Below are 72,089 nucleotides of genomic sequence, written 5' to 3' on the forward strand. Positions count from 1 at the left end.
TCTGTGGACAGTTTAGTGAAAGCCCACAGTTTCTCTGAGATTCGACAAGACACAGGTCGAACACTTTTTTGGCAATTACTTAATAGACACTCAGCAAACATATGCTAAATGTGGTGTGTCTGCCGAGTAAAGGCCTGAGTGTTAGGAGAGCACAGAAGAGAGTCACCTGCCCCAGCCTGTGGCAAGTCTGGAAGGCCTCTGGGAGGAGGGATGCCTGAGCAGATACAGCGCACATCCGGTATATGATATAGAACAGAAGCAGGTAGTACATCATGGTGTGAACTCTGGAGCCAGACTGCCTAGGGTCAAAGTGGGCCCTGCCAATTACCAGTTATGTGACCCTGGGCAAGTTCCCCTAACCTTGCTGTGCCTTAGTTCCCTCACCCATAAAATAAGAATAATGGTACTTCACTCACAAGCCTGATGTGAGAATTTTCATGAAGAGTTAACATATGCAAAGTGCACAGAACAGATCCTAGTATGTGGTAAGTGCTACATAAATGTTAGCTATGATTAAGGAGATGCGTGATTAATTTTTTTTAAATTTATAGACTTTTCTAAGCAGTTTTAGGTTTATAGAAAAAATTGAGCAGAAAATACAGAGTTCACACATAGGCGTCCCCTCCACACACAATTTCCCCTACTATTAGCATCTTGCATTAGTGTGGTACATCTGGTACAATATTGGCATATTATTAACTGAAGTCCACAGTTTACACTAGAGTTCACACTCTGTGTTGTACATTCTATAGGTTTTGATAAATGCACCTCCTGTACCATACAGAATAGTTTCACTGCCTAAAAATCTTCTGTGCGTCTATTTGTTCCTTCCTCCCCTGATTTCCTATCCTCTGGCAACCACTGATCTTTTTACTATCTCCACAATTTTACCCTTTCCAGAATGTCATATAGTTGTCATATGGCCTGTAGCCTTTCAGACTGGCTTCTTTCACTTAGCAATATACATTTAAGTTCCCTCCATATCTTTTCCTTGGCTGTGTTTTAATAAAGGGTAGGTATATTCACACCAAATTAAATGGCAATACTCAAAGGAAGCTGAATAAAGGGTCTTTACCTCATCACTCCATAGAAAGTTCGGCAAATCTTTGCCTTCGGAACTCTGCTATTTCTAATCCTCCAGTGAAGGCCTTCCCACCACTAAAGCTTCTTGCCTCTAGTGAAGTGACCCCTTTAAAATACAAATGTTTCTAGAAGTCACATTTTAAATATGACCTAGACCCATAACATTTTTCAGGCCTAGACCACAGCATTTTTCAGCAAGAAGGAGCCTGAGCACCAGCAGTTACCAAACCCTTATTTTAGGGGAGACTCAGAAGGACAGAAGCCTTGCTGAAGAGTACACAATCAAAACCAAGTGACATGTCACTCACAGCTTGTTACTTGTCACCTGAAAGCAGGTTTGGATAGGCAGTAACCACACACCCTGACCAAAAACCTAAAACACAGAGTTCGACAAAAGATCTTTTGAACTTCATCCATGAACATATACATCATTTAATTATTTAATGTATAACCCTTTTCAATAATAACACATTTAAGTAAATTGGGACTATTCCTTTACAAATATATGTAAGACAATTTGTCAGGTGTGCAGATATGCAGGTGAAAATAATGCAAGCTTGCAGAAGATAGGCATAAGTCACTGCCTGCGGCAATCTAGGAAGACTTCCCAAAAGAGGTGACATTCGATCAGGCCCTGAAGGACAAGCCACATGTAGGTGGGAAAGGACTACAGACAACCAGGTGAACCTGGGATTTGGAAAGTGTGTGATGTTTATCCAGGAAGAGTGAGCAGTCCCACCCGGCTGAGGAGAGGGCACACCGGGGAATAGTATCAGGGTGACTGCAGGCTACGGAGAGCTTGGGCTGGGAAGCGTCATCTCAAGGCTGACCCTCCACCTCACCACTGTTCCCAGGGCCTGGGCCGCTCCACTAGGTTAAGTGTTGAGCACCACTCCCTGAACACTTGCCAGCAGGTTCTAGAAAATTCAAGGACTCCTTGCTTCCTCCCTGTGTCCTTGGCTGCTAGGTGTCCTCATTGTGCCCCGTAAGGAACAAGTTTCCTTGTTCCTAAAGGGCAGACAATAGAATTCTTCAGAGACTTCTCAGGAATGAGACTTCCTGGGGCAGCCTTAATTCAGCCTGGGGGTAGAGGGTGGGCTTTCCTTCCAGGAAATCCAGCTTGCTAACAAATTGCCTCCCCACCCTTCTTCTACCCCTGCCCTGCTCTTCCAGCTCCCGCTTCCTCTATAATACAGCAAGCTCCCCGCCAAGCCTTCACAGTAGAGAAGGGCCTGAAGCGACTTCACATATTCAATTCCAGACTCCTGGGTGAGGCAGCCCTCTTTCAACCAGCCTCCCCAAGCCTGTCAGAGCAAGGAAGGCTCAGGGTCTGCAGAATCCCATTCAAATAGACACCAAGTCACCAAGCAAACAGGCTTGCCAAAGAGGGGTCAGGAGTACAGTTAACCAGGTGAGGCTCTTGGGGAAGGGAGGGCTGTTGGGGCTGATTTCCCAGCAGTCTTTCCAGGACCTGTCTCCCTCCTGACCACCTCCCCATCTCTGTGAGTGAGCAAGCCAGTGGGCACACACACAACACACACATCACACACACAACACACACATCACACACAACATGCACATACATATACCACACAACACAAAAACACACACAACACACACCATACACACAACACACACCATACACACAACACGCACACAACACACACACAACACACACCATACACACACACACACACAACACACACACAACACACACCATACACACAACACACACATCACACACAACACGCACACACATATACCACACAACACACACACACACACACACACACACACACACACACACACACACACACCCCACAGGCAGCCTTCTTGTTCCCTGCCCTCACACCTAATACCCCTCCCCCTGCCATCGTCCCTGACCCCCCACGGCTTCATTAATTCTTATACCCTCAAGTACCTCAACACCACAGCATCACCCCAGGCATGGAGTGTAGAGAAGGGCTCTCCAAGCAAATGGACTGGGGTTGGATGGCAGCCTTATCCCATATCTATGTACTCTCCTGTAAACCTCTCTCAACCCCACCTCCTCACCCATGACCTGGAGAGAACGAAAAGAAAGGAGTCAAGGATATAAGATACATAAATAACAAAGAACAGTAGCTAGTACTAGTCTAGTCCCAGGTTATTTCCCTCCTGCTGCCTCCCTTAAGAAATTAAATTCAATGCCTTCAAATAAGCACAGCATTGGAATGCTCCTTAAAAGGCCAAAAAGAGGCAGTAGTATGGGAAGAGCAAAGGCTCAGAGGCAAATCCTGTCTCATTTAGGCAAATTTTTATTGCAGAGAATGGAAACCCCACTACAGTCGCCTTGAGAGGGAAAAAAAATGTATTGCTTTGGCAAACCTGATCAATACTCCCAATATCTCTCCTCCCATTCTTCCCTTTTGTCATAGAGCTCCTGTCTCTTCGTGACTCACCGGCAGCGGCTATCTCTTCCACACACCCTCCAGAGACCACATTTCCTAGCCTGGCTTGCGGCTGTGAGCAAGCAGTGAAATGGAAATGAAGGAGATGAGTACCATTCTCAGGTCACTTGTGGGAGAAACTAAGTGCTCTCTGCATCTTCTGTTGCTCTTCCCCCTTGGCTGAGGAATGGGTCATGTGGAGCAGTCCCTCTAGACCTAGAGACGGAAGGCACATGCTGAGAATGACAGAGCTAGCTACTCTGGCAACCCTGGACCTCTTACCTCCCGACTGTGAGATGAGACAGAAACAAACTGCTATCTTATCTAAGTCCTTGTGCTGAAGAGTCTTTGTTGTAGCAGTCCATAGACCCTCTCACTTACTAACACAATTCATTTCAGGTGAGGCTTGATCCAGCAGTTTGCAACCATGTTGCCAAGGAACTGGTTCCTTTCATGGTCTCTGAGCTGCTTCCAATGGGGTCTGTCTTAGACTCCACATGTCCCCTCCCATAACTGGTCCCTATGCCCTCACTTCACCCTAACCCCAGCCCTAAAACAGCTTCAGGGGCTCCCCTGATGCTAACATAAATTGCTTCAACAAATACAGACTTCAAATTCTCACACAACAAACTCTAGAGAACAGTGATATTTTCTTCTATTAGCACTGCAAAGGGCAAGAGTGGACACCAAAGACAGAAAGAGAAGCTAGCAAACTTCTATGAGCTGGGTCACTCAGTTTTTTTCTTTGAACATCTTGCTTCACAGTTTATCTAGAGCCATTAGATCAGGATTTACGCAGAGTACAATGGCCTCTAAAGTTCACAGGGTGTGATTCCAGGGCCCTCTCAGGTTTCTGTTGTGGGAGGCAAGCACCTATTTCCCACAGTATCCAATCAAGACACATAATGGAGGAAACAAATACCCCCAAATGAAATTAAGTGCAGTTAGGAAGTAGAAATCAATACTGGAAAGCTAAACAATGGTAAATGTCCACTCCATCACCTGTATGCTGATATTATCCAAACTTGTAACTCTAGCCTGAACCCTCTCCTGTGGCTCAGTAAGGGCCAGCGCTAGAGTGAGGCAGGCAAGGAGCCGAGGGTGTAAAATTAAGGACACACTCATTCCCAAGTGTTGACCCTGCATTTGCAGGGCCTTAAGAGTGAGTGCCTCCTTAAATTTTGCTCGCTATGGGCCACCTTTGCCTTACTTTAAATCTTGACCCTTGACTCGCAGGCCTGTGTGCTTGTCATCAGCTCACCAAAGTATTCCATAGGCTTCTCAAGTTCAGCATGATTAAGATAGATCCCAGCACCTTCCATTCTCCAACCTTGCCCTCCTGTGCTTCCTATCTCAAGGAATAACACTACCACCTACCACTGGCTGGCTGCTTAATCCAGAATCCCGGAACTCATCTTTTAGGTCACCCTCTCTTCACTTCTCTCCAGTCAATCAACACGTCCTAACCACTCAACTTCAGGCATGTCTCCAGAATCCATCCACTTTTCAATCCCACTACCTTATAATACTAAGCTATGCTACCATCATGTTCCCACTGGACATCACCCAACAGCCCCTACCTGGGCCTTCCCATTTCCATCTTGTTTTCCTCTAATCCCTTTTGTTTTGTTTTGTTTTTTGTTTTTACCATAATCAGAATGGCCTTTCCTAACTTGGCTTACAACACGGTCCTCCATAATCTGGCCCCACCAACTTCTCCAGCCTTAGTTATTACAACCAGCCATCCCTGCACTCCTTTCACCTGAGAGCTATATTGTCTGCTCTTAGTTCCTCAACCACTCAGTGCTTCCAGCCCTTCTTAACATGCCTGCCCTCCACCCACTCACCTCCCCCATAACTTACTTATTCTTTGAGTACTAGGGTAAACTTCATTTCCTCCCAAAGGCCTTCCTGATCAATAAGCTAGGTAAGCCTCCTTCTCTGTTTCCATAACATAGAGTTCTACTTTTGAAACACTCATCAGATCTTTTTTTAATACTTGTTTACTGGCTGCCTTCCCTTCTTGGCTATAAGCTCCCTGAGTTGCCTATCATAAGTTGGATGAATGTTTGAAGTAAGAATCAACCCTGCAAATCCCCAAATTACCACTCTGCCAATGCCTCTGCTTATTTGGGTATCACCTTCTAAGGCCCCATAAGGTGCCAAGTCTTTGCTCGGCCGTGAAGCTGCAGAGACCTTCAGGGCACTCAGAGTCTAGCATGCTAGTAGAGAGCTTTAAAGGCAGAGGTCTCAGTTCCCTCACCCATAAAATGGGGCTATCTGCTAAAGCAGATGTCTCTGGGACCTTCATCATACCCTATTGACCCAGCCCTAATCTTGGCTGCAACTGTGATGAGTATTTCCATGCAAGCTCAGAGTCATCTTGTGCAGCCAGATTTCTACCTCAAGCAAGCATCTCCCATCATTCAGCATTCTGCCCTAGGGCTTCCTCCAATATGCCATCATCTACATAGCCTACCTGTGTAGGTAAGTTCAGCTTGGAAATACGGGAGCATCAGTGACCCCGATATCCCAGGACAGCACCTAATCAACATGGCATGGTAACTGGCAAATTCTCTAGCTGCTCACTTTTCTAGGAGACAGAACTGAACTCCCCCTCACCTAACACAGTGACCTCAAAAACACAAACTTATTTTGCCTTTTTCTCTTTCCCTGTCTCCCTCACTCTGTTCCCTCACTCCTCCTTCTTGGGAACCCCTGTACTGGTACCCAAGTCCTCGTATCAGGCTTTGCTTTGAGTGAAACCTAAGTTAGGGCACCATATTCACAAGGTTATTCCAAAGATTAACTACAGCAACATGAGTAAAATTCTAAACACATTTCCTAGCACGCTGTCCATGCTTAATAAATTGTAGGTATTAATGTGAGCTATTATATTCCTGGTGGGGGAGATGGACAAGTGTAATCTGGTAAGATGAACAGTATAATGGAAGCATGAAGTGGTTGAAAGTGCAGAATGCGAACAGGTGAAGCAGCCCTTAACTTTGAAGGAATCAGGGATGCTTCACAGAAGAAGTTTCTCTTAAACTGAGCTTTCCTAAAGGCCCACACATCGGGAGGGAGAATTCCCGACAAGGGACATAGAAAGAATGAAAAAGCGGCATATGAAAGGACACGGCACGCTGGGGAAAGTATACGCATTTCCGTATCACAGGAAATGGTTTTCAGGGGTAGAAATGGAGGGCACGGAGAGTGGCCAGGTCCCAAGGAGCCCCCACCAAGAGGAGAGGTAAAGCCTGAGACACACCCCCGAGTTGAGCCGCCAGGGCTTTCCCACAGATAGCCGCACGGAGAGGGATACATAACGCTCACTATCCATCTACACACATGCTTTCCATGCTTCTGTTTATTTACACTCTGCTTGGCTGGATGGAATCAAGGCATAATTCATGACCCACCCCTTCAGCACCCTGCAGAGAGGGGGAAGCAGAGAACATCCCTGTCAAGTGCCAGATGTTTGGCAGGGGCTTAAGGGCTGCTGATGGCTTTGGAGGTAAAACAGGAAACTCTTCTGGGGCAGGAAGCTTGGAAGTGCAGAAGTTTGCTGAATGAAAGACAAGTGGCTTCAGAAAAGTAGAGGATGACGAGATGGAGCACAGTCACACGCATCTGGGCTCCAGCCCCAGCTTTGCTCGCTGCCTGGCTGTGTGGTCCCCGGCAAGTCACTTCCTCGACCTGAGCCTCAATTTCTCCAACCGATGTCCCTTCCAGCCCTGACATTCCAGGATTCCATGTGGCAGGACATCGAACTTTACCCTGGAGCTTGGAAAGGATTGTGTGATCCCAAAGCTCCTCTTGGCTCTGAATGAGTAGACAGAATGAGGGGCCTTTGAACCAAAGAAGTTTAAAAAAAAAAAACAAAAAGCTCTGAGGCCTAACCACCTGACCTTGGGGTAAACAATGACTTTTAACCGCTGGGACACATGAAATGATGGATCAGTTGGGTGTGGGGGTGTGCGGGGAAAGAGTCAAACCAGCTATTCAGAAATGCTGGTTGGCTAACTCAATTGCATCTGGTTATGCTAGTTCGAAATTGGTAGCTAAGAGCTAATAAATTTTTGCTCAAGATTTTTCCAGTCTCATGTCCCTCTCTGCAGCCTCCTCTAGCCATGTTGGATGAACTACTCTGCATTCCCCTAAAATGCCCTTATCTCCTGCTTCTTTGTATTTGTTCATGTTGTTCATTCATCCAACCAGAAAAGAAAGATGGTCCCTGCTCTCACAGACATGTAATCTAACAGGAACTAGATTAACTAGACAAACTTGAACACACAAATGGCACAAAGAAATGGAAACATCAGCAGTTGTACAAGTGACACCGTGTTAGAATACTGTTTATGAGAGTAACAGTAGAAGAAATTGATTCGTTTATGGAAGTCAGGAAGGCTTCTTGGAGTAGTATTGCCTTTATGTCCTTCCTTTTAAGGACAAAATCCTATTCAGCTATATGAGGCGGCTCAAATACCATGTCTGTGAAGCTATCTGCATCTTCGCAAGCAAGATCATCATTCTTCCCTCCCCACAAACTGAGCTCCTTGATAGCGATTCTCCTTTCTGCAGCTCCAAAGACAGGAAACCGCAGTGAATTGAAATGCTAATCAGCGGCAAATCTGAGATTTGTTTTTGAGTGAGTAACTTATTTCACAATTAGCAATCCAAACCGGGCTCTGGTTTCCTAATAAAACAAATACTTTTCTAAAACGTGTGCATAGATGTTGTATATAATTAGTAAAAATAAGCCATGTATGAAAGTTCTAGACCTGCCATTCAAGTAACGGATCATAAAAGTCCTTCACTGGATTTAAAGACATTCATCTGTAATTTCTCCATAGGCCCGAAGTCTGGTTGTCAAAGTGACGGAAGTCGGGAGGTTTCTTATTTCAAATATGAATTTTTTATGATGTGGTCTACCTATGTGGGCAGGAACACTTAGGATAAAGCAGGTGGGTTTCTTGGCATTGAAACAGAAATGAAAAGAACTTGGTGACAATCCATCTCAGAGGTAAACACACTGGTTGACTTTTCTACTCACAGGGTAGAGTTGTTACAAAACAGGGGCGGAGTTACCTGGTTTCCTATCACTCTGGGTAGGAAGGTGCCTTGTACTGTGCCTACTGAATTGTCTCCACCTGGAATGTCTCTGCTCCTCCTTATGCATCCTTCAAACCCCACCTCAAACATATCCTTGTTTATTTTACCAACGGTTGGATGGCTGGAACAGGCCCACAGTCATAAAGCACATCAGAGACAAACTAAGACAAGAAGAGGCTTCTAGCTACCCTGTATTCTTCCCTCCACACCAGGGTTGCCCAAAGGGCACAGGGTCCTGAGTGTTTAGTTGTTATATGTTTTCCGTCTTCCTCTCCCTTTTGCTAGAAGTCTTAATCCCTGTTAATACCAAAGGCTATAGAAAATCCTATAGTTCAGCTGCAATTTAGAAACCATTATATTATAAATTTAACAAGGCATTTTCCAAGTCATTTGATCCTTTTCCCACCCACAACATCCATTAATGTCTTATAGAATTATTTTTCCAGAAAACACAATTTGGGAAACACCGCTCTCTATCATGATTGCTCTCATGTACTGCCTCCCCATCTTCTAGACGGGGAGCCAAGAAAGACCTTTGTTATATAAGTGAGATGCTAAGATATTTATTTGGATAATCACTTCTTTTTGTGGCTATAGGAGAAATCGATTTTACGTTTAAATAAGAATCAAATCCAAAGAAAGTGGACAAAAGAATGAAGAGGCAATTCAGTTAATATATGTTCTACAATAAACGTGTATTCGTTTTTATTTCTTTTTAAGATTTTATTTATTTGAGAGAGAGCAAGCGCACAAGCAGAGGGAGCAGCAGGCTCCCCGCTGAGCAGGGAGCCCGATGCGGGACTCGATCCCAGGACCCTGGGATCACGACCCAAGCCGAAGGCAGACGCTTAACTGACTGAGCCACCCAGGCACCCTATTTGTTTTTAATTTTAAAAATACTTTAAAATTATGAAAATTCTGTTACAAGGCTGAGCAGATCTTACTAAAGATTTGCAGGTTTAAAACTGGGAAAATATGACTTTTGCATTTTTAAGACTGGAAACTATTACTTTACAATATTTACCAGATTCCAGGTCGATTCACTACCTTAAATTAGCCATTGGCTCACCCCCACGGAGGTGGTCTAGATTCCCTTGCCCTACTGGGAGCCAGAAGCGTTAAGTCCACCCTGGTTGCTGAATTGGTGGAAGGGTCCAGCCAGTCGACTAAGCCCTGGACTATCCCAATACCTGGAGATTCAGCATTGCCACCACTGAAGCTATATAGAGGCTCTCCCACAGAGGGTCAATGGAGAAGAAAAAATCAAGACAGATGAAAGTGTGAGGAGTCCTGGTAAGTTCATAGGCCTTGAAATCAGACCAGCCTGCTTCAAATCCTGGGTCTCCCTCTTATTGTCATAAATCTGGAAGTTTCATACCCTCTCTGTACACCATTTATTTCATTTGGAAAGAAAATGGCCAGAACAAGAGATGATAGGATTGTCAGGAGATTTCAACCTGCTGAAGTAGGTAACTCAGGTGTTCCCTGGAGCCTCTGTTCCTGAAGAGATCTCCAAAGGAATGGCTGGAGTCCCCTGTGAAGGTCTGAAGCCCTCCTCCAGATATCTGCAAATTCCAGGGCATCCCTCACTCATACATATATGATTCTAGGCTCCTATGTTAAAGTAGCTGACTCTGTTTCACCTAGCATTGAGGCCGATATGAAATTCAGGCCCTTCTTCAGTTTCCATCAATAATAATAATGATCATCATCACAAAATCATATAGAGTTTGAGAACATAGTACTACTTACTGACATTTCAGAGGGAGAGATTCACATTTAAAACATTAAGAACTTCACCATGAAGCTGGAGTCTCTTCTTAAAACTTCCTTGGCCTCCCTGCATACCAGCAGGTGCCGATCCATGCTCCATCTCGGTGGCTTCTTCACTTGCACTGCCCTCTCTGCACCTCCCCTCCCTTCTCTTTTTCTTTTTCTTTTTCAATTTTATTTTATTATGTTAGTCACCATACATTACATCATTAGTTTTGGATGTAGTGTTCCATGATTCGTTGTTTGCGTATAACACCCAGTGCTCTGTTCAGTATGTGCCCTCTTTAATACCCATCACCAGCCTAACCCATCCCCCCACCCCACTCCCCTCTAAAACCCTCAGTTTGTTTCTTGGAGTCCATAGTCTCTCATGGTTCGTCTCCCCCTCCGATCTCCCCTCCTTCATTTTTCCCTTCCTTCTCCTAATGTCCTCCTTGTTATTCCTTATGTTCCACAAATAAGTGAAACCATATGATAATTGACTTTCTCTGCTTGACTTATTTCACTTAGCATAATCTCCTCCAGTCCCATCCATGTTGATGCAAAAGTTGGGTATTCATCCTTTCTGATGGCTGAGTAGTATTCCATTGTATATATGGACCACATCTTCTTTATCCATTCACCTGTTGAAGGGCATGTCAGCTCTTCCCACAGTTTGGCTATTATGGACATTGCTGCTCTGGACATTGGGGTGCATATGGCCCTTCTTTTCACTATATCTTTGTGGTAAATACCCAGTAGTGCAATTGCTGGGTCATCGGGTAGCTCTATTTTTAATTTTTTGAGGAACCTCCACACTGTTTTCCAAAGTGGCTGTACCAACCTGCATTCCCCCACCAACAGTGAAAGAGGGCTCTCCTTTCTCCACATCTCTCCAGCATTTGTTGTTTCTTGCCTTGTCAATTTTTGCCATTTTAACTGGCATAAGGTAGTATCTCAATGTGGTTTTGATTTCAACTTCCCTGATGGCTAAGGATGATGAACATTTTTTCATGTGTCTGTTAGCCATTTGTATGTCTTCTTTGGAGAAGTGTCTGTTCATGTCTTCTGCCCATTTATTGACTTATTTGTTTTTTGAGTGTTGAGTTTGAGAAGTTCTTTATAGATCTTGGATATCAGCTCTTTGTCTGTAGTATCATTTGCAAAAAGCCTTCTCTTTTTCTAGAGCAAAAAGCAAATCCCTCTCACATTCTCAGGCAGAGCGGCTTGACTACTCTTTTGTTGCTGAAACCCCTGACAACACCTTTATTCCCAAATAGTTTTTCAAGGTGTTTTCATAACAAAGACAGTTATCTCCCTGAGTGGAATTCTAGCCATTAGGACCACAAATAAAAAAAAAGTCACTTTGTTATGCACAAACACAGAACCAGCACTGCACAGTGGTAGGGAGCAGAGTAGCTGGATGTCTTGTCTTCATTGCTCTATATCTTGTGTAGCTATGTGAACAGAGGCAATACGTAAAGTCTGTGTCCTCACATGTAAAATGCAGATTATAACAGCACTAAACTTATTGGGGTATTTGTAAGAATTATATTAGTTAGTACATATAAAAATCTCAGAACATTGCACAGCACATGAGAAGGTCTCAAAAAATAGTAGTTCTTTGCTTTTATTAACCAAGGTCAACTGCATTTACTCTGAGCCCTTTTTTTCATCACAGGACTTTATCTCACTTGTGTCACCTACTTGAAAAACAGCCAACATCTCTTAAGGCCTTACCAAGAAGATGTTCCATGTTGAGCACTGCGGTTCATCTTTGTGAAAACCTTCTAGCCAATGATACATGACCAGAGACAGCGATACAACTACACGAAAGTTATGGACTTTCAGCATGGCATGATGGCTGGGAGGCACATAACCAGGGTTAAATTTCAATTCAGAAATGTGCTTGCAGTGTGATCTTGGATAAGCTGGTTAACCTCGCTGAGCTGTTTTCCTCATTTGATAAATGTGAGTAAAAATCAAACCTACCTTACAGAGTTGAGAGGATTAAGAGATATAACATGTAGAGAAACATATATATGCTTAGTACTTGGTACATGCTCAGTAAGTTAGATAGTGGAGGTGCTAGAGGTGGAGTTGGTCATGGACGTGGAGGTGGTGACAGGGGTGATAGTAGTAGAGATGCTGGTGGTGGCGGTGGAGGTAGTAAAGGTGGTAAAGATAGAGGAAGTAGTGGAGGCAGAGGTAATGGTGATGGAGGTGGTGCAGGTGGAAGTGCTGGTGGAGGTGGTGGAGGTAATAAAGGTAGAGGTGGTGGAGGTGGTAGAGGTAGAGGTGATGGTGATGATATTAAAAGTATATTCCCATGCCTTTAAATTTTTTATACACTTTAACAACCACATATTGTAAAGATCTGCCATAATTTATTTAACAACTCTCTTTTTACTGGGCATTTAGTTTGTTTCCAATTCTTAACTATTATAAATAATGTGGCTACGAACATTTTTGTCTGCATTTTGGATTATTTCCTTCAGCTAAATTCCTAGACACAGAATTACTGGGCCAAAAAATATGAACTCACAATCCATATTGCCATATGGTTATCCAAATCCTTCACATATCTGAAGACAATGATCATGCTCCCAAGTCTTTTCTCTAAGCTAAACACTCCCAGATCCTTCCATCTCCCTCCTCTAATTCAGTTCCTGGTGCTGCCACCATTCTTGCCCCTTTCCTGGGGGACAACTCCTAAGCTGATGTTCCAGGTTCTTCTCCTCTGACCTACTTTATCTTTGCCCCTCGTCTGCAGCATCTCACCTCACTTTGCAGGCACCCTCCCATCCGTGGCTCCCCACGTACACCCAGTTCCTGCATTCTGCTGTTCATCTGTGTACTCTATTCCTCCAGAATGCCTTTCACACGCTTGATGCCTGGACAACTCAAGCTCATGGGTTAAGACAGGGCTCAAACACCACCTCTCCACTGAAGGCTTCTTGGTTCTTCCCTCCCTTCTCCAGGCAGAACCAAACTGCTCTGCCCACTCCACTGCTGGGCCACCTGGTACAGAGTCCCAGCACAGAACAGATGACCCGCTCATATTTGGATAATTCAGAAGTATTTAATAAAGGGATTCTTTTAAGAAGCTGTGGGCAGGATGTAGGGAAATTCTAAGAAATAGAATTTGGCACAGTGCCCGTGGGCCAGCAAGGCTTTTAACATCTCTATGTCTGAAGGAGTGAAGACAGAGAGAGGTTACTGGACCTCAGCAGGAAAGGGTCGCATGGAGAGGAGCTGTGGACTTCTCTCAAGGCACAAAATCAGCCCAATGTCACCCCTGGAGAATAATACCTTGACTTTATTCTTCTTTCTCTTTCCCATCTCCTGCCCAGGCTTCCATTAGCAGAACCCAACTAAACCCAGGAACTAGAAAACCCACTGATTGAATGCATACAGGTCAGCATCCTAGAGTACCGAGCATGGTGGAGAAGGGTGGAGAGCATATCTGAAGGGCAAAGAGAAGAGCCCCATCTCACCCTATTAAAGCTCATTACCCTTTATTATAGTTAATGATCAGCAAGTATGCTTCACCATCTGGACTGAATATGTATTGTCTCACTCACCTCCCAACCATCTCCTGCACTATGACGTGACCACTTTGCTCTCTCTTAGTCAACTTTCTTCGGGGCCCCACTCTGTCCCCATTGCTTACAGAGCCAAATATAAATGCATTGGCATGACTAATGCCCCTGGTGACCTGGCCCTTGCCTTCCTCCTCACTTCCTCAGGGCCACCTCTCCCTTTCCTCCTACTTCACAAGCCAGCCACATGAACGCATGTCATTCCCCGAGCACAGCATTTTCCATGAAGGGTCTATTCTTTTGTCCTGAGCACACTTCCCCCATTGGAAACCTCCTACTCCTTCTTTAAGGCTCCATTCAAGGGCTACTTCCACTGTGAAACTCCCTGCCCTCGCCCCCAGACAGACTCTGGGTCTTCTTCTCCAAAGTTCCCTTTACAGCTTATGTTTTAGAATATTTTATATTATAGATGTTTATAACTCCGTATCCCCAAATAAACTGTTTCCCTGGTACCTCAAGTCTCTGGCACACTGTAAACACTCAACATTAAATTAGCGAATGAAACATTTACTTGAATAAAGATATTTGCAATTAATGTAGAGTTCTCATTTGGGGCATACATTTGTTTTTTAATGTATGCTTATTCTTTATGCACTATAGGGGATGAGTCTGTGACCGAGGGCAGAAGCTTATGTCCAGGGCATCTCTCAGCATCAGCTGGCACTGGCTTCCATCTGTTCTCTGGAGAACTTCTGCATGAACGTAGGCGTCCTTGGGAGGACAAGCAGGAGATCCATGTAGGGCCTACCCATTGCACCTCCATTTGACAGATGGACCCTGTTAACAGGTAACTTGCCAACAAGCCCTTAGGAGCTCTTGTGTCTGCTTCCTAAATCCATTTTGGAGCAGAAATCCATTTTATTAGCTGAAGACAGAATAGACCAATTCTAAATATTTGGAAAAGCTTAATCTTGCAAATTAGCTAGTTGTCCTCTGGCCACATGGTGGCCACTTGTGTGGGAGGGAAGCAAGCCCATCTCAGGACAGACCTTTCTCTGTTTCTTGAGAAAACACAATAAAACACCCTTCCCCTTTCATCCACATCTGGCGGCTGCAAAAACAGTGACCTGTGGAATTCACATTTTCATACTTGACGCTGGTAGGCCAGCGTCCAGAGGTTATTCTTGCTGTGTTTATGAAAGAGTGAAGCCTGTCAGGATAAGAAGGCTTCTGATGAAGTGCTTATTGAGAAAACATGCAGAGATTTCTGTTTCCCCAAATTAGAGAAGGGGTTTATGATAAGAATCCTTTTCATTGATTTCCCCTCCTTCGCTGCTTTCCTGCTGTCCTGCAGTATAATTACAAGCCCCACGGTTCAGCCTTGTGAAGCAAGTCCTAGAGAAAATTCCCCAAAGTGGAATAGGTCGGGGAGGGGGGGGGGTCCTAACTCTCAAAATTGCACAAAGCTTCAAGGAAATCACCCTGTACCTATGATAGGGCCAGCATGCTAGCTGAACTGAAAAGGGAGATCTGTTGTTGCCCTCTGGGCTGGCGTTTCATCAGACTGTCGGGTTCCTGTTGCCTGCTGACTGGCAAGTGGGAGGGGCCTCTGGCGAAGAGAAAAGCACCTTGTGAGAACACCAGGTTGGAAGACAGGTAAATCACAGGATGAAAGAGAGATGTCACACAGAACAGGCCTTAGCAAGGAAGGTATGAGGACAAATAAGCCAGGGAGCGGGACAGTGGTGAGACAGAAATTTCAGAGTCCAGATGGACATGGGGAGGGATGCTTAGGGCAATTCCTGCGCTAACCAGCAGGCAGCTTAATCGCTTTGCAGGCTGCCTCGTCTGCAGGCGTGAATCTGCAGAAAGCACTGAAGGGACAAGTGAAGTGGGCACTGATGAGCAACTATGTTCAGCAGTCATTTTTGCCAGTATAAAATTGGGAGAAATACGTTTGCTGAGTCACTGACCAGTTCATTCAACAACTGGCATCAAACTCTTACTCGTGATGGGCACGCTCCTGGGCCCTGAATTTACAGAGGTATAGCAAACATTCTCTGTGTACTTAACAGGCTCATGGACTAGAAGAAGGACTGGTCTCCCTGATCTCCAGATGGACACCCACTATCTGCTCCTCACTACAGCGGGAGATTTCTAAACCGCAAATCAGACCAGGGCATTCCCAGACCAATGTGCCTCCTCCCCCCTGCCCCCTGCCCCTGCCTGAACCCCCCACAGGGGCTCCTCCTTAAGGGAGTAAGTCTCAGCCTCTTAGCATAGCACACAGCCCCTTCCTCCCTCTCTGGCCTGACTGAGGTACCCACATCCAAACCCAGCCCAAGATCTCTGCCTCCAGGCCTTTGCATGGGACCTCCCCTGTACCCACAGTGGTATTTCCCCTTCTGTGCTCACTCAACTCCTTCTTGGCCTTCAGGTCTTCACTTACATGTTACAGGCCCAACCCCAACACCAGATTGCAGTCCTCCATATATCCTGTCATTTAGCCCACATTCCCCTCTGTCCTCGTAAGTGTCCCCTGCTGCCCCACTCTCCCTGCCTGCTCCCCTGGCCTGCCTCTCTCAGGAGCATGATAACTTCACAAAGATGGACTGTCACCCTCTTCACCTTTCTGTCCTCATATGTGGTAAAAGGAATTGCACTTAGGAGTCCATGCTCAGAATAATTATGCATGGGCTGCCTCCTGCATTTCCCACTCTAGGCTAGGCACTTTCATATATATCTCATATAATCTTTATAAAAACCGTAAGAGGATCACATTAGGATCTCACCTTACAGATGTGAGTCTGTGACTCAGAGAGGGTGAGGACTTTGCCCACGGTCTCATGGCTCCCAACTGGTGGGTGGCATCAGGAGAAACGAGTACTCTCCTTCTCCACCCAACTTCAGCCTCCATGTGCATCTGCAAGGTCATGCCTGCCAGCTGTCCCTCAGTGACAGCTCTGCTCTCCAACCTGGAGGGGGACACAGAAGGGTAACACATCCCTTCTCTCTTCAAAGAGGTATTCAAGGCTATTCTAGTTTTATTGCCAAAGGGGTGGCTTTTCTTACCTAAAGGCTGTGTGGCTAAGGGTTTGGGTTCTATTCAAAGGGGTTAATCTCTTTCTAATGGGCCACTGAACATAATAATGGGAGAAAATGTACAGAATGAAGGCTTTTGTGTGTGAAGTCTCCTGAGAATGTGGTGACAAATCCGCAGGAAGGAGGCTGGGGAAGGGACCCTGAATGGGACCCTGGGTCCCGGCTAATGGATCCAGCTCTTGAGGGTAATGGATAGTGTGTGGGATGGATGCTGGGCCAAAGAAGAGAATCCAGTCCCCAGGCCAGGAATGCCTTGCCAGGCAGGCTCAACAGAACAGAGTCTGCACATTTTTCCTCATGTACCCTTCAAACAGTTTTGTAAAACCTCTGTACCCCCTCACACATTTTAAGTTGACATCTGAGGTTTTTCATCAAAACTTTAAACAACATGTTGTAAATATTGACATTTTAAAATAAAACTGTTACACTGCTCTTTTGCATGTACCCTATTTGGTCTGAATACCAGTTACTTAAAACCCACCACAATCCGTTTGAAAAATGTACAAACAAGCTCTTCTGTAACAGTTGGCAATTGTACATTATTCTTTTTCCTTTTCGAGAAATTTCTTGAACTCCTGTTTCTAGGTCACGTCTCCCACAGGATTTTATTCTAACGTATTAGATTCTTATGCTAGAACCTAGTCATTTAGTGATCATCCAGTACTTCTGTGAAGTGTGTGTGTAAATTTTTAAAATTGATTTCGTTTCCTGAAACCATAAAGCAATAGGTGTTTAAAAGACGGCGAAGGAGGGAGATGATGAATGGGGCTGTGGGAAAGGAAGGAGAATTTGCCAGCAGGAAAGCTGTTGGCGAGATCAATGGTAGTAAAGAACATATACAGAAGTTGAGGTGCTAGAAACTGATTCCCCTAAAACCATCCAGGCCTGCACCTTTCTTGAAAAGTCTTTAGGCACCTCAAAGGCATAGACCTCAGACTGAAGACCACTAGCCTGAGGTCTGAGTTAAGTCCATGTCCTCCTGACCCCAGACCCCTTACCAGCAGCTTTCGAGCCACTAGATAGTCATGGAATGAACGTGATCGACACCCATGTGTGCCTTAAGTTCAAACCAAAATCACTCCATGACCCTTAGAGGCTATTCAGACAGCTCTGCAACATCTCAAAATACCCATTAGCTCTATGGGAACCAGTGGATATCCAACTGGGGAGAGCACCCATGTCTGAACCTCAGGGCTAGAAAGGACACAGGAGCTCACTCGGATCTGGAAAGAAGAGGCAGGGGTCACCACCACAATTCCCATGAGCCCTCACCTCCAGATCCTGTTCTCCATCTGCCAACCCCCAGCCACCTGAAAGACTTTCCCCACCACATTATCCATGTTGTGTATCCAACTAGAAGCGTTCATTCCTTGGACTTTGATGATTTTACTTAAGTATTACCTCCTCCGACACTTATCTAGCAAAACTGATTACCATATCCTCGGCATATAAGGTAGTCTATTATTAGACTGAGCACACTGTGCTATGTATGTGTGAATGACTGTGTCTTGCCTTCTTGGGAGGCAGGAACCATATCTAACCATCCAGTGTCCCACTTAGTCAATGACTGGGAAATGACTAAAGTCACGAAAGGACATTCAAAGGAAGTGTTTTCCAGATACACACACACACACACACACACACACACACACACACACATGTAATTTAGGTACTTTTTCCCCCTTTTTAAAGTGAGATTTAGGTACTTTTTTAAAAAGATATATTTATTTATTTTAGAGAGAGAGAGCATGCACACACGGGGAGGGAGGGAGAGAGAGAATCTCAAGTGGACCCCATGCTGAGCACAGAGCCAGACGACGCAGGGCTTGATCCCACAACCCTGAGATCATGACCTGGGCTGTAATCAAAAGTTAGATGCTTAACCGACTGAGCCACCCAGGCGCCCCAAGATTTAGGTACTTTTTAACATCAGTTGTTGAAGCTACTTGCTCTGGCCCCTAAAGTATACAGTGCCCAGGAAAATGGCTTCAGATGCTCTACAGGAGCTGAAGCACAGAGCAAAATCTATGTTCCTCTTGTGTTTGCACTCCATTCGTTCGTTGTTAATAGCACTGAAAAAGACCTTGATCATTTCAGAAACTACAGGTCATCCCAGGCAGCAAAGGGTAAATTCATTAAGAGCTGCATGACCATCTCATTAGGATGTAAAACAGTACACCCAGCCAGGACTGTCTTAGCTTCTAGAGGAATGTGTCATCGTCACACAGGCCACTGTGCTGGGCTACGTGGAATTCATTTTGACCCCTAAGATGTTGATTTTGTTCTTCTGATTCCTCAGATGTCCTGACTCCCCCTACCCCCCCCCCCCGATGGGCCATAGTTATGGTTACAGACACTTACGTCACTGTTGTACTATAGGTAGATTCTGTTTAATTCTCTAATTGCACTTTTATGTTCTTCAAAATGAAATTTTCATTCCAATCCTATATAGATTTGATTCCCTGAATCAGTTTATGGTCTCTATCCCATTTTATTAATTACAGCTTGGGTCATTATGAATTTTATTTTGTGGCTACAATTTCTACCAAAACTGGTTCCTCATATCAAATAATGCAGATCTAATTTCCACAAAAAAACTTTGATTATTCCACACATTTTTTTCTTGTTTGATTCCATAGCAAAGATTTGCATATGCAGGTTGAATTACTGCTGGTTTTATTTTGTGGTGACTGTTTATCTAAGTTCAATGTGCCCTGGGAAAGATTTTGCAGTTGAAATGATAGCAACACATTGTGATGCTTTGCTCAAACTTAATCTAAATTAACAATAAGATGGAAAATTTTAATCAGGATTTTGTTGGTCACAACAGGAAGGATTAGAAAATGGGGAGGGGGGGTGTCAAGCCACTCTGTTTCCTGCTGGAGCAGACTGGTGTATAGAGGACCCAGGACACGGACTATCCAGATGAGGCTTGAGTACAAACAGCATGGAGATGAGGTTGAGGAGTTTGGATGGGGACAGTGTAGGAATGGCCTTAAACACAGCCAAGATGCAGTTCAAATACAACTGCTGTTGAGGACAGACCACACTTTCCCCATGCGTCCACCCCTCTGCGCACCAGTCTCCTGGCTCCTGGGAGGATGCATCGGTCTGGTCCAAGGCTATTCATGGAGCATGCTATTCTTGGGCTGGGAGCTGTGCCTCAAGGGCCACAGCACATGTATGCTCTGCTTCCTTCTTCAACCATGGGCCTCAGGTACAAGGCAGAAACTGAGCACAGTTAGGAAGGGGCAGTGAACAGCGGGGCACAACCCAGGCATTTCCAGGTCCCAGGTTGAGATACAATCATAATATTCTCAAATTCTCACCCTTCTTCCCAGCAAGTGCTTATCGTAGGACCTTGAGCAAGTTACTTAAACTTACGCAGCGTTCGTTTTCTCCTGTGTAAAATGAGAGAGCTGGTGAGAATTCAAAAAAATAACTTCTATCACAGAGTGCTCACTGTGGCCCAGCACTCTTCTAGATGCCTTACAGAAATGGACTCACCACGCAGAACAACCTTATCAGGTAGGCACTGTTCGGACTCTCTTTATCAGAGCATGAAACCAAAGCCTAGAGAGGTTAATAACTTGTTCAAGATTTCAGTTAGTTTCGGGTGAACTTGAATCACAGGGACTCTACCTTGTTAGGTAACCCCCTCCCCGTCACACGCGCGCACACACACACACACACACACACACACACACACACCACGTAATTAATTAGCATAATCTGATGTATTTAGAACAAGTGGGCACCTTAATTGGGAAACCTACAAAAGTACCATGCAAGTGGGCTAAGTATGGAAGTGACATAATGAAATGTAAGCTTTAGAAATATTAGTCTGTCATGCCTGTCCTCTCCCCAAGTTAGAACTGAAGCACCCTCCCTAGGATATGGAAAGTCAGAGGAAAAAACCAGTAAATTCAGACCCTCGAGTCTAGAACGGGAAGGGTTTTCCCATATCAGCCGCCCCAGGCTGCTCCTGCTGGTTGAGATGCCGAGGGGAGGACTTGGGCAGAACACTGAAGCAAGTTGGAGCAAGCACCCATCCCGGGGGCTTCTACCTAAATTCTAACCCCAGGTCCTCCAGTGCCACGCTGCCTCCCCCAGCATGTGGGAAAAGAGTAAAAAAAATAACCCAACCAGAGGGAGCATGGTGTTCACATGTGAAAGAGCCCATGGACACACCTCTCAACACCTGACGTCCGCTTAGCCTCTCCGATTTCTCTGGAAATAACACTCTCCTTATCCTGTGCAGTTCCCAGCAGGCTTATAGCTGGCCTTGCCCTGGGAACAGAGGTACTTCAGGGACATCCACTTCTGACAGTCAGAATGACAAAAACATCTGAATGTTTGGGGGGTGGGGTGCAAGGCTTCAGTTCTTCTTTCGATGCTTTTCACCTGTTTTAACCCCCTGCAAACTCATCGGACACCTCCTTTTTTCCTCTGCATTTCCCCCTCTCCCCTTACCTAGCCATTTCTCCAAGTGCCTGGGCTTTGCAGACAGCCCACTTAGATCTGGATCATAACTTTTCCACAGAATAGTTGCACAACCACTGAGCAAGTCACTAGGCACCTAATTATTCTGAGCTTCAGTTTCCAAATCTTTAAAATGAGATAACTGTATCTTCCTCAAAGAGCTGTACGCAAAGGGTAAATGCCATCGCACAAAGGGCAATGTTTGAAAAATCTCTTTAAATGATCCCCTCCCTTTTTTATGATAAGCCTGAACAGCATGTCCCCTACACCAAAGTAGAGAAATAGAACGATTTCTACCTTATATTTTTGTGGAACTTGAAGTCACACATTAGTGTTGCTACATTGTCACTTCTGATTTGGTTTACTGAAGCATGAGTGAAATTCCATTCCCCAAGGATTTACAAAAATTTAAGAGTACCACACCTCCTTGTGTTGCTATAAGGATTAAGCGAATCCATTCAAATGTTTAGAAAAGAGTTATTTATTATTATGTATAGCGTATTATGACTGTACACCAGCTGCTTTGATAGCTGCTAAGAACATGGAGATGAGTAAGACACAGATTTTGCCCTCAAGAAGGGTCCAGGCATCTTACTGACTTCTTTGAAAGGTAAATGAAAAGAAGCTCAGAAAGGTCATTTTCTTGCCGAGGTTGTGAGTTGATACGTGACAGGGACAGGGCTCCAACCCAAACCCAAATATTCTCCCTCTGATTTCCATGTTCTGAGCACCACATATCAGATCATGTTATTTGATTTCAGCTCTTCTCCAACATGATCAAATCCTTAATCGTGCATTTCTATGACTCCTGCACCCAGATGCTGCTTGGGTTTCAAGGATGGAGGATAAAGAGAAAGAGGGTCTAAAAAATTATACATAATTATAAATTATAAATATATACTTTATATATAGTTTATCCAGATAAATTATGTAAGTTAAATATATATGTATAAATATATAATTATGTATAATTATCAATTATAAAAATATATAATTTATAAATACATATAATGTATTATATTAGTACTAAATATATAAATTTTATATATTATGTATTTATATATATATGAATTATATACATAAATGGAGAGGGAGAGAAAGAGCCTGTTATTTACAAGGCACCAAACTAGAGATCCTTTTACTAGATACCTTACCATATGCCATTTATGATGAGTATTACTGCCCTCATTATTATTCTCAAAACCAGGTCTTAGAAAAAATCATATACTTCCCAGGTAGCTGGGGGGTTCTGGAATCCAGACCCCTCCTTCTGAGTCACAGCAGCTCCTAATCTAACCCCCACATAATCGACATTCCAAAATATCAGGGCTGTCTTGGGGCTGTCTTCCTGGTTCAGTAGATTTGACCTCGAGAGTGTCACAAGGATTTCAGATTTGCTCTGTTCAGCTCTTTGTTCTGCTGTTATCCAGCAGCTTCAAGGTGCCGGCTCCTGTGCTAGGGATTCAGAGATGTGAACAATGCTGTCCTAGCCCTCAGAGAGAAGCTCACAAAGACAAATAATGATACAAGATGAGAAAATAAAAGTGTGTTCATCGTGAGTCCCGAAGGTGAGATGGTTAGCATGGTGTCACACTCGCTCATGACCCAAGAGAAAAGACTCTGTGGGGAATGACAGAAGAGGCACTCAGCAAGCCTTGCTGAATGGATGACAGCTGGACAACTCAATAGAAAAGTCAGCATCTGGGAAGAAGTCCGCCCTACTACCCACCCATGTAACTTTTCCTCTATGCATCTCTGTCCACAATGGGTACTGAGGACTACTGTGTACTTGGCACTAGTTTTACCACCATCAGTCTGATTGCATCAAAGAACTCACCATCTAGTAAGAAATCAAACAAGCCAATGTAAAGAGTACAGCCCAATAAATCAAATATGCAAACATGACCAGCGCACATGGGGGACTCAAGAGATACCATCAAAGAAGGAACTTTCTAGGTCTCTCACCTGCTCACTGGGGGAGTCCTTCCTATATTCCAGATGAAAGCTGAGGCAGGCCCCTGACTTCCTTGTTTACTCTTAGATAATCAAAAGTTTGGTAGTCACTTAAGATCCTTAAGTAAGGGGCACCTGGCTGGCTCAGTCGGAGGAGCATGTGATTCTTGATCTTGGGGTCATCAGTTTGAGCCCCATGTTGGGTGTAGAGATTACTAAAAAAGAATAATAAGTAAACTAGTTTTTAAAAATCCTTAAGTAAAATCTCAATTCAGTAGAGTCAATGTAATAAGCAAAGCTTCCAACTTTGTAGAAGATGAATACTCTTCCTCCTCCACCTCTGGCCAGGGGAGGGTTATAGAAAATGTCTGCATCCTTTTACACCCCAGCTCCTCCTCCCACAGCTCTGCTACCTCTGGTCTGGGGGCATCGTTCTGCTCCACTGTCCTGCATCCCACGAGGTGGGACAAAGTCTACCTTGCATGTAATATGTGCTCTGTGATACATTTTTGATGGATTCATTTGAAGACACTGTTGAGTGCAGCTGGATGGCATTACTTGTTCCCAAAGCATCCTGTGCCCATCTTCCTGGAAGAGACTCCAGCATCCATTCCCGCGGGCTGTAATGGAGACAACACACCCCGCCCCATAGCTATTGCCCGTACGACATTTCTCTGCTGCAAATAAAAGAGCGACTTCACCTTTCTTGAGCCTCTTTATGTCAGGTATCAGTCATTTCACTCATTTCCCAAAATAACCCTAAGGAATGTATCACTTTACCACTTTTCCAGATACGAAAAGTGAGTTTCAAGCAGGTTCATGCCTGCTTGACATGCCTGAAGACACACAGCATCTACATGGCAGAGTGAGGTTTAAGTACCTCTGACTCCAATGCCCATGGGTCATAATGAAAGGACAAGCCAATTACGAGACAGGAGACATGGGGCTTATCCCAGGTCTGCCATTAATTTGACTGCGGCCTTGGCTAATCTCCACCTCCTGTCTGAGTCTGAGTTTCCTCATCTGTAGATGAAGGAGCTGGATACGGTAACCACTGCTGCCCTTCCAAATGCAGAGCTCCGAGCTACTGAAAGGTAGCTTATGTTAGTCCCATCGGCCGACCCACATGTTTTAATTCAGAATTTCCCTTGTGGTAATCTATCTCGTTTTATCATTTCCTGCCTGCACTTCTAACCTCCTTCATCTGGGGTCATTTGTATTGCTCTTATGGTTACTCGTGTTTACGGAGGGCCTGATTTAGCATTATCTGCAGTTTTCATCAAAGGGCATTTATTCACCACCTACCTAGGGGAACTTAATAGGCCAAGTGAAATAACAATGGCAGGTCTCGCGTCCTGATCACTTTCTTCCTTCTTACATGGTTCTCGAAATAACTGCCCTCCAGGTGGGTTAGCACTATCCCACTATCCCGAAAACCTGTGGCTTTGGGTCAGCTGGACCTGGGTAGAAAACTTGTGGGTAATTTAACCTTTACCTAACCTTTCTAGACTTTGGTTCCTTCATCTAGGAAACAAGAATCATTAGACCCACCTCAAAGGGCCATTGAAGTATTGGAATTATGTGTGGAATATAGAATGGTCCAATCCAGGGCCTGGAACGTGTTACTCGCCTCCACCTTCCCCATCACTAAAGGCTTTGGGAATGGCCACCAAGAAAACAGAGCTTTTGAAAGAGGTTCTCTCTTTATCTGAATAGCATCATGGGGAGTTTTCCTGCAATGACATATTATATTGCCCACATGCCTCTTAACACCTCTTAGACATATAATGCGTACCTTTGGCCTACAAATAAAGAAGGAAAACAAAATCACAGGTCTCCCTGGTGAGTGACCTTGGAGAGGTTATTTAATTTTGCTAAGCCTCTTTTTATTAGGCCTCCCTAAGTCTCTACCCTTTTCCATGGCTGTGACGATTAGATGGAGTAATGCAGGTATAATGCTGGGCCCTGGTAGGTACTTCATACATCAGATGGCACTGTATTTGAATCTCCTCTGCCATTTACTAACTTGAAGACCCCTTTAAGGACTAATTTCTATAGCTGTCAAACGGGGATCATGATTCTTATGTTTAATGTGGTTGTGCAGGTCCACACAGTATCATTAGTGGACATGCCTAATACCCAGAAAGTGCTCGTATATGGTAAGACCTATTCCCTCACTTTTCCCGAATGCTTTCAAGTTGTGTTGTCATGATTAAGAAGAGCTAAAGAGTATGTTTAAAAAAAAAAAGAAAGAAAGAAAGAAAAGAAAAAAAGAGGTAGAGATGCAGAAAGGCCAAACAAGGGACATGTATTTCTTTCTCTGGAGGGTTCCTGAGAGTTAAATTTGGGGCGGGGTTGAGATATCAAGATAGTTCCGCATAAACAAAAACTTTACTAGGCGATCCCATTTGGTTCATATCAAAATCACTCGGATCCAAAGATGCATTCCAAGCAGTTGACATCCATTTCAGTTGGATGCTAATCCCATTTTAAAAATTAATCCAAACTTGACAAGAAGCTGATCTCATGTACCTCACGAGGACATCCCACTCCCAGTCGGTTTCCTGGGAAGAAAACAGGGAGCCTGGCTGTCAAAGCCAGAACTGAAGACACGCCTTTCCCTCATTCCCTCTCGTAAGCTGCCACAGTCTCTTTGCCTTTCACTTGAGATTTACCAAAAACCAAAAGCGTTCACATCCTTTCCTGAGGTCACTGGATCCTAGAGCCCCACCACCGGAAGGGCCTCCAGAAGCTTGCCTCTTCCCTTCTCCTCAGTCCTTCACATCAAATAATCACCAAAGCCCACATTTCTGTCCTCCTGCCATTCCCCAAACCCATCTCTTAAACTTTATCCCAGCTTTTGCTCCCTTGGTCAAAATCTCATCGCTTCTCCCTTAGACTATTGCAATCAAGTCCCAAATCTGTAGGACTCTGCCTGTCCATCCCCTCTACTGCAGTCAACATCTTTACAATATGCCAATATGACCATACTACTCCTTGCTTAAAAGCCCCCAGTGGCTCCCCTCAGGATCAAGTACAAAATGCCCCCCTTCGCTGCTGACACTGGGCATGTTCTGCCCTATGTCTATCTCTTCAGATTCCTCCTTTGCCACTGCCCCCCCTTACACTTTGTACCCCAGCCATAATTAACTATGAACTGCTGTTTTACTTCTGGAATGCTTTAATATACCTGGAACTACCTAAGAGCCCCTGTGTGCTCTTCAAAACTAACATAAATATAATCTCCTTTTAAGGCCTTTCCTGACTTCTCTCCATCCCCAAGCACAGTTATCTGCTTTCCTGCCTGTGGCCCCACACCCTTGGCATCCACTCTGTTTATACTGTCTTAGAGCTATCAGAGCACACGTCTGTTGTCCCCACTATGCTTTGAATTCCTCGAAAGCTACAGCCATATTGCAGCACCTTGGATTCCCATGTTCATAGAGTAGGTGTGAATGTACTCACAGTCTGTAAATATTCACTGACTGTCTACCATGTGTATAGCCCTGGGCATCTAGATATGAGCAGGTATCCTGTACTCAAAGACCCTACAGCCTGGAGGCACAGCCAATACACAGAGGCAAATAATAATAGGATGTGATGTGGTAGAAGGAAACACAGGTACTCTAAGTAGAGTCCCAAAGAGAGGACCTGAACAATCTGGGTTGGGAGAGAGGGGAGAAAAATACTTCTAAGAGGAGATGACATAAGTAAGCTATTTCCTTTACGTTTGAATTGCGTTTGGACTTTTAGAATTTCAGGTTTATGGTTCAAGATGGCAGACTGGACATGCTCCCAGACAAGACCCCGTTGAACAGCTAACAAAGATATACAAAATAGAATACATAAATCCCTGGCAGTACTGATGAACAAACAGACAAAAAAAAAAAAAAGTGGGTGCAATCCACGCACAAATCTGGAAAGCAAATGGAATCACGGTGGCATAAGCTAGAGCACAAGAGGTCAGTGGGAGACACAGACAGAAGACTGCAGTGAGTGTGTGACCCAGTGTAACCTGGTAGAGCCCTAGAAAGGCCTTGGGAAAGGAGTGAGCAGGCCTGGGGAGCCAGAAAGGGCTATGGGATGGCCATCATGAAGGAATCAAGGTAACCTGGGGAGGGCCCAGAGTCTGCATGAGGGTTGGGGATGGGGGCAGATAAGAGTTCAGGGCAAAGCTACAAGCCCATCTTGAGCTGAAGAAAAACAAGAAAGATGCTCCATCTAGGAAGAAATTGTGTTGCAGTGCTCCAACCCCACGGTGCACTCCTTTTCACTGTGGAAATTGTGGGAGCTCAAGCAAACTGTTCTACTCCCTGGCATGTACCATAAGGACAAGCCTGCCATCCAAAGAGGACCTGCTCATCTACACAGAGCTCTCTGTCAGCCCTCCCACCCAGAGGAAAGGCCTTTTGGATAAGTGGGCCTGGATCACTAAGGGAAACCATGTCAGTCAGCTGCCTATGCTATCAGGCAAGAGTCACAAATAAAAGTAAGCCAGCTGGGTCAATATTTGAAGAAAACTGATAAGAGAGAGAAATCCCAAGCCTGAAAAAATGCAGGCAATGGACCCTGGATGCAACAGAAATAAGGAAGAAACAGAAGAGAATTTTCAAGATACATTTCAGCAGGAACCCAAGTTACTGTCGCCATGAGAAAGAGGCAGGCAATCAATGTGAACTATGTTCATCGACACGCAAAAAATTCAGCAGTGGGGCCAGATGATAGGATGGTCATGGCTAGAGACCAAATGAGTCCTCCAGGAGATGAAGTCAAGGAGATCCCATGGCACAGGTACCTGAAGATGAGGAGGAGGGAAATATGAGAAAATTGCAAGTTAGACTAAATGGAGAACAAGTCCAGAAGGCTCAGAATTCCTTTAATAGGAGTCTCAGATATGGCGATATTAGTGAAAGCCACGGGGTGGTGCAGATATCAAAGAAAAAAATAGGAAGGAAAAAAAAACCATATTCCTTGTCCCTAAAATAGAGATTCGAGTCTTCAGAGGTTGAAAGGATCATTTCAGTGTGAAGCATGACAGGTGTAAACAAAGCAAACAAACAAAATGAAAACCCACTCTCAGTCAGGAACTGGTGAAATTTCAGCAAGACAATCCTAAAAGATGCCAGGGGATTTGGCAATAAATGTGCCTGAAAAGGACAAAGGATCAGACTGCACTCAGATTCTGTGTCAACAATTATTGACCCCAGATGACATGGAAGAGTGTCTCTGAAGTTATGAAGGAACATGCTTTTGAATCTAGAACTTTATAAGCAGTGTGAAGCTAATTTAAGAATTTACAGGATTTGGGGGGACTCCAAAAGATTATGTAATAGGCAAAGAATGACTTCCCCCAAAGGTGTCACATCCTAATTCCAGAAACCAATGAGTATGTTACCTTACATGGACTTGAAGATATGAACAAAATTAAGGACCCTGCCATGGGTCATTAAAAGTGGGAAACCTTTTCCTTTGCGGTCAGAGGGAGACGTGAATGGTCAGAGGGATGTCACATTGCTGGTTTTGAAGACAGAGGAATGAGGCCAGGAGCCGAAGGATGCAAGAGACCTCTAGAAGCCAGAAAAGGCAAGGAAGCAGATTTTCCCTGAGTGTCTCCAGAAAGGAATCGAGCTCTGCCCATATTTTGATTTTAGCCTAGTGAGACCTAGGTCAGACATCTAACCTACAGAAGTGTTAAGATAATAAACTTGTGTTGTTTTAAGCCATGAAGTTTTAGTGATATGTTACAGCAACAACAGGAAACTGTAAAGTTACCTCCCACACTCCTCTTCTGAACACAATTACTGGGAATATACTCTAGCAAAATGAAAAAGGAAGCTAAGAAATAGAAATAAAGATGATGCAAGAGACAGTGGAACTAATCCAGAAGTTGACATCTGATATTCAATGAGTTTCAGGGATTCCACATAGTGATTTGACAATTATATACATTACAAGATGCTCACCAAGATAAGTGTAGTTACTGTCACCATACAGAGTTTTCACTGTATTATGGACTATATTCCCAATGCTGTACTTTTCATCCTCCTGAGTTACCTATTTTATCACTGGAAGTTTGTACCTCTTAATCCCCTTCACCAGTTCACCCATCCACCCCTACCCCCTCCCCTCTGGCAACCACCAGTTTTTATGTTAAATTGTATACACTGTCAAAAAGGAATGAGGAAAAGGGGGTGATAATAAGATTTGGGGACTGAACCACTGCAAAGAGTGGTGGGCGAGACTGGAGGGGAGCAGGTTGGGGGGCAGGGAGGGTTGGAGCCCAAGGCCACGGATTTCCCTGGGAACATTTCAAGTCTGAGATGTCTGTTAGACATCTAGGCGGAGATATCAAGCAGGTAGTTGGAAGTAAGAGTCTGGGATTCAGCAGAGAGGGCCACTTACTTGAAATATTAAAAATAACTTAAAGAACTGAAAATAATAGCACAAGAGATGGAGAGTGAGAAAGGATTCTGCAAGTGGAGCAATGACCTAAATCTTTCATTGCAGGAATCAATAAATACTATTTAAGTTTGAGAGATTAAGTAACACCATACAAGCATATGAATTAGTTACAGCAGTGACCAGCCTGAAATGAAAACAGTCAAAAAGAACTTGTTTATGGTAAGGGAAATGAGCCCGTCACAAAAGGACAAACATTGCATGACTCCCCCTACCTAGAGCAGACAGATGGATGGAGTCAGGAAGTAAAGGGCTGTTGCTGGAGGGCAGAGGTAGACAGAATGGGGAGGTATTGTTTAAGGAGTACAGAGTTTCATTTGGGGAAGACGAAAAATGTAGAAACACAAGGGGGTGATGGCTGTACAACCATGTGAGTGTACTCAATGCCACTGAACTATACACTTACAAATGGTTAAAATGGCAAATTTTATGTTATGGGCATTTTACCACAATTAATTTTTTTTTGAATTTTTATAAACTCACAGAGTAATCGCAGGCACAAAAAGGAAATAGTTACCTTGTGGGATGGGAGATGAGGAGACGGGGGAAGGGAGACTTCTGCTTTGTATTTTGTACTCTTCTGTACTGTTTGGATTCTTTAATCATATGCACACATTATTTTCATATTTAAAAATAAAATATTTTAAAAGAACGAGTATGCAAAGGGAGAATTTCAATCCATGTTTCTGCTTGGCTTGCAACTCAGTTTCTCAAAACACTATTTTATAGAAGCTGATTTCCAAGAAGCCTTCAAAGCCCCTTTTTATTATTATTATTACTAGAAGCCATTCCCTTGGAAGCAGACACTTGTGATTTTCCGATGGAACTCGCTATTCAAAGCCTCCGGAGAGTAAGTGCACTTGGAAACCTACTCAGCACAGCCACCCGCCTTTGAATGGCCATGTTTTCCAGGGCCCCTCATGCATCTAATTGGCTTCCCTTCCAAGGTATCCGTCAGTGGCCAGTATTTACTGAGTTGCCCGTGGGGGTGGCCAGAACCTGCCGGAGCATGCCTGTGACAGAAAGCTTTCCCACCAGCAAAGCAGATCTCAGGAAAGTCCCAGACTACAGCTGCTCATCACCTGGGCTGCAACCAGCAGGCTCTATAATGCCAATACAAAGGCCTCAGATAAAGCCTTCCCATCTTACAGAACTTACCAGAAATTTTAGATTCCAAGCAGAGGATTCCAGCATGTCAGGGTTAAAAGATACTTCAGAAATCATACTGTTAAGACCATTCGTTTTTATCCAGCAGGAAAGGAGAGCTAAAGATGTGCAACCACACGCAATGCGTAATAAGCAGCACCCAGGCCCAGAAGGAGGTGTGGCCATGCTCTAGATAAGTCTGAAAGGGTCTCCCAGAATGATGGGTTCTGTCCTGAGGAGTTAGGATGAGAAACAGATGGTGGTTAGGGGAGTTGGAAGAAGGGAGGAAGCAGGGAAAGAATATAGACATGGAGGTGAAGTTACCTTGGCAGAGAGTAATAAATAGCACAATGAGTAAGCCAGAATTCTCTGGACTGTGAAGCCCCTCAGTTGATGCATGGTTTCTCCGTTGATTGACTTTTATTCATTGTCTGTGCCAGACCTTGCTCAACGTGCTATGGATGTAGACGAGGCCCTGCCCTTAAGAGACAGGCCAACAGGCCAGATGGTTATCATGGCAGCTAAGAGAGACAGTTGCAATACGGTGTGAGGAGCATGGGATCAAGTAGTAATTCCTAAACTTTTCCCATCAGAAGAATTAGCCATCCCAGATTTACCAAGTCATATTATTCAGGCGAAGGGGCTGATAATCTGTGTTTTTACTAAGACACTCCCACCCCGACCCCAGTAATTCTTATCATCAGTCAGTCTGGCTTTGGAATCATTCAGAGCTGGATTCCAATTCTGATTCAGGCCAATGATGTGACCTGCCTGACAAAATTACCTATTGGGACATTCACCTTTTACCTGCTTCCAAGCCCCTAAGACTGCCTTTCCCAAGTGTCAAGATACAGTCACTTTATATTGTTGTACAGGTTATGTACTGCACAGACACCAGTCAAGAGACTAAGTGTCTGCTGAGATGCCACCTGGTACTATTTCCTCCTCCCAGAGGAAGGGACCCCATTTTTTTTTTCATCCAAATGCTCTAAGCTTTGCCTCCGAATGAACTGTGCCTTCCCAGAAGGAGTGACTTTCGTAATTATTCAGCCCAGATAAGGCACTTCTTTTCTAATTTGTACAAAGGCCCCATATAGACTAGCAGGATCCCAAAAATGGTACTGGTACCTCCCACCACTCCCAGAAATCCCCACTGCTGATGCCATCTTCCTCTCTTCAGTGCTTGTACCAGTCTGACATATGAACCAGTTCCTGTCTGAGTCCTCGCCAGTCAACTCAGCCCTGCAATAAGGGATGTGGCATCCCAAAGACTGCCGGCCCTGTGCCAGGAACGAGACGCAGTGTAGCTTGCGATGGACAATATGAGTTCCGGAGTCAGACCTGAGGTCACTTTGCAACCTCACTCTTTAGTGTGTGACCTGAACAAATAGAGTATTATCTAGCTAATGCAGATTGAAAAGTTTCTTATGCCTAACTTTGCTGTAACGGTTGAACAAGATAATGCATGTAATAGTCTTTAGCACAGGGCCGAGGACATGGTGAGTTTTGTTGCCTATGAGTGATCTCATAGGATTTCAAGCTCACCATGACATCTTTGGATAGCTATTATTATCATCCCTTCTCAAAGATGAAGACAATGAATGTTGGGGGAGGCATGGGGGGAGGCTGTACACAGCTGATATCCAAATCCAACTCTGTCTAATCCATGCTTTTTCTACTTTTGCCACTAGATCCACATGTCAACTTTTCTCTGGCTTCCAGGTTTGAGGAGAGGAAAGGATAAGATTTCACCTGCAATGTATAAATGCGCTTACATTAGGCCTCGCAAACACAGGTATAATGACAAATAGCCTTTTGATTTTGAGGGCCAGTTCAGATGGGTTAGTAATTACCGCTCAGAAGACTGTGTCATGAAGGATTGCAAGAGCAAGTCAGAGTTCAGAGTATCATGATTGATTAATGATGTCAGCCACGGGAATGGGGTCCAAGAATGATGGCAGGCTCTATGGAGCGTACCCCACCCCATTTCAGATTTCAGTGTCTGCCCAAAGTCAAGCACACTTGATAAAAATGAAGGGCCAAGGGTACTAAATAAAGCTGTTAAAGACCATTAGCACCTTATTAAGACCTTTTCCCAGATGCAGCCAGAAACAGCCAAAGAATACAGAATGGAGGAACATTTTGGAGAAAGAGCATAGAGCTGTCTGAAGCATTTAATGTAAGGAGCACAAACTCAGTTCTGTCTATTCCCAGACTTCTCGGCTCCATCTCTCCAAACATCCGAACATCCGGGGAGATGGAGGAAAGTCACTATGGAATTCTGAAACCTCCTCATGAGGTCCAGTAGGAGCTTACGTGTGACCTGGGGCAATTAACTTGGGCTTTCCCAATCTCAGCTGTTTCATCTGCAAAAGGCAGATAATCATCTCTAACTCTCCTTGGTTTTATAACAAGATAAATTATCTAAAGGAGCTACAGAGAACTCCACCCAAAGTCAATGCTTAAAAACTTTCATTCTCCACTCCTTCCCTTTCTCCCTTGACAGGAGCATTGTGACATGGTAAATCAGGGTTGTTGAGGTATAATTGGCATACAGTAAAATTCATTTATTTCGGATGAACAGTTCCATGAACAGCCATGTAACTTCTGCCTCAGTAAGATAGAAAATGCTACCATCACCCCAGAAAGTTCCTTCCTGCCCCTTTCCAGTCAGTCCCTTGCCCCGACCTCTAGCCCCTGAGGAACACTGATCTTCTTTCTGCCCCTATAGTGTTGCTTTTTATTGTGACCTATTTTAAAAGTATTAATCCAAATAGCAAATAATTCTCTTGAGTTTTTCTTTTACATCGTACTCAAAAATAGCTCAGTTCTGACAGCTCAGCTCTCTTTTCCAGGAAAATTCTTCATTAAGTAAATGAATTCAATGTGCATATTAAAAACACTCAGCTTAGTAGTCCTTCTATTTTTAGCCCGAGTTCACCCAGCGGGGGCCCAGCAAGCTGTCAGGGTCTCCCTGTCCTCTTCAGCCACACTTTCTCCCCCCTGCTGTCCTCCCAGCCCTGCCCCCCAGCTGGCTCCAGGTCCAGGTGGCACAGGCAAGCGTTTCCTAGGGAGTGTGACTCTCAACTTCTCAAAGTCCTCAAAGTGCAAACTTGAGGACGCCCAGGAATCACCACGGGGAGTATATGACCATATGATACTTCACAGCAGCATGGAGAAGGAAGGGAGCTACACTGGAAACAAGGGGGGAAGGATGGATGGGTAGGGCTCCAGGGTCCCTCAAGTCCTGCCCTGCAGAGAAGTCCCGTGATCCAGACAGATCACTCCCTGATCCCTGAGGTCACCCTCACCCTCACCGCCTATGCCAGATACTGTGTGAAGCATAAAAATTAAAGGTGGACAAGAGAGGAAAAAATCATTGGAAAGGGTTTCTGTCCACAAAAAACTTACTATCTACTAGAGAGAAAAAACATGCAGGGAAGGCAGTAGTCGAGTCGAGGAGAAATAGCATGGGCTATGATGCTAAAGGGAATGAGATTTTTTTTCCAAGATTTATTTATTTATTTTAGAGAGAGAAAGAGTGCAGTAGGGAGTAGGGAGAGGGAGAGGGAGCATCTCAAGCAGACTCCATGCTGAGCACAGACCTGGATGCGGGGCTTAGTCTCAAGACAGTGAGGTCACGACCTGAGCCAAAACCCAAGAGTCGACGCTTTACCAACTGCACTACCCAGGTGCCCCGGGAAGGAGAGTTTAAACCCATTTTGCCATTTGCTAGTTGTGTGACCTTGGGAATGTTACTTCACCTCTCTGAGCCTCAGTGCTCCCATCCGTAAGCTGGAAATTACATCCACCCTCAGAGTATGTTACGTGAAATGAACAAGCTAATGGGTATAAAGGACCTGGACCAGTGCCTATTACAGACATGCTCAGGAAAGTGTAGGTTGCTTCTCACCTTCTGTGTTAGTCAGGGTTCCCCTGTTTCTAGAAAACCAGAAACAGTAAGACATGAGAGAGGGAGATCCCTCTCGATACATATATATTACGGATGATAGATGATAGATAGATAGATGATAGACAGATAGAGAGATAATCGATAATAAGGAATTTGCTCATGCAATTATAGAGGCTGAGAAATCCCAAGACCTGTAGTCAGCAAGCTAGAGACCCAGAAAAGCCAATGGTGCCATTGCAGTCTGAGTCTGAATGCCTGAACACTAGGAGGGCTGAGGGCAAAGTTCCAGTCCATAAGTTAGAGGCGTGAGAACCAAGAAGAGTTGATATTCCAGTTTTTGTCTAAAGACAGGCAAAGACTGAAGTCCCTGCTCAGCCCTCAGGCAGAAGGAGCTCCCTCCTTTTTGTTCAAGTGACCAGATGAGGCCTACCCATATTAGGGAGCTCGCTCGCTTTACTCAGTTAACCAATTCGAAAATGTTAGTATCATCCAGAAACACCCTCCAGACACGACTAGGATACTGTCTGGCCAAATGTCAGGGCAATTTGCGGCCTGATCAAGTTGGCACATAAGATTAACTATCACCATGAACCCTCCAGAAAAGGAATAAGTGTTCCAAAAGGGGTTAGATCGAGTGCTAGAATGAAAACAAATGAGAAAAGGGTTATTTCTGGATGTGAGGTGTGCAGGAGATGAGATCTGGATCTTTCTTCACGGCTGTGGCTACACCAAGCCCTTAGCACCAGGCCCATCCTACAGGACAGGCCTGGGTTTAGTCTCTATCACTCTCCATCAGTCTCAGCCACATCCCAATCTTCAGCCTCTCACCTTCTACCTTGCATTGCAGTCCTTGTCTGAATTCTATTAGTCTGTAGCCTTCTTTAAGGATACTGTCCATGACTGATGCAGCCTCTGCCTGGCACATGGCAGAGGTTCAGGAAATACTGGTTGAGTGATATGATATCTAATCCAACCATTTCATTACAAGAGAGAAAGCAACTAAGGCATAAGGCTTACTTGTTCGTTCATTCAGCCAGCATCTGCTGAGCCCCTAGAATGTTCTGTGACAATACATAAGGGTAAATAGAGAGAGATAAGCAAGATCACACGTGCCCCTAAAAGCTTGGGCTAATACAAGGAAGGGAAATGAAAAAAAGAAAGGTCCTACTATGTGCAAGTCTCTTTATGTACATCACTTCACCTTATATTCCCATTGTCTATGCATTCGTTCATTTATCCAAAAATATGTATTGAGCACAGGCAGTTCCAGGCCCTGCCCTTGGTTCCACAGGCACCACAGTAAACAAAGGAGGTGTAGTTCTGCTGATACAGAGGGTTTGCAGTCTAGCGGGAGACACAGAGAAAAAGAGAGAGAGAAAAGGAAAGAAGACGATTATGAAAATGGCAGTATTTGCAAAATGCAGAGGCATCTAAACAGAAAGAATATACCATCTGTCTGGGGGAGTCCAGAAAGGTTTAATAGTCTTTGAGAATTGAAGGAAGAGTGCCTGCTCCGTAATCAAACATGCAGGAAACATTGAATAAACAGGACACTGCACCTTGGGCTGCGAGAACAGCCTGTAAAAAGGGCTGGCACCATGGGAGAACATACACAAATAAAAGCTTTCATTTTGTGATGGAGCCTCTTACAGTTTAGTTTTGCCCCAAACATCATATTAAGACATACAACCACAAACCATTGCACACCACAGTCTAGCTCTGACTCTTCATTCTAATTGGTTAAATGTAACCCTCTGTGTGGCAGAAATCCAATGGCGTCCAAAATGCATTGCTCAGAAGAGTCGCATCAGGCTGGGCTGGAACTGCTGGGTCAGGGAATGCCCAAGGGCAGGGGATCCTCTGTGGCCACCACTATGTATATCTTTGTAGCCCTGTCGGGATTCGCCTCAACCAATCATTATTACATCTTCCGGATTAAGTCTTGCTTTAAAGGATCACAAATGTGGCAAGCTATGAGAGAGCTGAGGTGGAGGCTTAGTACTACTGCTCCTTGCTGGCTCTGGTACCACATCAAAACAGCCTCCTTGAGCCTCAGGTCTCTTGATTAGTAATTGCTCATCTTCACCGAGGGCCGTGTGCCAGGCACTATGCTGGGCACTTGCAGTCCATGGTCAGACATATGTCATCTCATTGAATCTTCCCTGCAGCCAGTGCATGTGGATATGTATTCAGATTCTCATTTTACAGCTGTGGAAACTGAGGCCCAAGAGTGATGAACTGATGTGTCCAGAGTCACACAGATAGGAGCAGACTATGGTCCAGAGTTCAGCAAGCTCAACACCTCACCCTCCACCACCTCCCTGCTAGGGGTGGAGATGAATATAACCCAAATACAGGAAAAAGGGATGTGTGAATACTAATTAGGCTCTCTAGCCTGACTATACCATTCCTAGACTTATAATGATTCTTTAGTCCCTGCCCCACCAACCACAGGATAGGCCCTGCTCCCTGCATGGCATTCAGTTCCCCTTACAACCTAGCTTCTGCCTCAACAGCATTCATGTCCCCAACCCCAACACCAAATATGGCACATCACATCCCTTAAACCCCGAACTATGAACTATAGATAATATATGGGCAGTTCTTTAGCTTCCTAATGTCTAATAATGAGAGTTTTGACAGCCACTGTTAGGGTGCTCTATGACTAAAGACACTCTGGTGATTTCAACTTCTGGCCAAGATGATGTAACAGAGACCAGATTTACCCTCCCACCTGAAACACTAAAAAAAGACAAACAAAAAAACAATGGTTCTCAAGACATTGGACTTTTAGGCAAGGAAGGACCATGATTTCTGAGAATAGGACACAAGTGGGGGAAATCTTATAATTGCCCCCGTTTATAGCCTGAGTGAGTCTCTGGGCCACAGCACCAGATGGGGACCCAGGTGGAGGCATGTTGACTCCCTGATTTGCGACAAAGCTGGGAGTCTGGGAAGACCAAGGGAAGCAGAGTTAGCAGGGCAGCGTGTGGGAAGGAGACTCGTGGAGAGAGAGAACTCCTGAGATCTACAGATGGTCCCTTTAACTATGCAGTGGAGCATGTGTGGTAGAGAACTACCCAAGGCATGGGGAGGAACTCACCTGGTATGAGGAGAAGAATCAACCAACTGACACTGATCTACACGATAAAATTAGTAGACAAGGACATTAAAACAGTGATTGTAAATGTATTCTGTATTCAAGATGCTAGAGGAAAAGACTGAACATGTAGAGACATGAAAGTTATAGAAAAGACCTATACTGAATTACTATGTCTGAGATAAAGTGAACTGGGTGGTATTAAAGGTACGGTCAACATTGTAAAAGACAGTGAACAGGAAGACTATCCAAAATCAAACAGAAAAAAAAAAAACTGGAGAAACAATGAACAGAACATCAGTAAGCTTTGGGAGAACACTATTTAGAGAATGAAAGAACAAACCGCACAATGGGAGAATACATTTTTGATTCATATATTTGAAAAAGGACTTGGATCTAGAATATATAAAGAATTCTCGAAACTCGATAGTAAAGAAGCAAACAACCCAATTTTAAAAATGGATGTAAGTTTTGAACAAACACTTTACCAAGAAAGATGGATGGAGAGCAAATAAACACATGAATAGACACTCAATATCATTAGTCATTACAGAAATGAAAATTAAAGCCACAATAAGACATACTACTTGCCTATTAGAATGTCAAAATTCTAAAAGACTGACATACCAAGTGTTGGGGAGGATGTGGAGCAAGTGGAGCATTCACAGGTTGCTAGTAAAGATGTAAAATGTTGCAATCACTTTGGAAGACAGTTTGGCAGCTTTTAAAAAAGTTCAACACCCATCCATCATATGACCCAACCATTTTACTTTTAAGAATTTAATAAGACTAAGGAGAGTCCAAGATGGTGGTGGAGTAGGAGACCTTAGTTTCATCTGGTCCCAGGAATTCAGCTAGATGGCTATCAAATCTATTCTGAACACCTGTGAACTCAATCAGATCTAAGCAAAGAATAGCTGCAACTCTACAAATAGAAAAGCGACCACTTTCTGCAAGAATGACAAGACGGAAAAACTCACCTCAAAAAAGAGAACAAGAAGCAGTACTGACTGCCAGGGACCTAATCAGTATGGACATAGATGTCAGAACTAGAGTTCAGAATAATGATTATAAAGATACTAGCTGGGCTTGAAAAAAGCATATTGAAGACACTACAGAATCCCTCTCTGGAGAAATAAAAGACCTAAAATCTAATCAAGTCAAAATAAAAAACACTATAAATGAGATGCAATAAAAAATAGAGGCTATAACTGCTAAGATAAATGAGGCAGAAGAGAGAATTAGTGATATAGAAGGCAAAATGATGGAGAATACAGAAGCTGAGAAAAAGAGAGAGAAACAACTACTGGATCATGAGGGCAAAATTCGAGAGATAAGTGATACTATAAAGCAAAACAGTATAAGAATCATTGGGATCCCAGAAGAAGAGGAAAGAGAGAGAGAGGGGCAGAAGGTAAGCTGGAGCAAATTATAGCAGAGAAATTCCCTCATCTGGGGAAGGAAACGGGCATTCAAGTCCAAGAGGCCCAGAGAACCCCCCTCAAAATTAATAAAAATAGGTCAACACCCTGACATATAATAGTGAAACTTGCAAATCTCAGAGACAAAGAGAAAATCCTGAAAGCAACTCAGGACAAGAGGTCCAGAATCTACAAGGGTAGAAACATTAGACTGGCAGCAGACCTATCCACAGAGACTTGGCAAAAGTAATGGGCATGATATATTCAAGGTGCTAAATGAGAAAAATATGCAGCCCAGAATACTTTATCCAGCTAGGATGTCATTCAAAATAGAAGGAGAGATAAAAAGCTTCCAGGACAAACAGGAACTAAAAGAATTTGTGGTCACAAATACAGCCCTATAAGAAATATTTAAAGGGGGCGCCTGGGTGGCTCAGTTGGTTAAGCGACTGCCTTCGGCTCAGGTCATGATCCTGGAGTCCCGGGAGCAGGGAGCCTGCTTCTCCCTCTGACCTTCTTCCCTCTCGTGCTCTCTATCTCTCTATCTCTCATTCTCTCTCTCTCAAATAAATAAATAAAATCTTTAAAAATAAAAATTTAAAAAAAAGAAATATTTAAAGGGATCCTTTAAGTAAAGAGAGTGCCCAAAAGTAACAAAGACCAGAAAGGAGCAGAGACAATATGCAGAAACAATGACTTTACAGGTAATGCAATGGCACTAAATTCATATCCTTCAATAGTTACTCTGAATGAAAATGGGCTAAATGCTCCAATCAAAAGACACAGGATATCAGATTAGATAAAAAAGCAAGACCCATTGATATGCTGTCTGCAAGAGACCCAAAGACCCAAAGACACCTCCAGATTTAAAGTGATGGAGTGAAAAACCATTTATCATGCTAATGGACATCAAAAGAAAGCTGGGGTGGCAATCCTTACATTAGACAAATTAGATTTTAAACCAAAGACTGTAATAACAGATGAGGAAGGACACTATATCATAATTAAAGGGTCTATCCAACAAGAAGCTCTAACAATTTTAAATATTTATGCCTGTAACATGGAAGCAGCCAATTATATAAGCCAATTAATAATAAAATTAAAGAAACACATCAATAATAATACAGTAATAGTAGGAGACTTTAACACCCCACTCACTGCAATGGACAGATCATCTAAGCAGAAGATCAACAAGGAAACATGAGCTTTGAATGACACAGTGGACCAGATGGACTTCACAGATATATTCAGAGCATTCCATCCTAAAATATTCAGAGCATTCCATCCTAAAGCAACAGAATACACATTCTTCTCGAGTGCACATGGAACATTCTCTAGAAAAGATCACATACTGAGTCACAAATCAGATCCCAACCAGTACCAAAAGACTGGGATCATTCCCTGCATATTTTCAGGCCAAAATATTTTGAAACTGGAACTCAATCACAAGAGGAAATTTGGAAAGAACTCAAATACATGGAGGCTAAAGAGCATGCTACTAAAGAATGAATGGCTCAACCAGGAAATTAAAGAAGAATTAAAAAAAAATTCATTAAAACAAATGAAAATGAAAACACAACTATTCAAAACCTTTGGGATGCAGCAAAGGCTGTCCTAAGAGGGAAGCATATAGCAATATAAGCCTCTCTCAAGAAACAAGGAAGGTCTCAATACACAACCTAACCTTACACCTAAAGGAGCTGGAGAAAGAATAGCAAATAAAGCCTAAACCCAGTAGGAGAAGAGAAATAATAAAGATTGGAGCAGAAATCAATGAAATAGAAATCAAAAGAACATTAGAACAGATCCACAAAACTAGGAGCTGGTTCTTTGAAAGAATTAATAAGACTGATAAATCCCTGGCCAGACTTATCAAAAAGAAAAGAGAAAGGACCCAAATAAATAAAATCATGAATGAAAGGGGAGAGATCAAGACCAACACCAAGGAAATACAAACAATTGTAAGAGCATATTGTGAGCAACTATATGCCAACAAATTAGGTTATCTGGAAGAAATTCCTAGAGACATATAAAACTACCAAAACTGAACCAGGAAGAAATAGAAAACCTGAACAGATCCATAACCAGCAAGGAAATGGAAGCAGTAATCAAAAATCTCCCCACAAACAAGAGTCCAGGGTTGGATGGCTTCCCAGGGGAGTTCTACCAAACATTTTAAGAAGAATTAATAACTATTCTTCTGAAGCTGTTTCAAAAAATAGAAATAGAAGGAAAACTTCCAACTTATTCTATGAAGCCAGCATTACCTTGATCCCAAAACCAAAGACCCCACAAAAAGGAGAATTACAGACCAATATCCCTGATGAACCTGGGTGCAAAAATTCTCACCAAAATACTAGCCAATAGGATCCAACAGTACATTAAAAGGATTATTCACCACGACCAAGTGGGATTTATTCCTGGGCTGCAAGGTTAGTTCAACATCCGCAAATCAATCATGTGATACAATACTAAATAAAGAAAGGACAAGAACGATATTATCCTCTCAATAGATGCAGAAAAGCATTTGATAAAGTAAAACATCATTCGTGAATAAAACTCTTCACAGTGTAGGGATGGAGGGAACATACCTCAGTATCATAAAAGCCATGTACAAAAAGCCCACAGCGAATATCATTCCCAATGGGGGAAAACTGAGAGCTTTTCCCCTAAGGTCAGGAACACAACAGGGATATCCACTCTCACCACAGCTGTTCAACATAGTACTAGAAGTCCTAGCCTCAGCAATCAGACAACAAAAAGAAATAAAAGGCATCTGAGTCGGCAAAGAAGAAGTCAAACTTTGCAGATAATATGATACTCTATGTGGAAAACCCAAAAGACTCCACCCCAAAATTGCCAGAACTCATAGAGCAAAGTAGCAGGATATAAAAATCAATGCACACGGGTGCCTGGGTGGCTCAGTCAGTTAAGTGTCTGCCTTCGGCTCAGGTCATGATCCCTGAGTCCAGGATCAAGCCTCTGTCATGCTCCCTGCTCAGCTGGGAGTCTACTTCTCCCTCTCCCTCTGCTCTTCCCCTAGTTAGTTCTCTCTCTCGCTCTCTCTCTCTCTCTCTTTCACTCTCTCACTCGCTTGCCCAAGTAAATAAATAAAATCTTTTTTTTTTTTTAAAGACTTTATTTATTTATTTGAGAGAGAGAGAGAACGAGAGAGAGAGAGCACATGAGAGGGAGGAGGGTCAAGGGAGAAGCAGACTCCCTGTCGAGCAGGGAGCCGGATGTGGGACTCGATCCAGGGACTCCAGGATCATGACCTGAGCTGAAGGCAGTCGCTTAACCAACTGAGCCACCCAGGCGCCCAAATAAATAAAATCTTAAAAAAAAAAAAAAGATAAAATCAATGCACAGAAATCAGTTGCATTTCTATACACTAACAATGAGACAGAAGAAAGAGAAATTAAGGAGTTGATCCCATTTACAATTGTACCCCAAACCATAAAATACCTAGGAATAAACCTAACCAAAGAGGCAAAGGATCTGTACTCAAAAAACTATAGAACACTTATGAGAGAAATTGAGGAAGATACAAAGAAATGGAAAAATGTTCCATGCTCATGAATTGGAAGAACAAATCTTGTTAAAATGTCTATGCTACCCAGAGCAATCTATACATTCAATGCAATCCCTATCAAAATACCATCAACTATTTTCACAGAGCTGGAACATATAATCCTAAAATTTGTATGGATCCAAAAAAGACCCCAAATAGCTAAAGGAATGTTGAAAAAGAAAACCAAAGCTGGTGGCATCTCAATTCCAGACTTCAAGCTCTATTACAAAGCTGTCATCATCAAGACAGTATGGTACTGCACTAAAACAGACACATAGATCAATGGACAGAATAGAGAACCCAGAAATGGACTCTCAACTCTATGGTCAACTAATTTTTGACAAAGCAGGAAAGAATATCCAATGGAAAAAAGACAGTCTCTTCAATAGACATGTTGGGGAAATTGGACAGCCACATGGAGAAGAATGAACCTGGACCATTGCCTTACACCCACACACAAAAATAGACTCAAAAGGGTGAAAGACCTAAGTGTGAGACCTAAATGTGAGATAGGAATCCATCAAAATCCTAGAGGAGAACACAGGCAGCAACCTCTGTGACTCGGCCACAGCAACTTCTTGCTAGGACACATCTCAAAGGCAAGGGAAACAAAGGCAAAAATGAACTATTGGGACTTCATCAAGATAAAAAGCTTTTGCACAGCAAAGGAAACAGTCGACAACCCCAAAAGACAACCAAGAGAATGGGAGAAGATATTTGCAAATGACAGATAAAGGGCTAGTATCCAAAATCTATAAAGAACTTACCAAATTCAACACCCAAAGAACAAATAATCCAATCAAGAAATGGGCAGAAGACATGAACAGACATTTCTTCAAAGAAGACATACAAATGGCCAACAGACATATGAAAAAATTTTCTACATCCCTTAGCATCAGGGAAATATAAATCAAAACCCACAAGGAGATACCACCTCACACTGGTCAGATTAGCTTAAATGAACAAGTCAGGAAACGACAGATGTTGGTGGGGATGCGGAGAAAGGGGAACCCTCCTACACTGTTGGTGGGAATGCAAGCTGGTGTGGCCACTGTGGAAAACAGTACGGAGCTTCCTCAAAAAGTTGAAAATACAGCTACCCTACAACCCAGCAACTGTACTACTGGGTATTTACCCCAAAGATACAAATGTAATGATCCGAAGGGGCACCTGTACCCCAATGTTTATAGCAGCAATGTCCACAATAGCCAAACTACGGAAAGAGCCAAAATGTCCATCAACAGATGAATGGATAAAGATCGTGTGGTATATATATACAATAGAATACTACTCAGCCATCAGAAAATGAAATCGTCCCATTTGCAATGATGTGGATGGATCTAGAAGGTACTATGCTAAGTGAAATAAGTCAATCAGAGAAAGACAATTCTATATGATCTCACTGATAGGTGGAATTTAAGAAACAAAACAGGATCATAGGGGAAGAGAGGAAAAAATAAAAGAAGACAGAATCAGAGAGGGAAACAAACCACAAGAGACTCTTAATTATAGGAAACAAACTGGGGGTTGCTGGAGGGGAATGGGGTAAATGGGAAGAAAAAATATTTTATTGATTGGAAAAAAAAATAATGTTGTAGACCAGGCCAGGGAAAAAACTCAATAAAAGTTGACCGTTTGGGCGCCTGGGTGGCTCAGTTGGTTAAGCGACTGCCTTCGGCTCAGGTCATGATCCTGGAGTCCCAGGATCGAGTCCCGCATCAGGCTCCCCTGCTCGGCGGGGAGTCTAGCTTCTCCCTCTGACCCTCCCCCCTCTCATGCTCTCTCTCTCTCATTCTCTCTCTCTCTCAAATAAATAAAATCTTTAAAAAAAAAGTTGACCATTCAAAAAGTTAAAAAACACACACACACAAACCAAAAAAACCAAAATTGAATTAAGACAAAGAGAGACATGAGTATCTTGTCCTAGGTACTTAGGCTACGTGCATATTCATTAATAAATATTTTGACCTAAGATAAATGTGTCTTGCCTCGTTATCACTATTACGCTATAGGAGCATCATGAAATAAAGTGACATGTTTGTGTGGGGGGTAGAAAACATGCCACATCTGAGATCTGAGAAGAGAAGAAAGATTGCAGAAAAGAGTAATGTTCATACAAAAAAAAGAATTTAATAAGACTAATGTTCTTGGCAGCTTTATTTCTAATAGTCAACAACTGGAAACAAACCAAATGTTCATCAGCAGGCAAATGGATAAATTATGATCGATATTTACAATAGACTAGTACTCAGCAATACAAAAGAATGATTGGAATAAAATGGCAAATTTCCAAATAATTATGCTGAATAAAAGAAGCAAATTTATTTTTTTCTTAGAGAGACAGAGAGCGCACTCGAGGAGAGGAGAGGGGTAAAGGGAGAGGGAAACAGCAAATCTTAAGCAGGCTCCATACTCAGTGCAGAGCCCAACGCGGGGCTTGATCTCACCACCCTGAGATCATGACCTGAGCCGAAATCAAGAGATAGATGGATGCTTAACCGACTGAGCCAACCAGGCACTCCAGACATGCATTTTTTTTAGGAACACTTACTGTATGTTTTTATTTATATGAGATGCTAGCAATGCGAACTAATCTATGGTAACTAAGAGCAGAATCGTGATTGCCTGGAACTGGGGTTGGGGAAAGCCAGATGAGGGGCCCGAGGAAAAATAATGGAGGTGATGGCTACATTACTATCCTGATTAGGTTGATGGCTTCATAGGTATCTACATACCCTTCTCCCATTGCCCACCTGGAATATGTGCAGTTTGTTGTATGTGAAAAAGGAAGAGGAGGAGAAGAAACAGTAGCCATGATGCTAAAAGTAGCTCAAAGTCTCCTTTTGCCCAAGGGATATCTTCTGGCGTCTTTAGGGTACCCAGCCCCAGGCTGGAATAGAAATAATACTGTAACTACATCACCTGGTCGTTGTGGAGAGGATTCATTTGACAAACACTTTCTGGTGCTTGCTGTTACCAGGTTCTGCATGAAGTGCTTTGCATGACTACTTCATTTGATCCTCAAACCAGCCCTCTGAGGTAAGTACTGCTACTATTCCCGAGTTACGGATGAGAACACAGAAGCCCAGAAGGGTTAAATACACACCCAGGGCTACCCAGTGGAGCTGAAATGGAATGAATTACATTATACAAAAGCATCTAGTAGGGCCCACCGCAGAGCAGGTAGCCTGTAAATGTGAGTTGAGATAAATTCCGCGCAGTGTTCTGTCAGTGAAGACAGTCTTGTCCAGCAATTGAGGGCACAAACTCTGAGGGCAGAGCCACCCGGGTTCGAACCCACTTGCCAGCTATGGGACCTTAGGCTTGAGATCTTATCTCTCTGTCCTCAGTTTCCTCCTCTGCAAAACAGGAATATAAATCCTCCCAGCAGGATTTGAAGCTAATTTGAGTAATGAGCGTGAGTAATATGGAATAGTGGCTGATATGTAATAAAGTCTCAAATCTGACAGTTAGTGTTAATTGAGTCCTGGCTCGTGCAGTGACTTGTACCAGAAAGCATGTAACAGTGTTGAAACGCCCCTGATACAGTCTACCTGGGAACTCCACCCGATGGGAGTCCTGTCCCATTCACTATGCCCCTGGGATGAAGAAAGAGAGCTCTCTGTGTCCTAGCAGATTTGGGTCTCATCACTGATCCCTCTCCAGCCCTGTCTGGCCATCTCAAAAACCCCTCAAAGCCCTGTGGGTGAGCCTTGACCTGAGGTCACTTGTCTCTTCCTGGACAGAACCCCCACAAGCCACCAGCTCTCCACCTTCCACCTCATCTCCTGGTGAATATCCTCAGCCTATCTTGGGGATCTTATGCTCTCCGGAGAAACAGTTCTGAGCCATTTATGGTAAGTTGTCCTCTTTGCAGTGGATAAAATTGTTTAATTATTTAAATAATGGCTAAGAGCCCTGGCCAACTCCAAATATCAGCCCTGCGACTTTGGGTAAGTTACACCATTCTTTGCACCTCAATTTACACACACATTACAGCACATGTGATAATAGTACCTACCTTGTGGGGTTGTTCTGAGGGACCGTAAATGAAAAAAATTACATAAATCATTTAATGTAAGTCTGTTGGTAAGAAGAAAGGTCTCAACAAATGTTTTCCATGTGCTTGGTTATTGTTACCGCTGCTGTGTCTCCCAGCTTACAGGGGAGTCCTTTCACAACTGGTGTGTCCCTGGACACAGCCTGGTAAAGGGCCAGGCTTGTCCCTGGAGGATGCCTGAGCACTGGGCCCTGAGAAGTGAAATGGCTTTGCTCAGGTGACGGCTGGCAGAAACAGAGCCTTACCCCGGAGCCCTGAGGCCATGGTGGATAGGACCATTAGCCTTTCGGTGCCCATCCCGACAGCCAGGTCCACCATCCCTAGAGAAGAGCGGGGAAATGTTGCTGCAGAGGCTTCCGTTCACTCCAACAAGTATGTCCTAGAGTCAGTGAAGTGTTCAGGGCAGCAGGAACCCTTGAGCAGAATGCATTTATAGCAAAAGACATTCTCATTCAGAGGCAGTGTCAGAGTGGTTCAAGACCCAGTCTCTGGAATGAGGCCTGGCTTTAAATCGGTGCTCTGCTCCTAACCAGCTATGTGGCCCTGCACACGTCCCTCGATCTCTGAAAAGCTCCATTGCTTCATCTATAACATGGGGATAGCAAGAGTACCTACTACCTCTTCTGAAGCAGGGAGCATAATGCAGACACAGAGAAATCCTAAATATTATGATCCATTTTTTACCCTCTGATTGGTACTTCCTCCTCTTGGCGCAAAGACCACATCCTTTAACCTGGACCACAAAGCCCGAGTCTGTCCCTGTGCCCCCGCCTAGCCTAACACTCCACTTTGCTCACGGCATGCCAGCCACGTTACTGAGAGGACATTATAATTTCACCTCCAAACAGACATGCTTTAGAGTGCAAGAAGGCTCTGCTAATGACTACCCTGGGCCAAAACGGGGGCTATCCCCAGCAGACAGGGACTTAGGCGCTATACACCAACCTCTCCATTTTTGGTTTGTGCCAAAAACTCCTTTGCAACTTCACGTATGCTCCTTTACTTAATCAAAATGCTCTCCCCTCCCTCTTCACTCAACCACCTCCTGCTCACCCGTCCAGACTCACCTTAACTGCTAATCCCTAACTCACCCTAAACTCCTCATACCCCTCCCACACCTTTCCTGTCAACAGTTATTTCTACCAAGGTTGATTTATGTCTCTCTCTCCCACTCCATAAGCTCCGTAAGCACAGGCCATGGCTCTTACTCATCAATCTCAACCATCTAGCAGTTACTGAATGAATGAGAAAATGAATAAATGAAATTTTTACATTTGACCTGTGCAAGAACTCTGTAAGATGAAAAAGTATTATCATCCCCAATTTATAGATGGAAAAATGGAAACAGAAGCTAAGTGCCTTGCCCAAAGTCACACAGTGAGTGAATCACTGAGGACACGGGACCCTGATCCTCAGCTCAGTGCATTTTCTGCTACACCACATGGTCTTAATCCTCTATCTCCATGTCTTCTAGATCTGAAAAACTCAACTTCTACAGTGAATAGCTGAGAAATGCAAGAGAAATCTCTCTGAACACAGAAAAGCCCTCTTCTTATTTTAGTGTGAGGTTGGAAAGGAAGCTTACTTCAAACCAATGTAAGAAATAACAGTTTTACCAGGTTGAATGTAGCCTATTTCAGTGGTTATTGAGATTAAAACCTCAGGGCAGTGTCTGGGTCCACCTCATCTCTCTCTGGGCAGCAGAGTACCACCAGGTTCTGGCCACACTCGGGAGCCTCAGCCCAGGAGAGGCACCCAAGGGCGGAGCTCAGAGTCCCCGTGCTCCAGGGCAGCCAAGACTGAAACTCGAGAGGCCTCTTGAAGTTGGAGGGAGAGGGCAGTCAACCAAATGCTCCATTATGCACTGAAAGTTACACCCAAAGCAATATTAATCTCTTTCAGCAGAGAGCTTTATATTTTTCAAAGTGCTTCCATAAACAGCTTTATCTTCCTTTTATCCTACCAACAACTAAAAAGAGGTGCAGAAACAGGCAACGTAGCAAAAATAATTAGGACCCTGGGTTTTGGAGCCAGACCAGATGGGACCCCATTTCTGACACTTTCTATCTATGTACCTTAAATAAGTCACTGAGCTCCTTTGAGCCCCAGTTTCTCCATCTATAAAATGAAGATAGTAGAATGACATACAGGGACATCACGGAGACAGATGATATACGTAAAATGCCTGACTCATATATTTGATAATAGGTCAATATTCGTAGCCCTTCAGTCTAAATGTCTGGATGCCATTTCATTGAGTGGGATTTCTTTATACGGCGGCCCACCGGCAAACATCCTCCTCCCCAGGTCATCTCCATAGTTAAACGGCAGGCTGAGTAAATATTTGTGGGACGAATCAATAAACCAGTGAAAATCTGTCCTATGATGGCACCAAGAAGCCTCTCCCCCTCTCCTGGTTCAGGGCATAAGTGTTTCTGGAATAACAGGCTGTCAGGCATTGATGGATCACAAACCGGTGGATTTACCAATGCCCTCGGAGCAATCAAGTTGAAAGAAAAACCCTTTAGAGCACATTGACAGGGGGTGGAAGAGAGACCGACTGGGTTCTGATGAATCCCACACATGGCCTGACAGGGTGAATGGCAGCCTCGTCAAATCGGTTCTTGGCGGAGGCACTTGGGGAGTTCTCACTTACTAGCCTCTCCAGACCTGTTTGTCTGTCCTCGGCAGACCGCGCCTCTGATTGGGGAGGCCAGAGTCAGGCGACTAGGGGGGCCTGCTGATTGGAGTCAGCTCTCCAGGCTGTCAGCTGGGGAGAGGGGGATATTGAATTCATCAGTCTTGTTGACAGGGGACGGGGGAGGGGGAAGGATCTCCCAGAATGCAGGGGAAAACCCAGGGGAGGGCAAAGCTGTGAAGAGCAACTGGTTTGGCCTTGGGCATGGTGACCCCTTGAGCCAGATTAATGACCCGCAGATTCCCATTTTTGTTTCAAATTGCACTACATGGTGGATGGTAAACATTAGCTCATGGTCCTCACTCAAATACTTGGTCTAAGAAAAGCATTAAACAATTTCCTAAAATTTTTTGCTTAATATTTTTAGAGATCCTTGATGTCATACAACATTTCACTTTTGAGGGATTAGACCTTCTGTTACTCTTTGGGAAGGGGGAAAGAATTTGGAATTTACTGAACACCTATTATGTGTCGTGTGAGTACAAGTACATTTGTCACTTCATTGCTCTGAGAGGGAGACATGAATATTTCCCAAGTTATAGATAAGGAAACAAGAAAGAAGACAGGTTACTGACTTGCCAAGTCACCTAGAGACAGTGACAGAACCAGAATTTCCACTCAAAGATATTCGACTCCAAAGTGCAATACTTCCATGCCCCACCCACTTTACCTCTGCCCCAGAAATCACTAACTGGAGTCGGTTTTGCCTATTGATCAGTTGTTGATAATATTTACATGTTTTTCACTGGCTAATTTTTGAAGTAAATTATTTCTCTCTATGCATTGTAGCCAGAGTCCTGTTAAGTTCCCTGCCTAAAGCTTTAGGTTTGTTGTCTTCATTCCTACAAGGTCCAGTCCAGCTGGAATCTGGGAGAGTGCTTCCTAGGAGAGTTTCATTGTCAATGCAGAGAGTCAGGCCAATGTCTTCTTTGGTTATGATGCTCTGTGACTTAACAGGTGTCCTCTGGCTCGGAGTCCATATCCCACACTTCTGCGTTTCCAGCCTGGCTTCCATGTCCAAGGATTATTATTGTCAGCTTTAGTGCTTTCAGGGTAATGATACTGAATCACAGATATGGAAGGGCTAAGTCCAAACTACCAGTCAATACTTGGATCTCATCTCTAACATCGTCACTTACCCCTCTCCAGCAACAGGAGCTCAGTATCTCATTTCTTCACTGGATCACATGGCTGTTAGAGAGGATACTGAAAGAAGGAAGTTACTCCTTCCCTTTACATTATTTCAGGTGGAGGGCACAACATGAGCAACAGACATGGGAGAAAGAAACAGCCAAGTATAGTCAATGAGGATTTGGAATCAGAGCACTAGAACTCAAGTCCCACACCTTCTACTTCTTAGCTGGTGACCTTGGACAGATCACTGAACCTTCATGGACTTGAATATTTCCTTCCTTGCTGTGAAATAGGCAGTAATACCTGTCCCATCTACCCCAAGAAGTTGCTGTATCAAATGAGATAATGAAGTTATTTTTACAGAGAAAAAGACTATGTGCATTTAAATACAATAGTTTTTTTTAAATAAAATACAAGTTATCATTGCTATTTTCTTATCCAACTTTTCTACTTTAAACCAGAAAGGAAACAAAGCAGTTGCATTGTTTTGTTTTCTTACTATTTGCAAGTGAGATGTTCAACATCTATCATAAAATCCAGAGGTAGCCCGTGAACAAGGTTTGCTACTTAGTGCCCCCAAAATATTCCCAGATGACACCATGAAATTGCTTTTCCCTCACCCCCAAATCCCCTTCCTGATCCAGGCATACTCTCTGGGCCTCCATGGGGAGAAGGTTGATATTCGTGCTGATTTGCACCCAAGCTACCTGGGGCTGCACTGACAGAGACAGATGTCAACAGGGTGAAACCAACAAATTAATTTTGCCTGATGACCTAAGCCAGATGTGGACAGAAGTCTCAGAGGGAAGAAAGAGCAGGGGGAAAGATATGGTCTCTCCCTGCTATGCCACAACCCATTCTGTTTATTTCAAGATTATCTACCAGCCATAGACCTCAAAACTATTCTATACCCTAAACATTTCTGAAACAGAGTCCCCAGGTTATCCAGACTGAGCACCTCTGGGTAACTGCGGCTATCACCTTTTCCAAAAGGCCTGCTTGATCATTTCAAGTGCAACAAACAGTTCTTGAGCTAGATAATATATCATTTCATTCTCAAAATAACCCTATGTGGTAAATTTTATCATCCCCATCATTTAGATGTGGAAAGTGAGGCCAAGGGAGGCGAAAGTGCTTATTCAAGTTCACCAGGTGGATCCCCTACCCTTTCCCTATAGAGACCACCACGATCATGATTTTCATGTTTATCGTTCCCTGGCTTATTTTTTAAGTTTTACCACATGTGTGTAGTTTTGCAAACATTTGATCTTTACATAAAAATAATAATACTGCATGTTCTTTTCTGCAACTTTCTTTTTCTACTTAACATTATGTCCTTAAGGTCTGTCCACGTTGTTTCTGAGGCTCTGTTCCATTATTTGGTATTGCTGCATCATTCCATTGAATGAATACTCCACGATTTACTTAGCCTTTCTACTGTTGATGGATATTTGGGTGGTTTCCAATATTTTGTAAGTACAACAATGCTGCTGTGAACTCCTTGTATATATCTGCTCTGAAATTATCTAGGATATAATAATCAGGGCCATCATTGCTGGGTGAAAGGCTTTGTACATCCTTACTAGGTAATCAAAAAATGCTTTTCAAAATGAATGTATCGATTTGCACTTCCATCATCATGGCATGAATGTTCCAATTAGCAACACTTGATGCTGTCATACCTTTCTGAGTTGGTTTTTCCTCCATCTGCTCTCCTTTGGCTTCAAGCACCACTGCTGAGCTGATGGCCACCAAACGTTTATCTCTGGCTTATGTATTTCTCCTAAGCTCCAGATCATATATTCAACTCCTTATCTAATGTCTTTCCTCCTCATTTCCAGCCAGAGCAAATGCTACATGTCCCAAACTGAGAATATCCTTTTTACGTGGCACATTTATACTATACCATCTCTACTCAGTCATCCAAACCAGAAACCAAGGCATCACCCTAGAAGTCCCCCTTTTATCCTACCTCCAAATCCTATTAATTATACCACTCAAATACCTCTTGAATCTATTCCCTCTCTCCTATTATGGCTCGCTGTTATTTCTGGGCTCGTGGTAAGATTGTTCTTCCTCATTCTGTGAAGTTGGTAAGGCCATATGACGTGCTTGGCCAAAGACGTGTGCAGATGTGACATATGTCACTACCAGGCAGAAGCTGTAAAACTCAGTGCATAACTCACCATGACCCAAACCTCGTGCCACAATGACTGGCAACACCCCATCTGGGAGAGGCTCCGTCAGCCTCGATTCTGGAGTAAGGACAACAAAATCCTGCTTACACATAACCAACATGCAGTGGTCACAAAAAATAAATCTTTGTTCTTTTAAGTCACTGAAATGTTGAAGTTACTTATAACTACAGCATCACCAAGACTACCCTGACAAATACACCTTTCTTTCCATCTTCTGCCTATTGAACATGCATCAACAGCCGGGTGAGGGAATTTTCCAGTTCCCTCGGAGTTCACTGCTATGAGATTTGATTTTTTTTCTTGCAACTCCCTGAATAAACCCTTATGTTGGCATAAAATTAATAGCCTCTGAATGCCTAACTTCAGAGTGCTCTGAGTTCTTTCCAAGTGGCATGAGTTGAGGTCCTGGCACTTTCTTCCAGTGTACAGCCCCCCTCTATCTGCGTATGTCAGCCGTTATCTTCTTTCCAAAGCCACCAAATCCCAAAATAGTATAGGCTGGGAGTAGGCTAATATCTTTCTGGCAAAGTCCAGTGTCAGGTTTCAAGGACACCATTTGACATCCAGCTGACTAAGGGACATAACCTAGACTGTTATGCTCAAAGACCTACAGACTTTTGCTTTTAAGGAACTGACCACACTGAAGCCATGTTACGACACTGAGTAAAAGGAAATTAACATTGGGATGACTGTTATGCTCAAGACCTACAGACTTTTGCTTTTAAGGAACTGACCACACTGAAGCCATGTTACGACACTGAGTAAAAGGAAATTAACATTGGGTGAGCACCTTTGAGTGCCAGGCATTTTATGTAGACTGTCTTGTTCAAAACCACCCTGTGTGTTAGATATTAACAGTCTAGCTGACAAGTCATTCCCAAAAAAAATAGATTCAAACTGAGTAAGTGACTGGCCAAGGTCATGGGAAAGACTCTAGGTCTAAAGCCCAGAGCTTCAGCCTTCTTGTAAAGTGTTCTTTCCACTCCACCCTTGACTCTCTTAATTGTGTCATTTCACTTGACTTAGAGATTAAAAAATAACCCAAATGCAGGCAGATGAATTTTCTGAGTCTTGACTCACTCATCTAACAAGCGCTGCCTCCTATTCCCTCAGTGTGAGTAGCGGTGCCAGACAGGGGAAAAATGGAGAGGGGCAAGATAGAATAATAAGAGGAATAAATCCCTGCCCTTGAGGGGCTCGTGATATAGGGCACTATGCAACGACATGCAGGTGGATTAATTACACTGTGTTGTGATGAATGCATTCATTCGTGTATTTAGCAAACATTTACTAAGGGCTGAAGATTTTGTAGATAGAATCACAGCGCCTGTCTTCAAGGAGCTCACAGTCCAGTGTCACAGGTGAAACAACAGGAGCTTGTCAGGTGGGAGCATGAAGGAGGACACGGCCAGTTCCCTCAGGTGAGTCAACGAAGACTTCACACCTGGGGGTCATTCTGGAGATGGGTTTTGGGAAACACGGGTTGATAACCACTAAAAGAAGAGTGGTCCAAGCCAGGAGAGCAGCATAAGCAAAGAGGCACAGTGCAGGGCTGTGAATTCTGCCCTGGAGAATGAGGGAAATCTTCCCAGAGGAAGCAGCCAGTCCACAGAGCCTTGAAAGACAGACCCTACTGACAAGGTGCAGAAAGGCACCGCCAAAGCAGACAGAACCACAGATGCCAAAGCCTGGAGGCTTCTCTGGAAGAAACTGCAAGCATCTGAGCATGCCTGGGGCTCAGGATTCACATAGGGGAGTAGCGGAAATGAAACTGGAGAACAGAGGTCAGAGGCAGATCATTAAGAGCCTTGAATGGTTTGCAAAGACAACTGAAGTACCTCTTACTAGGTTAGCTGGGGACCTTATGTCAGTACACAAATTTTTAAAAAATTGCTTAAAAAACAAATGTTAGCTGTTATTCTTAATTGTTGTCTTAGCTTTGGCTGCTACATTAAATACCATAGACTGGGTGGCTAAAACAACAGAAATGCATTTGTCACAGTTTGGGGGGCTGCAAGTCTGAGATCAGGGTGCCAGTAGGGTCCAGTTCTGGTAATACCTCTCTCCCTGGCTCACAGATCATGCCTTCTTGTTGTATCCTCACCTGACAGAGAAAGGCAGACAGCCAGAGAGCCAGAGAGACAACTCTCTAGTCTCTTTTAATAAGGGCACTAATCCCATCATGGGGCCCCATCCTCATGACCCCAACAAACCCGGATTATCTCCCAATGGTAATTACCTCCCTACCTCCAACATCATCACACTGGGGATTAGGGCTTCAACATAAGAATTTAGGGAGACACAAACATGCAGTCCACAGAAATTATTCTAAAAAGGTGTCATACGAAGGCAATAATATGACCATATTTACGATTTAGAACGCACACCCTGGCAGGCATGTGGGCTGTCCTACATGAAGACTTCCCTCCCAGCGCTGGCAGTGATGACTCGTGTTGGCAGGTTAGACCCTGGCTCCTCCTCTGTGCTTCCTCTGCTTCCTCTCCTACCACACTTAGTACGCACATCTGCTTACATGAGGGTCGCTCACATTAGGTTATGAGTTTCCTGAGCGACAGACATTGTATTGGTCTTTGTGTCCTCAGCACTGTCTGGCCTAGAGGGTGTACTAAAATGATTTTACATGAATGTGAATCCCCATGACCACATGCCACTGGGACTGCTCTCTACTCTACCCGGGGGAGATTTCCTCCCGCCATAGTCCACATTCAGGTGCTTTGTCAGTGCAGCCTGACCTGGTCCTCAGCTCATGAGGTCATGTTTCAAAAGTCCCTATTTAGACCATGGGTGATAAGTGAGGTGTCTATGTCCCCTTCATTTTCCAGCCCCGTGCACAGCCGTGTTTCCAGTTTCTTTGCACTTGCCTTGAAATTGATGACAAATGAATTTTGCAACACATCTAGGAAATTACCTCAACACTCAAGCCATTTCCTGGGGCCGTTTACATTCTTCAATGTATGAAGAAGGTTGAGGGATTGAGGTACTTTTTTTTAATCCCCTGGACCACCAGTAAACCCTTTTCACCCATATACATGGATAGGAGATGATGTCACAGCACAGTAAAAGCTCTTGCTGATTTAGCCCTCCCTTCATGGTTAACAACTGACTCGGATTTCTCTGATCTTAGCTCCCTCTCCAAGACCAACATAATCAGATCACTAGGATGTCCCAGACCTCTGCCATTAGAGACAATGGATAGTCAGAGAGCTCATGGAACAAGACACTGATTTTTCAACATCATTATGTTAGGCTGCCCAAACTATTGACACATCCCAGAGGGACCACTTAGCCATTCGTTAATTTAAGCAACATTTAGAGGGTTCTTCCAGAGTATAAGCCTGTGCTGGATTCTGACGTCACAGAGGTGAGTAAGGCAGATACCCTGCCATGGTGGAGACAGACCCTGCTGGTTCTACATGAAACAACATGACTAAGACCTGCTCATTCACACAAATGAGTTTGCAGGATAGGTAGATGAGGAATACATGTAATTATGTGCCCATGATACAATTAATATAATATTGAGGGTAGCAAGGACTTTAAGGAAATATATATATATATATTTAAAATACATAAATATATATTTACTCTCCCTCTCTCCATATATATATATATATATATATATATGTATATATGAGAGATACATCTTATGTATAACTATGTAGGTATACAAAGCTCGGTATACCTATCCTATGTATATCCTATGAACTTCCTATATATTAGATTGTAAATATATGTTTCATATGGATATGCTTAGGCTTATTCTTACTGTGAGCCAGATGCTTTACAAAGGGTTTTCACAAATCAACTCTAGTTCTCACACTCTCCGTGAAATATGCTCTATCACCATCATCCACATTTTACAGATGAGGAAACTGAACCTTTGGCATAAGGAGGGTACTCATGATCTAGTACGTTGTTGAGCAAGGGTGTGAACCAGGCAGAGTATCTCCAGAGGCTGTTCTTAATCTCTAGGCTATAAACTGCAGAGGGGACAGATGACAGAACCCTTCCCAGCTGGGGAGGCTGCAACTGCACACGGACTGGAGGTATGGGGAGAAGAGCTTGAACAAATCTTTTGGGGCGGGACACCACAGCCCACTCACAAAGGATGGCAAATAATTTCGTTTGCAATGAAAGTTAAGGGGTCATGTGGAAGAGGGGTCACATGCTGAAGGGCAGCACCAGAGCCAGGGGGTAGAAGGTGCAGACACACAGATGGTGACCGGCTTTCTACCTACAAGCATGCACAGGAGGGAAGCATCTCCTCTTTTCTGCCCAGCTTGGCCTGTCTGAAGAGTCTAGCTGCCTGCCACCTTGGTGGTGAAAGACTTAAACTCTGGGATTCCACTAGGTTGACTTTTTAGTACAATGACGCTAGAACCTGAGAGGCATCCTCTCCGGCCTGAAGAGACCACCACTATCCGCAGCTGACATAATGGCACTAAGGACCTGCCCAGTTGTCTGTGGCTGTGAAAGAAACCACCCCAGACCCGAGAGTGTAGAATAGCAGGCATTTTAGCGTGCTCACAGATCGTGTGTGTCGGGAATTGGGAAAGGGCAGAGCAGGGACTGCTGCCGCCTGCTCTACAAAGTCTGGGGCCTCATCTGGAAGACTGCAGGCTGGAGTGACTTGACCAGTGGCAGCAGGGATCAGCGGGAGGCTCCTTTACTCTCAGAGGTCTGAGGCTGCTCTGGTGGTGAGAACCTCTGCGGAGGCTGTCAATCAGACTGCCTCCAGGAAGCCACTCCAGGCGGCTGCCTGGGCTTCCTCCCAGCATGGCAGCTGGGCTCCAAGAGTTACCATCCCCGCAGAACCAGATGGAAGTGAGTCACAGAGGGTCGCTTCTAGTATAGTCACAAGGCCATCCAGATTCAAGGGGCGGCAACCAGCCTCCCCCAGTTAAAATCGTGAATGTCAAGGTTATACTGTAGGCAGAGCACGTGGGATAGGAGAGATTGCTGTGGCCATCTCTGAAAAATAAATCTTCTGCAGAACCTCATATTCAGAATTCAGAGACCCCCCAGATCCCTTATTATGGTGTTTGCTAAGAAAGGTCCACTCAGCAAAAAAAAAAAAAAAAGCATCGTCATTAGCCTCGCCCAATTTCCATAGTCATTTGACCTCCAAACCCTAGCCTATGAGAGTCTTAAGAAACAAATATCCGTCCAGCCTCCTTTTAAAATAGTGATCCAGAGATTATTCATACAAGATGTGACCTCAGAATGAGTTCTTTCCCAAGTTCCTCGTCAGGACTTTTGCACCAGCTCTTCTCTCTGCCTTCAGGCATCTTCCCTCAGATCTTCACAAGGCTGGGTGTCTTCCCATCTGGGACTCGATTCAAATATCACTTCTTTGGAGAAACCTCCCCAGATTACCCATGCTCAAGTGCCTACTCTTCCCAGCACGTTTTCCGGTATTGTTCTATCCCTAACATTCCCACTACCTGCAATTACCTAGCTTATTTATTTATTTTCTGTGGCTTCTCCCACCTCACTCTCTCTGTGTGGTAACTCCCATGAGAACACAAACCTTGCTCTTTCTGCTCTCTGGCACCCAGCCCAGTGCCTGGCACACAGGAGACATCCATTAAACAGTCCTTGAATGAATAAGTGGAAAATGATGCCATACCCAGAAATCTTTGTTATTTCTCATTTGTGGGATTTGGGGTAAGGAGAATAAAGGGCTTTTACATATATCTCAGTAAAAGTAAACTTCTTTTCTTCCTCCTCTCCACTCCCTGCATCCTCTCCCAAATTTTCTCCCTTTTTTTAAATAATATGATGCACAGAAGAGTGCTGTGCATGATTTTGCAAAAATTTAGAAAAGGAAGATATCATGACTACTTCTTGAATTGCCTCTCCATAGAATTTCTGGCAGTTAAATATATTCCACTATAAATTCCCTCATGGAATTCTGTATAATATTAAGTGTAGCAAAAAATATATAAGAATATAAATAATATGGAATTCATTTATCTATAAAATACCTATATTGGTTTATTAATATAGTATACATTTGTATTATTTATATGAAATAATTAAAATTTATATTTATTATATTTTATAAAACACTTTATAATGCTTATGATTATATTTATGTAGTATAAAATGTATGTTTATAGAAATATGTAAAATATAAATATATATTATAAAATCTAATCAGAGTAGCTTAAAAATAATTTTTGATCTTTCTTTTAAGTATTTGGTCTTTCTTAAAGATTTTATTTTTAGTGAAAAAACGAATTTACATCACAGTGATACACACGTGTCTATCAAAGAAAACATAAATATCCAAAGCACTAAAAATAGTTTACTTGAATTAAACAAAGCCCATGATTTGAAAAACTTCAAACAAATGAATAAAATGGAGAGTCAAAGAGGTACCACAGAATTTTACCTTCGTGTACTGTTGCTCACATATTCTTTATTCTTCGATGAGAGAATTCAACAAACATGGTAAGTCTCCCTGAGGTAGATTTCAACCTCCATGCACTTTCTCATCCAAGAGCTTGATAAAGGCTGACCTCAAAGAAATGGGAGCTCTTCGTTCTTCTAGGAAATACACTCCAGAACCTAGTCTTTCCCGTCCTGTTGTCTTTGCCCCCACTCATGCACTGTCCACTAATGACCAAGCAGCACTCATTAGCCACCTACAGGTGCACTGACTTAGGCACAGCAGATCTTACCCAGAATTTTTCACAGGAGTAAAATTATACTCACCCACACACCAAAAAGGAGGTCTGCTAGAAATCTTTTAAAAAACCGGGTGCTTAATTTATATGAGACGGTGTCTAGACATTTATTTTCTGGAAATATTTAACTTGGATAAGACATGTGGCCCCCAAGATGAATGCAGGATTGAAATATTTCACTTGAAAATCTGTGCAAGGAAACGTCTGGTTGAGTGCAATGAGGTTAAACATCGAAATATTTTCCTAGAATGGAAAGGTCATTCTGTTTGCTATGTGCTGGCAGGACACTGCATCTGAATACTCCTGGTATTATGTTGGAAATATATGCTTAGACAGTAATTGCTTTTGTTATGCCTACTTTTCTGTAGTTACATATATATTTACATGAGTCTATATGTGACCACTATAACCCAGATAGTGATTGGGGGAGAAATACTATGATATAAATTCTGGAGATTATATACAATGGGAGCCTTATTTGACTTTTAATTGGAATACCTTAGACCATAGGGGCCAGCAAATTTCTTCTGTAAAGAGTCAAGTGGTAAATATTTGAGGATTTGTAGGCCATACAGTGTGTCACAACTATTTAGCTCTGCCATTGCAGTGTGAGAGAAGCCAAAGACAATGCATGTGCGAGTGGGTATGGCTGTGTTCCAAGAATTGTGTTCACGAAAGCAGACATTTGCCAACCTCTGTCTGTCTTAGACCAGTAGCTGTTCAATTGTTTTAACCGTGACTCATAATAAAAAATAAATTTTATACCATCACCCAAAACACAAACACATATCTATGTGTGTCCCCATATATGTGTGTGCATTCACAAAACAGTACCTTCATAAGGAGCCTACGCTGATATTTGCTATTCTCTCCAATTTGATTCTGAACCACTTTTTTAAATGCTGACAGCCACCATCTAAATTGATTTCAAGATCCACTAATGGGTCATGACCCTCAGTTTGCAGAACACTGTACCAGGCTAACTCTACGCTTGTGTATAAAATGAATAGTGTGTGAATAACTAGACGCAGACAAAGAATCACTGTCCCTCTGTTAATGAATAGGAATGCTTGCCTTCAGTCTGAGGGCTCTGCTGCCTGCTTGGGTTTTCACATCTCTGGAATCTGATAAAGTTTTGACCCAATAACCAAGGAGAACATGCACCACCGAGAATGAGTATAAATGGTCTGAACAAGAGCCACAGGGCAGGAAGCTGGATGCCCTACCTCTTCAAAGAATTGGGAAATAGAATCTTTTCTCTTTGCAATGAGTCTGGTCTAGTTTGCAGAAATCTTTCTCTAAATGGAGCCCCAGTGGACAAGAAAACAAGGAGGAAGAACCTTTCTAATGAAACAGATTTTATTTTTAGTGAAATAAGGGCCTGAGTAAGAATCATACACTCAGGGGGCACCTGAGTGGTTCAGTTGGTTAAGCGTCTGCCTTCAGCTCAGGTCATGATCCCCGGGTCCTGGGACAGAGTCCCACATCGGGGTGGGGGGGGGTCCCTGCTCAGTGGGGAGTCTGCTTCTCCCTCTCCTCCCCACTTATGCTTTCTGTCACTATCTCTGTCTCTCTCAAATAAATTAATAAAATCTTTAAAAAAGAAAAAGAATCGGGGTGCCTGGGTGGCTCAGTCGTTAAATGTCTGCCTTGAGCTCAGGTCATGATCTCAGGGTCCTGGGATCGAGCCCTACGTCGGGCTCCCTGCTCGGCGGGAAGCCTGCTTCTCCCTCCCCCACTCCCCCTGCTTGTGTTCCCTTTCTCACTTTGTCTCTCTCTGTCAAATAAATAAATAAAATCTTTTTAAAAAAAAAGAAAAAGAAAAAGAATCGTACACTCGACCCTGGTCCTGCCCTGGCCACTATCTGCCTGATGGGCCTGGGCAGGTCGCTGACCCTCAGTTTTCCTCCTGATAGCTGGGTGACCTTATGCATTCCTGCACCTTCCTCTCTCAGCCTCAGATGCCCCAACTGTAAGGTAACGTTAGCTATCTCTGAGAAATGTCATGAGGATTACATTATTAATGATGTATGTAAAGTGCTTCACACAAGCTTAGCACAAAGCCAGTGCTTGATATGGAATACTTGCTCCTAACACATAATACTCGATATATAATACTCTTGCTACTAAACTTGTAATACTTGATACATAATACCTGCTACCATTCACCCATTTTTTTTATTTTGAAAAATTTCAACAGAAAAGTTAACAGTCAGGGGCACTTGGGTGGCTTAGTCAGTTAAGCGTCGACTCTTGGTTTCAGCTTAGGTCATGATCTCAGGGTCTTGGCATCAAGCCCTGAGTCAGGCTCCCTGCTCTGCAGAGAGTCTGCTTATGCTCTCTCTCATGCTCTCTCTCAAATAAATAAATAAAAATCTTAAAAACAACATCAAAAGGCACGGCCTCTCTAAATAATTCAACATGCATCTCCTATCTCTTACCATTATATTCTTTCACATGGTATCATTATGGCCCAATAATTTAATAGTTATAAAATATTATCTAATATCCATTCCATATTTAAAGATTCCCAATTATGTCCTTTATAGCTCTTTTTTCTTTTTTCCAATCCAGAATTCAAACAAGTATCATGCACTATATTTGGTTGTCCCATGTCTTTAGTTCTTTCTTTATACAACATTCCTTCTGCCTGCCTTCTTTTCCTTCCTTCCTTCTTTCCCTCCTCTTCTCCCTCCCTCCCTCCCTCCCTCCTTCCTTCCTCCCTCCCTCCCTCCCTCCCTCCCTTCCTTCTTTCATGATATTGGCATTTTTGAAGAGTCCAGGCTAATTGATTTGTCATGTATAATTGGTTTAGAACAAATGAATAAATATATTGACTTTTTTGAAAACTGTAAAAGAATGGGTATTACACATACGAATGAGTAAGGTGAGCAAGGACCTTATGGCATTGAATTTGGACTAGAGATATCAGATTCTGTATTAGTCAGGGTTGTCCAGAGAAGAAGAACCAATAGGATGTATACATATATATAGAAAGGGGATTTGCTTAAGGAATTGGCTCACGGAGTTATGGAGGCTGGGAAAATCTGCAGAATGGACCAGCAGGTGGAGACCCAGAGAAGAGCCAGTGTTGTGATTCAAGTCAAAAGTTTGTCTGCTATAGAATTCCCTCTTGCTCAAGGGAAACTGGTCTTTCCTCTACTCAGGCCTTGAAGTGATTCCATGAGGCCAGCCCACATTATGGAAGGCAATCTTTTTTATCCAAAGTCCATTGATTTAAGTGTTAATCTTATCTAAAAACACCCTCACAGAAACATCCAGGATAATGTTTGACCAAGTATCTGGGTGCCATGGCCTAGCCAGGCTGACCTATGAAATTAACCATCACAGACTCCAGTATCTGTAAGATACAGATACACACACATACATTTATTTATTTCAGCTCTGTACTGAAAGGGCCCAAAAGCAATGATACCCCAGTGATACAGAGAACACATAATGTCCAAATCTTGGTTTCTAAATACCATTCTCCACAGAAAACAGCCAGTGCTCCTTGGAAACATAAATGATTCTGGCTCGGGGGCAAGGACAGTACAAGGTGAATCTGGGACATCTTGTACCAGAGAATAAGGAAATGCCCAAAGATCATGGAAACGCAGCAAAAAAACATACGCACTGATTCCCACTGGTCGAATCATTTGGGAAATCAAGATATATAATGACAGCAATGATTTATAGTACCCACAACAAAAACAAAAGAGAAGAATCCACAAGACCATGATAATACTTATAAAATAAAATAAACATCTGCATGGGGACGGAAAGGGAGCTGTTCTCTGGAATGGTGGTACTAGAAGGAAGAAAAGGGGGACTATGTGTTCATCTCCACACTCTCCAAATTTAAATGTCATAGAGCTCTTTGAAAAGAGCAAAAAGAGGCCAGTCTCTCAAACGCTCAATGAATAAGAGGAATTTCATTTCCTCCACAGCCGTAGGATCTTTTTTCTTGTCTTGGTCTTTCCTCCTTTTTCTATTCAAGATTCCACATTTCAGTCTGAAAATCCAACTTTAAAGGGGGAGCAAAAGTTATGCTTTGGTTGCGCTATCAAAAGGCTCGGGCATCTCACAATATATACACATATCAAATCATCATGTCGTACACCGTAAGCTTACGCAATGTTCTATGCCGGTTATATCCCAGTAAAACTGGAAAAATAAAAGGACTGAGGGGTTTTCACTGATAGTGTCCTAGGGATGCACAACGTGGCTGTTCCCAAAATTTATGAGACCTCAGACAACAGAGGGGCAAAGGCCCCAGAGAAATGGAAGTGAACTTTCTGTTTGCCTCTGGGTTTGGAATGTTGAGACCCGTTCTTGGACGCAGAGAAACTGGATGCCTGCCCACAGGGAACTGTCCCATTGGGTTGAGGAAGAGGGAAGGCGGGACGAGTAGGTAATAAAACAAGTTACTGAGGAAAAGGTTGGGACGACTAGAACGCCGACACCAATGTTGACAGCACCTGTTTGCAAGGAGTGCACACCAGGAGCTGGACGCAGCACCAGCCCCACCAGTCCTTTTATGCACATCATGTCCTGTGTTCCCCTGGATGTTACCCTGAGAAAGCTGTTAGGGGGGTGCCTCAGGCCCTACTGCCACTAAATAGCAGAGCTGGGATTTGACCTAGACCTGTGGCCTCCAGTGTCCGCCCTCCTGTCCCTGGTTCAAATTTGCCCTTGACCTGAATGTGAGGTTAAGTTACCAGGGGCAGATTCCAGCTCTGCCTCTCTGTGACCTTGAATAAATTAAGCCTTTTCTCTAAACCTTGGATTCTTCAGCCTTTTCTCAAAACCTCAGCATCCCTGGCTCTCCTGGTCCTCCCCCTCTTTTCCCTGACCCCCACCCTGCCCCTACCATCAGTTCATCTCTTCTCCACCTGCCCTGCCCGGCTGCTTACACTGCCCCAGTCGGCAGGACAGGCAGGTGCGGGGGTGGGGGGGGCAGGACACTGCGCATGGCACATCTGCTCTGCCGCAGCTGGCTCCCGGGCCTTCATGAGGAGCACCGCACACAAGGGTGAGGGAAGAAGCTCTGCGCTGTTTGTTTGCTTTATAAATTACCCCTTCCACACAGACAACTTCAAAGCCTAGCAGAACAAACGCACTGAACCCACCACCTGGATCTGACAATGTTAACATTTTGCCATATTTGCTTCAGATGTGTTGTTTTTTTTTTTTTAACTTAAAACATGTAGTTGAAGGTTCAGTAGAAGGTCCTCTCTGTAAGCTTCCCAGACCTCAATCCCTCCACCCCCAGAAGTAATTATCATCATGTAGCGGCATGGATCCTTCCTGACCAGATCTTCATGCTACAGAAAGAGAGTTCATTTTAAACATGCGGAATTGCTTCCCATGTTTTTTAAGTGTACACAAATGATCTTGTCCGCATCTTTCTGCAACTTGCTCTTTCTTATTTAATGATATAGGTCTGTGATTTATCCATGTCACGAAGCAGAGCTCTACTTTATTCCTTCAGCTGCTGGTTCATATTTCATCTACGGAAGACCTGTTTATTTATCCATTCCCCCTATTAATGCACTTTTATATTATTTGCAATATTTCACTATTCCATAAAATGCTGAAACTGAACATTCTGCACATGGGCAAGAGTTTCTCTAAGGTACTGAATGCCCAGAGAAAGCCCTGATTCCAAGGGCATGTTCATGGTCACTTCCGTTAGGTGTGGCCATTTGCTTCCCAAACTGATTTTACCATTTTATAGTACCATCAGCATGGTGTCATAGTTCCCATTTTTCTTCATTCTCGTTAACCCTTGGTATTCTGTTATTTTTGCCAATCTGATTGATGGGAAATGATATCTCATTCTCATTTGAATTTCCCCATGGCTAGTGATGCCAAACATCTTTTCATGTGATTACTGGCCATTCAAACTGCCTGTTCATAATCTGTCCATTTTTCCACTGAGTTGTTTGTTTTTCTTATTGACTTGTGTGAATTATTTATATGTCCCGGATAATAATCTTTTAAAACTTGAACGTGTTGTAAATATTGGGACAATCTTTGTAAACTTCAAAGCAGTGTAAAAACCTTTGGTTTTTATTAGTGTTCATTTTACTCTTACATATGTCTTATCACCTAAACCAGAGCCCCCAGAGGACAGAGAATGTGGCTTCCTTATGTTTATTTATCCAGAGTGAGTGTTAATAGGAAGCAGCCTGGAATTATGGGGGGAAATTATGGCTTTAAAAATAGAAATGGAGCGAATACTGCCTCTGCCACTGAGCAGCTAAGTAAGCTTGTTCAAGACGCTAACTCTAAGTCTCTGTTCTTTTGTTCTAACTGGGAAGAGTCTCTCACAAGGTTATTGTAAAGAACTGCATAAGATAATGCATGTAATGGTGTTTAGCACGAGGCATGGCATAGCCTAGATCTCAACAGATATTAGCTGCATCAAAATATTGGTAAATATTTGTTGGTAGTTAATTCTTCAAGGACTGCATAATAACCATCTTGATTTATTGAGCATTTCTTTTTATTTAAGATTTTTATTTATTTGTTTGACAGAGAGAGAGAGAGAGAGCACAAGCAGGGGGAGCAGCAGAGGGAGAGAGAGAAGCAGGCTTCTCGCTCATCAGGGAGCCCGACATGGGGCTCGACCCCGGGATCATGACCTGAGCTGAAGGCAGACGCTTAACTGACTAAGCCACCCAAGAGCCCCTGTTGAGCATTTCTTATGTGCTAAACACTGCATGAAAAGTTACCTTCTATTCAATGTTGATCTCTTTTACAGATGATGAATCCCAGAGTAGGAAAGATTAAATAATTTGGACAGTTATGCAGCTTATAAATGGTAGCATTAAGCCACAATCACTGATCTTGTTCCACTACTGATTAAATAGATCACTAGTCTTGTCCCACAATTGATTAATTCAAGCAGCAGTATTTATGGAATGTCTACCCACTAGGTCCTGGGCAACATCAGTCAACAAGATGAACAGAGCTCTTTCCCTCAAGGGGGTCTCTGAAAGGACCACAACAGAAATCAAACGGGCAAATAACTTGTGATATGTAACAAACGCACAGCTGAGATAATATGGAAAAGAGCTTGGAGGTTCTCCTTCAGAGAGGTGATCTAGGACGGCTTCTCCAAGGAGATGACACTGAAGCCAAAAGAGAGGCCAGGGCAAGCTGGCCAATGGAACAGTAAGAGCATTTCAGGCAGAGGCAACAAGTCCAGCCCAGTTCCAATGTATCTTACCAACTTAACTAAAATGATTTTCTTATCCCATATTCCCCACTTGTGGCTCCTGCTCACTCCTGTTAGCTTAACCCATGTCAAGGACGAGAAGAGTATGAGCCCCAAGCATCTGGGAAAGCCATCGTTCCATCCTGGGCCCAGATCAGCCCCAGCTGGGCAGCAGCCATCTGGACACTTTCCAGATGTAGGCTGCCCTCCTCCTACCAACTTCCCTTCCATGTCACTGTTCCATCTTCCGGCCCCCAAGCCTGTGAACTCAGCCAGATAGGCTTGGCTTTGTTTCCCAGGCACAAACTCTTTACCCCAGCATTCCCCACACCATCAACAGGGTGGACATTGCAGATCGGCCTGTATGTGCATGAGCTGAGAACCCCAGAGGATTGATTCAAGCCTGGAAGGCTGCCAGGTTTTCATTAAACCCCTTGTAAACCCACACTGCCGTTCTACAGAGCCACATCTGCCGAGGAAGTCATCTGTGATTTGTATCGTTGTGCTCCAACAAAACGCCAGCAGTGTGAAAAACTCTCCCCTCTGCTCTGCAGTGAACTGGAAAAGTAACATTAGTAATCACTTCTGCAGGCTCCGTAATGACATAATGGGCACTGGCTTAAGTCTTAAACCGCGGCTGATGGTCCCTGCCAACAATCTGGGTGGATCCAAGATGTCCTAAAAACTACAGGTCATCACTCATGCCCACCTCCCTTTGTAAGAGAATATAGGTAATGAATTTGTGCTTGGTGTCCAGGGAGAAAAAAAGTAACTAATATCTAATGACTGTCTGCTTAGCGTCGAGCACTTTACAATCATGACAACCTGAAGAAGCAGACATTATTATACTCATTGTGTTGCGCCTTCAGCAGCCTTCAACAGCCTTCATTCTGACTTTAGTCCGTACTTTCTAACTAAGTTCTTTGCAGCTTATCTTTTAACTCAGGCAAAAGACCCTGTGGGCAAAGCATCCCCTGAAGGGACTAAAACTACCCCTCAAGCAATAGGGACTGCCCTGAGCCAGCAAGACCTGAGTGATTGACCCTGAGACAATGATCAACCTGACCTTTACTGCCCACCTGCTCCTATCCACCCACCTTTGTCCCACATTTTCCTGACAGACACCTAGAAGTATTTTCAGCACTTTGGAGACAGACTTTGAGCCGCCTGCCTCCTGTCTTCCACGTGGTGGCCTCACTGAAATAAACTCCTTTCTGGTTTCACCACCACTCGTCTCTGCCTTTGGATTTTGTCAGTGGCAAGTGGCCATACCCGGTCTGTTTGGGGTGCCCGCAGCCAGGGGCTCTTGCACCCCAGTGCCCTGGCTACAATTTTACAGATATGGAAACTGAGGTCAGAGATGTTAGATGGCTTCCCAAAGCCACATACATAGGTGATATGGCTGAACGTCAAACCCACATCTCACGAACTCCAAAATCTGGGAGCTTTCTACCACCCCAGAAGAAGCCTAGGGATGGCATGCAAACCAAGTGTTTGGTAGCTTGTTTTTATTTTTCTCAAGCTGTAGTTCAAGAATTTGTAAAAAAAAAAAAAAAACAAACCTTGTTCAAAATTTGTTAAAAAACAAGGCAGGACAGGTAGGGCATCTTCCACTCACACACCGCAGCCCGGATCTAAGTAAAGTCACTAAATAATGGGATTTGCACATGGGTTACTTAAATCCATGATACTCCCTGCTTCTCCCTTCTTTCTCTTCCCTCAAGCCAACATTCCCTGCCAAAAAAAGGAAGAAAGGGAAGAAGAGAGAAAGGAAAGGAGAAGGGAAGGGAAGGGGAGAAAAGAAAGGAAAAGAAAAAGATAGAGCCTGTTCCTAAATTCTGAGCCCACATCCAAAAATGGAAACATCCAGCAGGTGTCCATTTCACAAAGAGCACCTTCCAAAAGCTATGCTCCCTCATTTGCTGCTACGGACCTTTGTGGTCTCATGCAGCCTTGAGGCTAAAGTCTTTTCTCTTCTGAAACTGCAGATATGCAGTTTTCCCAAGGTCTCCCTGGGGTTGTGCATGACAAAGGACCAAGCGGGGGGGGGGGGGGGGGGGGGATCCTTACAGAGAGGAGTTTAGAGGTAGCAATAGGGAAGCAGAGAATAGAAGAAAGAGCCTTTGCTTCAGGACCAAAGAGACTAAGGTTTGAATCCTGGCTTTGATGCCTGATTACTGTGTGATCTCAATGTTTACTTTTCTGAGCATCCTTATGTGGCCAGCGTACCTAAGGGCCTACCATCCAGGGTGACTCTAAGGAAGCGAGAAGCAATACATGGAGAAGACAGAGGAACGTGGGAGATTTCAATAAAAGTTCATTTGCTTTTCTGATCTTCCACACTGATCGCATATTTGGCTAAAGCTTCAAAGAAAGAATCCCCCCAAAATGTCAAAAGAGTTGGTAGTTTTCTTTTGAAAGGACGGTTTTCGATATTTCAGATGTAGGATCGCCCAAAGTTTCCCCTCTCAGCAGCTTTTCCTCTTCCCTCACATAAACGCCTAGAAATAATTTCCTGGTCTACGTCCCATGGAAGCCAGAGAGCACCTGGACAAAGAGAACTAGATCACGCTTCAATCACTTGGCGGCCTGCCCCCTTCTTCCATAGGCTGTGCGGTTGAGCCAAGGTTCCGCTTTTTTTAAAAGGGGGGCGGGAGGGGTGGGAAAAGTGCTGACGATAAGAGAAAGCTGCTGGGGGAGAGTCTAAGGCTTGACTAAGATTCACAAAACACAATCAGCATGTCCATAGCCACAGTGTAAACTGCAAAAAGAATCCAGTCGGGCGTCGGCACTGCCGCTCGAACAAATTGCTCAATGCCTCTGAACTCTGCTTTCCTCTGCTCCAAAGTGGAGACTAGAGATGATAACACAGCCTCGCAGGATGGTGAAGGGGATTACAGATTCAATCCATCCAGCCACAAGCCTCAGGGCCTGGTAGAGCGCAGGTGCTGAAGAAATGGCTCTTTGCTTACAAAACACTGTCTTGATAGCCACAGCAACCCTGGAAGGGAGGAATTCCTGACCCCATTGTTTTAGATGAGGAAATACAGATTCAGAAAAATACAACATGCTCAAGATACCACAGTCCTGGCTTGCACTGCGAGGATCTGGGAGCAGATTTATTTGGTTGCAAAGCCTGTTTTCCTTCCAGTAGACACACACACACACACACACACACACACACACACACACACACACACACACACACACACACACACACACACACACACACACACACACACACCCGCTGCCACGTCGGTTCCTGCAGATGCAGAGGGGAAGGAGATTTTAAACGTGTTTTGTCTCCATCTGAGTTGCTTCCTCTCCTCTGGCTCATTTGTTCCATCTCTGTAACCCTGGCTAGGGCCTCCACTATGCTAGCAACCTCCCCCTACCCCACGGCTGCCGCCAACTGAGCCTCCCACACAGCCAAAAAGGCATTTGAGAAACCGCATCCCCTCCACACCCTACCATGGGCCTTTGAAGTGAGCCTGTCATCTGACCAGTACCTACTCAGGCTACAAATCCCAGACTCTTTCCCTACCTGAAGCCCTGAGCTCCCCCCGTGGTTCAGAGCAGACACTAGGTAGTCGGCTTTATTTTTCACAGAGTTTCATTTCCATCCAGGCTGAATTTACTAAGCACCTACTCTGTGCCAGATACTAGGCCTGGCTCCGGAAAGAGAGAGAAATGAGTAAAACATAAGCTCTGCCTTCAAAGAACCCATGTAATAGGACAAACTCCAATTTGGTTCAGCTTAATAAATAATCGCTGAGCACCTATCATACGCAGACCTGTGCTGGGCACCAGAGAATATGAAGATAAAGCACATGTCAGTTGCCCCTGGAAGAGCTTCCAGTCAACGGGACAGTCTCCTACTTAGCACACTAATACCCACCAGACACCCATCGTCCACTGTGGCTCCCACATTGTGCTTCATATACCTTCTCTCCGGTCCTCAATATAAAATAACCTTCTGAGAGAAATGTTTGAAAGAGCAGAAAAGTTTTTCTGTCCAAAACCAATCATGATGATGAGGATTCTAGAATTCAGTTCTGCTTTTTGTCTCAAAAGCTGCTAGTTTCTTGGCAGGGTGGTGGCAGATCCGTTGTTCCTATTATTACCTCACATTTAAATGGTGTGCATGGATTTTCCAAAGCATATTCTCTCCATTATCTCATCTCAGCATCAACATCCCTGTCCTGAGTAGTACAGGGGTTCTTTTGGGGAGGCCCAGAGATCGTCACAAGTCAAAGGAAAGAGGGCCGGCTAGCACCAAGCCCTTTAACACCACCTAAGTCCTCACAACACCCTGGAAAGGAGCTAACCTATTTCCCTCTCCTCGGTTGACATTTGAGGAAACTGAGGCTTGGAGCATCATTCCCAAATACACAGAACTAGTCAAGATAAATCCTGGGTTTGAGCCCAGGTCCCGCAACAGACAGGAGGTACCTGTCTGTACCTCCAACAGACAGGTCTGTCCTCAAAACCAACCAGCGTTCTTGTCACAGAGCTGGGACAGCTGGCTTGCCTTGTTGAGGGACAGAAATGGCCTTGTAGGAGCTCAGGACAAGCTTGTTCCCTTGGCCATGTGACTTTGGGAGACTCTCAAACTTCTGTGGGCCTCGGTTCCTCATTTGTCGAGAGGCAATGCTAACCTCTGGGTCTGCATCAAAGGGCTCTGTCATGGTCTGCGGAGAGGTGAAATGGACAGGAAGGTGTTGGAGAAGTCATGTGTATGCAGGGCTGCCCTCCATAAAGGTTCTGCTGACATGTGATTATGGAATCAGAAGCCCGGGAGACAAAAAGCAGACAGGCCATAATCCCCACCCCCCCACGCCCATACCCCAGGAGTCCTGCTCTGGAACCAAGACCTGGACCTCCAAGGGGCCCAAGCAAGGTCCATCGTCCACAGAGCCAGACCCCTGCCCTGCTGACGTGTCTGCCTTTGCCTCCTCGGCCTGGCTCAACTTGCAGACTTGGGGGGAGGGGCCAT

The sequence above is a fragment of the Zalophus californianus genome, chromosome 4 (genome assembly GCF_009762305.2).
Source record: "Zalophus californianus isolate mZalCal1 chromosome 4, mZalCal1.pri.v2, whole genome shotgun sequence".
Lineage (NCBI taxonomy): Eukaryota > Metazoa > Chordata > Mammalia > Carnivora > Otariidae > Zalophus > Zalophus californianus.